The following is a 72089-nucleotide window of genomic DNA, read 5'->3' as shown; positions in this document are numbered from 1 at the left end:
AGTTCAGAAAATGTCACTTCTGGTCTTATATGACATTGTATTTTTTATGAATACATAAATATATTGTTTGTATATACTGTAGTCTGTACAAAGAGGATATTTTTCAATTCATTGAAAGTATCTTGCGCCCGCAAATGACATTTCATGAATGTCTATTAATTAAATACGAGATTTCTAGGTATTTAGTCATGAAAAAAAGTGCAAAAACGTACTACCTGGTTTAGTCGAAGTTACTTGCAGAAGACCTTTTCCAGATGTATATGTATCCTTACATTTTACAAAGACTGGCTTTATAATGAACCACATTGAAGTAATAATCTTAAAGCAAGCAGAAGTAAGATAAAATGCCGAAATAAATAGCGTCAACCAAACTTTGACATTGACCATAAGTTTAAGATCATTAAACAAAGACATGTAATCAACCTCTTCTACATATGGTTAGTGAGTTATATCACCTTAAAGCTAAGATAAAATGTCATAGAGAAGAGAAGAGAAAAGTGGAAATAGCTATCATTCTTTTATACTGTTGGAAAGTGTTAGACATAACAAGAAAACATTTTTCGGGAGGTAACTATTTCACAGAAGAGTATTCGGTTAAGCAGTTTCAGTTTCGAAAGCGTATAAATAGTTCAATGACATCAGCAAACGACATCCTGCAAAACAACAAAACAGCGAAGGAAAAAAAGATAACCGGTAAATAGTAGATATCAGAACAAAAGCAATACATTTTTTTCACGGAAAAGTGGAAAGATCTAATACCCAGAACAACATTAAAAGTTTTTTTATTCACGGAAAATTGTAAATGGGAAAAAACCTGTTAATTGTAAATGTGATAACGCGTTTTATTTCCATATTTCAATATAGTTAAATATTAGTAAATATCATGATAAGAAGGAAAACTAAACCGTGTGATAATCCTGTTCCAGATATCAAGTTTTATAAATTAAACACCATGACAAAAGCGGAAAAGGAAAGCATTTTTGATTGTCCTGAACTAAAAACAATAATACAATATAATATACCCGACCAACATGAACAACACATAAAACGTTAATGATGATGATGATGATAGGCATTGAGGTCACAGCATTTGCAACGAGTTATATTAGTGATAGAAAACGGTAATTTGTCTGTTTTGTTCACGCATCATTGTAGATATTACGGAATTTGATTAGACAGTCGTACACAGTGAGAGTTTTAGCTCTTTAAAACCAGGTTTAATCCACCATTTTCAACAATTTGAAAATGCCTGTACCAAGTCAGGAATATAACAGTTGGTGTCCATTCGTTTTTGATGTGCTTTGTCATTTAATTTTGCCATGTGTTTAGGGAGTTTCCGATTTCATTTTCCTCTGAGTTCAGTATTTTTGTGATTTCACTTTTTTATGTACTATGATATTCACCTTAAACATCAATTTATTAAGAATACATTATCATATGACAATATGGTAATACCATGAGGAGCATTACATTTTTTTGCAACTGATTATATAATATGATATAATATGATATAATAAGGAAACTCCGTAACATTATGAACAATAAATAAAATATTGATGATGATGGGCATTGGCAACACGTTGAACTAATGGTCCAGAACGTTAATTATATCTACAATTATAGCTCTTATAAGACAATTTATTACCTTCCAGATATCTTGGATAAACACGATCCTATGCTTCTCTGATGATTTTAGTCTTGGGTGAATTTTCTCTTTACACCTACTGCATAAGAAAATACCACACTCCTCGCATTTCCACTCAACTTTGTTATGGTCACATAATTGACATACGAAAGCAGATTGAGCTACATTCACACTAGATTGTGCTGCCATCTAGAGTCTAAAATAAGAAAACAAAAGAAAAATAAATTGAATATATTCAGTTTAAATTTGAAATGTCTGTGGCAGAGAAAGATAAAATCGAAAATAAATGATATTGCAAGTATTTCCCTTGAGATGTGACCAGGTGTGTCGTCAATGTAAGTCTCTTTTTATATCCCTCCCTTTCACATACATGATTATAATCCCATTCATCAGAATTGGTAATGCTATAAAGACAATGCCGATAAAAGTATGAGATATACATTGCAGTTGTTTGAAATATATACCAGATAATTATATAGTATCACTTGTATGAAAAACTGGTACGGACATTTAACTTTTTCTAAATTTATTATTTCAGTTCCAACCTAATTTGTCGTAGTTTTCAGTTAAGAATTCGTAGTTCTAACGTGACATTTTACACTTCCAACTTGACCTTTTTCATGTCCAATGTTATATTTCTCAGTTTCTAGCTTACATTTCTCTGGTTGTAGTTGACAGATCTCAAGTCGTTCCTAGTTTTCAGTTCTCATTTTCAATTTAAAAAGAAAACAATACAGGTTTGACAAATATCAATTTAAAAATTAAAAAGAATGTCAAATCGGAACCGACACATGTTATTTTGGAACTGATACATGTCAAGTAAATACTACAAAGGTAAACTTGTAAGTTTTTAAACACAACATTGATAACAGAATTTTCAAACCGTTAAATCGAGCAAAAGTGGGTGACTAAATTTAGAAACTGTGTTTTTCAATCTATACATTGGTATAAGTTTAAAGCGACTCTATAAGTTGTATGCATTTCGTAAAATCGTTTCTTTCGCGGAAGGTCCTCTATTATCAACTTATCTTAGCAGTTCAATTGGCATTAAAAATGCAGAATTACAATGATATAATGAGTTCGAACCCAACTAATTGCAGGTGCGCTTGACTCCAATTATAATTGTAATTGAATATCACTTCCAGTTTTCCTGCCGCAATTGACTACTAAACAATAGCCAATAGTTCTAAAAGTATCGTTATACACCAACTTATCAATCTATAACTTCTAATGCAAAGATTGATTTTGAGATTTCAATTTCTCTGGTAAGTAGTTGGTTTCCCTGAAATCGGATATTACTACTTATTTCAAAATTAGATTTTGACATCTAAAACATTTCTGCTGCGTCAACTTTTTTTTCTATTTGACACTGTTATGAATATATACTTAGCCAAAAAAGTTTAACAACACTTTTTTTTCCATTTTGTTTTTGTTCTTTCTACAAAATAACATATCTAAACATCATTGATTTGGTCATAAGGTTTACCAGTAAAGTCTTACCTTTTCCGGGTGATTTATTTCGCGCAATTTCAACTTTGCACGTGAAATTGATGTTTAACCTTTTGTAGCTGTACTTTTAAACGAAATTTTAAATTCCTTTTTCACTATAAACGTTAAGAGACACACAATTGGTAAGAAAAACGCATAAACGTTTGATAAAATAATCGTCAGAAAGCTCTTGGAAAGGTTGATGCCGGAATGAGTGTTGCTGACGTCGTGGCTCGATTTAAGGTGCATAAGTCATCAGTCTAGAGACTAACAAACATATATCGACAAATTGCAACTGCACATGATCTTGTAGACCGAAACAAACTAACGTCAAGGAGGAGCGCTATCTTCACCTTATTTCAACATATGACAAGTTTATTCCGGCCATGAGAGTAGTGCATTGACGAAGGGTAGGTGCTGGGGTGCTTGTCAATTCTTCATTGAATCACTTAGGGCATGGAGGAGAAATTGATTTTGAAAAAAACTATACTCATTTCCGCATTTTGACATTACTGCGCTCCATACAAAGAAATTCCTAGTGAATGTGAGTGATAAACATTCATGTTGCTTCTGAAAGTCATAATTCCGTTATTTTGTAATTACTAAAAGTATATGTTGTTATGATTTTGTTATAAAATATAATTTTATATTTGTGTTGCAAAACGTTTTTGGCTCAGTATATAAGACAATACTTGCATTTAACAACTTACTTTTCAAGCAATTTTTGTAATTGTTGGAAATCAGCGGGTTCATCCTACTCATTTTTTTTATAAACTATTGACTCTAAATATGAATTTGGTGAAGATTGGTTGCGAGTGGATATGCACCATATATATAAATGATCTTTTTTTCTTTTAACTGACGATAATGGAAGATAGATGTCAAGCGAAAAGAAAGAGATAAACGTGGGCATCCATGTATTATATCTGTGCACCTGCCCAAATTCAGTTGCTTTCTTATGTGCCAATGTTGTCTCCGGTATACAAACTGATATTAATTACAGATCTCAGATTATTTCTCTACATCCGTTTTTATTTAAAAATTATTTCCTTAGATATAAATTTCTTAAGCACAGTACGCCTGTTGATCACACATATGCTACTTCTACAGATTCGACCCAATAAAAAACAACGGTCAGTTAATTGGTAAATTAAACGTTTGTTGAAACCTATGTTGAAAAGACTAATCTAAAAAAATACGGTAACCAACAAATAATGTTAGAAATAAAATATTACTTACTACATTTACGACGTACTTCTCTCCTATATATAGATGTATATATATCTTTTAATATTTACGAATGAGGAAGTACCTACTTGTTCCTTGTTTCCTTCCTGCTTCATATTTTTTAATGTCATAACTATTCAAGTTATTTTATAAGTAGGAGTGTTCACGAGATTTTCTTCAATTCGTTTTACGTTTTGAAGTATAAAACTAAAAAAGAAAATTGTGCTTTGTTTTCATTTTTTTTTTTGTATTACAATGTAGGCTATGGTGAAATCTATGTCGTTTATAACGTAAACGACGTATATGTCCTGCAGGGGTCACTACTGGACGAAAAAACGTCTGTCCATACCAGTAACAGTCGTTCTAAGACTGATAATGTTTGTTAAAGTTGTAACAGTTGTTAAATTTCACTGCTGCAGTTTTTTTGTAACTGTCCCAACTTTAAAAGTGTTTGTCTACAACATAAATCGACTGTAACAACGCAAGAAATAACTGTCACCGTTATTAAAGGACTGATACAACTATTTCAAAGTTGTAACAGTTGATTTACAACTGTCCCAACTCGAAAAACATTGCAACAGTCATAAATAAACTGATTAAACGCCTAAAGGGTTGTCACAGTCGTAATAAAACTGATGCAACCATTTGAAAGTTGTAACAGTCATTTAATTACTGTACCAACACGGAAAACGTTGAAACAGTCATAAATAAACTGTTTAAACGCAGAAAAAGTTGTAACAGTTAAAATATGATAGCTACAACCATTGTATAGGCATAGCTAATTTATAAGCGTAGCAACTTCCAAACATTGATCTTCATGTACACTTAAAAGTCACGGATACAAAATGTCTAACAGTCAGGGATATAGGTTCAATTATTTGTAAAAAAAAAATTACTGTGTGAAATATAAGGTTGTGACAAAGAGAAACAACTATCACTCCAATGTAATACATTAATTTTAGATAGATATTGATTTAAAAAAAAAAGCATTTTGAAATATTTGCCGCTGAACGCATTTTTGTATTCCTCGGTTATTTAGTGAATGTGCTGAATTTATAAATTTTTTTAACACTTCCTCGCCCTTATCTCTTCGAACCAATAAAATCGGAACCAGCACTAGATACCTGCAATTTCACTAGATAAAAGATATATCTACTAACAGAAAAATCGAAAAACGTTACCCAATATATTTGTTACCAAATGTATCTTTATAACTGAATTAAAAGTTGACAATTTTTATATCATCTAAATAACAATTTAATTATTTTTCTATTAAATTAGTTAGGTGTAAAATCATTTATGCATACACGGTTGTTTTCAATACCCGTAGTTTTACGAATCACATCACTTCATAATAACGCTGAATATACAAGATATACTCTAAACCTAGCGGGGAACTCCTAATACACGCACTTGTCAAACTTATCCCCACATAAAACTGCTTTATATTTTCTTGAGGGCTTATTTCACACACTAATTTTTGCGGGGCTACATTTCTTGTAAAATTATAAATATTGCCGTATAATCATTTTGATTTCTATACATGTAAAAAAAAAATCAGACATTTAACACATCTTTTGCAGCTATGGAAAACAAATCTTAAATCTATCTGAATTTTGAATAGGTCAATATTAACTCGACTTTGTATTGTACATTGTACGGAATGGTCTATTTGAAGTTCAATTGTAATTGATACACATGATACAGGTAAATAGCACGTCAGCATTCATGATTGAGGTAAAAAAATATTATCACTCGCGAGAAAAATTCATATTTTCACCGGATTTTTCGCAAAGAATTTACCATACATAATTTATGTAAATACTAGTAGATGGACGTACTGTTCAAGACCGGACAAAATAACTAGCGCAAGTGAAAGTTCAAAACATGAAAACTCGCATTGTTTAAGACAGGGAAATCAAATCTTAATTCTTTTATTTTTTTCACATCACTTTTTAGAACTTGATGTATTCTTTAGACTCCGGTCTTATTAAATTCTAAAGACTGACATCGGATTCTCTTGTGTGGTTTCAGTTGATCAGATGTACTAACGTTTATCCAAAATATTTTCCCATTTCAATTGTTCAAATTCAAATTATTTAATCCCATAAATGCTTGTACAATAATGACATATTATTCAATCAGTAAAGAAAACTAACAATGTTACTAGATAGATAGAAAGATAATTATGTGCAGACAATATTTTGGGTCCCTTTATATTTTTTTGTTCGGTGTGAGCCGAGGCTCCATGTTGAAGGCCAAGGAGCGGATCCAGCCATTTTAAAAAGGAGTTGTTACTAACCCAGGACAAAGGGGGGTTCCAATTACATGTACCCATTCAAATGCCTTGATCGTCCAAAATAGGGGGGTTCAAACCCCCGGAACCCCCCCCCTGGATCCGCGCCTGAGGCTATACATTGACCTATAATGGTTTAGTGCGTTATACATGTATGACTTTGTAATGCTTATTGTGTTTATGGAAAACAATGGGAAAATGTTGCTTAACATCTTGGGATATATATTAAGAAGGCATTTATTCAAAAGCAGATAGAATTGATTTGTAGAAAAACATGAATATTAAAGGGCAGATGATCAACTATTATAGTACAAGTCTTTGATTAACCACAATATTATATTTGTCATCACTGACGTATCAATGTTGCTTTTGTATACATGGTATAAAAATCCAACTTGGGTTTCTCATCTGAACTTGTTTACACGGTGTTACATTATCTAATATAGCTAGGCCTGTTATAGGTTTTTCATTATCACACTTATGGGGAACTGATTTTGCTCATTGTTGAAGGATGTACAGTTACTAACAATTACTTGAAGTTCCTCCATCGTTCAATTTTCATCCATGGAGAACCCCGTCTTGGTTTACGGTTGATGGTTGTCTTATTGAAATTCATACCACATCTCCTTATTCTGGTTATCATACAGTATACATGTTATACCAATGTCCCAGGTTAGTGGGAGGGTTGGGAACTCGCTAACATGTTTAACCCGCCACATTATTTATGTATGTGCCTGTCCCAAGTCAGTAGCCTGTAATTCAGTGGTTGTCGTTTGTTTATGTGTTACATATTTGTTTTTCGTTCATTTTTTAAAATAAATAAGGCCGTTAGTTTTCTCGTTTGAATTGTTTTACATTGTCTTATCAGGGCCTTTTATAGCTGACTATGTGGTATGGGCTTTCCTCATTGTTGAAGGCCGTACGGTTACCTTAAATTGTTAATGTTTGTGTCATTTTGGTCTTTTGTGGATAGTTGTCTCATTGGCAATCATACCACATCTTCTTTTTTATATGTTATACAAGACTAAAATACCTAGTATTATCAAATGAATTATAACAATTGTTAATAGTTGTCAGACTTTTGTTATCAAAAAGCAGCTACTGTACATGTGTATAATCAAGATGTAGACATGATCACTGGTGTCAGATGTAAACAAGAGTGACTGTGCAAATGCTGAAATGTCATCTCTGCTTTGCCTACATGTATGAAGGTTTTACTACATGTACAAGTATCACACAAACTTTCAATTTTCATTAACCTTTGAAAATGAAGTTGCAGTCAAATTAACCATGCCAGACAGATAATGTACATCCTACAAACTGACTTATAAACCCATGATACCCAAAATTTAGTGATTTATACTGTGAAATAGATTTAACATTCTTAACATCCAAACCATGAAAACTAACTTATGAATATCCAATAATATGCCAAAAATAGTGATCCTATACATGTCTTGCATGTACATGTAGTTTATACTGAGGCATCTGAGAAACATTTGGAAATAGATCAAACCACAAAAACTAAGCATTGTTCAATGAACCATGACATTTTCATTGGGGTCAAAGTCTGATACATGTAAGTCTTGCAATTAGACATATTCACCTTACACTCATTTCATAAACCAAATATAGTTGACCTACTTTTCCTACTGCTTGTAGTATTTTTAAACATGTGTGAGAAACAAACTTGACAAATTACATGTAACTAAAGTACATGTAACCTTAATGATCCTTAATCACTGATCCATGAAATGAAGTCAGGATCAGGCCAACCCTGCCTGACAGGCACTGAGACATGTACACCTTTCAAAATACCATAATAATTAATCCAGTAACTCAATTAATATACATACGTTATACATTTAAGACTTCAAGTGTATTTCACTGTGACTGTTCAAACAGTAATATTTTTTTGTAAATAGTTACATGTACATGTAGTGTACCATGAAAACTAGGTGAAGTGCAATGAACAAATCAATAACAGAAACTTCATAACATTTTAAAGGAAGTATCCAGGCATTTCAGCTTCAAAAATGTATCTGGTGAAGCTTAAATACAAAACCGTACGCTGTAGCCACTGCCAGATTGTAATACATATTTCTTGGCTTGCATGCATGTACTTCAACTTTTGTTGCAGGAGGGATAATAAAATTATACTTTAATGTACGTGCATGTTTTATTTGTTTCAAAAACCATGAACACTTGGCCACTAACATGACTAATCATGCTAATTAAGATTTTTATTTAATTCTAATTCAGACTTTAATAATTTAAGTACAGCAAGCAGTCATTTGACTCTAAACAATTGACACGGACTGCACGAGACCCTCATAGTTGGTTAAGATCTTTTTACACACCCTGGACATGCTGGCGGTAGTTAACAATTGCAATGCCAACATAAACTTCAGATGTGATATACATGTACTGTTTTGTTAATTTCACTGAAACTAGAAATTGACATTATCCATATTGTTATTATATTAAAATGACTGATTATCCACTAATTAAAAGTATTCATGAATTCAGATATGATGCACTATTATTAGTAGTATTCACTGAAACTATGCATTTTCATTATTCCAAATTGCTATTTCAAATGAATAGTTATCCTGGGTATTCATGGAATTCAGAAATAATGTACATGTATGATTGCACTATTAATATTCACTGCAACTACGAAATTTTGTTATTCCAAATTCACAATTGATCATGATAATCCAAGGTAATCATGGTAATTAGTCCTCCAGTAATGTGGTCCTTCTTTAATACAATTTGTAATTTTCCTATTTGTACAAGGCACAATTTTCTTCTTGTCCAATTTAATCAGAACATCACATTATCATCATGGAATAATACTGCACGCCATATTCATAATTTCCAAAAACAATAGATAACTAGCATTAAATAATGAATTAATCCATTGTTTCACAATTTGCAGCTATACAGCGACTCAGTGACATCTATATTTTCTATGCATCAAAGTGCACATGTACTAGCAGGTGTCATATTCTATTAAAGTGGGAATCATGGTCAAACCAATACATATTCAGTATGATTCTACAAAATAAAATATACATTTAGACTCAAGTGCAGTAAATGTTTAACTAATAATAAATATATAATACTACATGTATATACATTGTGCAATAATAAGAAAGTTAATTACAATAACTGTATTTACCTAGATAAAACTAGCACTTCTCATTTGATTGACCAAAAAATTCTAGCACTAATACAATTCTATTTTCAAGTCCCTATTAACAAGAAAAATAAATCTTTTAAGGGGGTCTAAATTCTATTTAGTGTTGTCTTTTTTCCTGCATTAATGATTTGTTAAGTGTGATTGTGTACTTTCATTGAAGGGTTACTGTCTCATTGAGGCTCACACCATACTTTTTTTCATCAATTCTTTAAAGTCAGACATCATGGACATAGTTATTCCTCTCTAAAACACAACAGCTAGTTATTTCTTTTGTTTATTTTAATTATCCTTGTTTTCAAAATTCCAATAGGGAACATACCTTTTATAATTGTATATTTTAATTATGTTTATGATTTAATATGAAATATATTGATACTACAAACATGACAAAGAAAAGTTTAAGGAACGAAAAAATAAAATAAATAAATGTCCTGTTACTATATACATGTAGATGATATCAGAGCTCCAGATAAGAATTCACAAATTGCGTTTTTTACCCACCATTTTCTTATATAATTGGGTGATAAAGTTTTTTGATTGCATTATCAATTCCAATTCACCCCTCATGTTAATATCAAATTGGGTTTTTCACCACCAAGCTCCTTAGTGTATTGGGTTTTTTCATCAACACAATATTGAATATTTAGGCAATATCAACCCCAGATTTTTTTTCCATCTTAAATATGTTTCTTTCTTTGTTTAGCTGTTTTATTTGGTTTAGGGTTAGGGTTATTTGCTAGCTGTTTTATTTGGTTTATTGACTGAGAAGCAATTGTAGGTTTAATTTGTGTTCCATTTCAAACCTTCTGCCAGTTTTGTATTTTCTCATATAAACTGTAAAAAACCGGATATATATGTGTATTCACAGGCACTCGTCTGATATTCCTTTATATAATAAATTCTGAGACCAGTGCCTGTGTGTGTATTCATTAATTAACCGTAAAATGAAAAAAATAGTATATAAACTCTAATTATACTTGATCTGTCATAACCTTGCTGGGGAGCTACCATTTGATTTGTAGGGGGGGGGGGGGGGGCGGGCTAGGATGAAAATTAAAAAAAAATAGTTTTTTTAGTTTTGAGTAAAAAAAAAAGGCAGGATGAGACACTTTGCAAAAAAAAAAAGGCAGGATGACAATTTAGGTAAAAAAAAGTCAGGATAACCCCCCCCCCCCCCCCCCATAAAAATCAAATGGTAGCTCCCTAATTGATTTGGCCATTCACTTTTTTCAACTGATTTCGTTTTTGAGGAAACCCTGCTTTTATTAGCAATGTTCTCGTTAAGGTACGCACACACGCCTGTTTGTTCGATGGACGCTTCCTAAAAACACTGGCTGAGTCTTGTTATCATCATAACTTTCCCTAAGCTTTTCAAAAGAAGCAGAAAGCATGCTTCTATTCAATATTTTTACCGGACGTTCACTTTTGTTTTAATTCAATGTATGTTATGATAAATCCCTAGCAATGCGAAAAAAATATGACTTCATGACACATGCTATTTGGATAAACGCCGAGAAGATCGAAATGTTTTCAAAAACACGTGTACCTATTAAGCAACAGGGACCCATTTCAGCTACTTGATGCAGGGATCTATTTTTAGAACGAAAGGAAATTTCCAATTATAAATATTATAAAAATAGTTTACGCGACGACTGTAAACAGATAAGGGTAAATAACGCAAATGGTAGTCAATAAAAGGGTTGAGGACTCATGGTTTTGGAATATAATTGGGTTTTCCTTTGAATTAATTGGGTTATTGAACTCTGCCATGGGCAATTGCATTGGGTTTTTTATTATTTGTATTGCGTGATCACGCAAATACGCAGCTTATCTGGAGCTCTGTGATATTGACTTTACCTTTGTCCAGTGCATATAATGAATAAACCTTTGTGATGTAAAAATATTGTTCCAAGACTTAACCATCCCAGTTAATGTTTTAAATCCTCGAGTTTAATAATTTTTACATCTTTTGTGTTACCCTGAATACTTTTTACTTATTCATTTGTTATAACAGCTTGCATTAAATAATGCTTTGCAGCTCACTTTTTTATTTAATTTAGTTATTTACCCAATTTTATTTTAATAAATCAATATTCAGATTACTTTTAAAATTTGCATTTTAATATCCAAAATAATATATATCCTGCTGTTTCATATTTTTCTTAAATTATAATTTGTTTTGAAAAAGTTATCAAAATTTTGAAGAGGACAATTTTAATCATGATAATTTGTGAACATTATTATAAAATTGTATCATTATACCAATGACAGATTAAATATCATCCCCCAGGGCAATAAACTATTGTGTCTTAATTTGTATATTAGCTAGATCATGTATATAAGAATTTCTGATTATTACCTATCACATATCCAGTGTTAACATCCTGATTATTACCTATTTTAATGTCACATTTGCATGGTCATATTAATACAAATATTTTAATTGTTAATTTTGAATTTGAATAAAAAACAAATTGTTTTAGACTAAATTAGTAGATACAACACATACAATGCAGTTAACACAGTAAATTTTATGAGAACTTACTGGATAATACTATATCTATAAAAAAATATTTTGAGCTTCATAAACAATGATAAAATACTTTAAAAAAGTTTATACCATGTTAACATAAAAAAATATACATACAGATAGATTTTTTTGTTATGTTTTCCTGACATATTGAATGTTTACATAAAATAATTATCATGATTATGTAAAAAATGCAAAAAATCTGCAGTCGTATGTGAATGCACTTGATCAAAGGAGATGTGGGATATATCAATGATGCATCAACCCAACAGTTTAATAGGCAACAATAAAGTAACCAAAACACAATTGAATGCGTGTCGAAAAATATATATGAATTATGATTAGAAGGTCCTTAATCATTGCGGAATAAATATAATGACCATTGAATGTTACTACTTGTTAGATAACATGTATGGCACAAATGAATTTTGAAAAACAATGCTAACAGGGCACAATTTATATAAAAATTTCACATGAAAATATATAGTTTGGGTTCAAAGTATTAACAAATTATAGTGATTTAATATAAATTCTATGTTAAATCTAAAAAGAATAAAATTATGATGCTAGCTTTGCTCTTTTAATATGTGTTTTTTAAACAATATAGTACATGATAAAACAATTACTAATTGAATTAGCACAATTTGTTTAATCAACTGTGTTTAAATGGCAACTGTTTATGACTCTGTGCCTTGTTTCAGGAACATTAATTTAATAATATTGTTTTATTTTGATGATTAATGCTATTGTAAACCATTTTTAAAATATTTATTCACTTTCAATGCCTGGCATATGCATGCTATTATCAAATATATTAATGTTTTGTTGTCCATAATTTTAGAATTATTTAAAATCTAAATGAAAATGGACACTTGCTAAATAAGTCACTATTTAATCTTAAAGTTAATAATTTTCTTAACATTTTATGATCAAATCATGTGTTTGTACTATGCATGTTTTTTTTTATCGAAATCGTTACGTCACAATGCATTCTAAATAGAACAAAAACTATCAGCTGATAAAGCAAAACTAAGGAAATACTAGTAATCCAGCATAAGCATGATAAGAAACACATTTATATGGATACGTACATGTAAAGGTCGGTTGGTTGTTGGTTATAAATTGTCCAGTGACAAGTATTTCATGCAAATTTATGACCCGAGTTAGCAATACATTAACATAGAATATGTACACTACATGATGTATACATGGTATAGGTCAGCATGGTCAGTGGCAGATCCAGAACTTTTCATAAGGGACAGGGCCCCTGACTGCCCTTAGGGGCACGGATCCAGTCATGCTTGAGTGATTCCCTATATAATCGACCAAATTATTCCCACAAAAAAGGGGAAGATATAGAGTAACCTTTTATGTATTCCACTCAGGGTGATGTATGCAAAATAATTAAGGGAATAAATGACATACACATGATAATAGGGGGGGGGGGTACGGTGTCCTTCATGACTTTCAATGATTTATTATGAAGCACAACTTTAACATTGAAGCTTAAAGGTGGCTCAAAGCTTATATTTTCCCTGGAACATGCAACTATGCACGAGTGTTGTAATATAGAACGTCGATTCATAGCTATATATAGCCTATCGGAGTATCTCAATAAAGATTCCGTAGGATCAGTGGCGGATCCAGCCATTCTAAAAAAAGGGGGGGGGGGTCCAACCCAGAACGAAACAGGGGGGGAAAGGGGGGGGTCCAACTATATGTCCCCATTTAAATGCATTGAGCGGCCAAAACAAAGGAGGTTCGAACCCTTGGAAACCCCCCCCCTTTTGGATCCGCCAATGAGAACACATTGTAAGGTCTGTAAGCCGACAAATGTGCACATTTTCCCTTCAAAATTATGAATCCATGATTATTCGATAGACATGCTTGAAAATATTGATAATTTCTACTCACCGATTGTATTTTCCAGCTCAGATTATTGAACATGTGGTCTAACATCTGTAGTTACCTGTGTAAAAATATAGTTTGCCGACCTGAGGTCCCGGTTTTTTTGTTTTTTTGCCGACAAGAAATTAAAGTGGATAAATCGTTTACGGTGAAGAATTGTTTTCCGTTTTTAATGAAACTTGACAGATTTTACTAATTATTTTTTTAATCATCGGAAATGTCCCTCTTGATGTAATTCGAATTAAAACGGGTTTATTATGCTGTACAATATTGGTAACTTAGTCATAATCTTTAAATTTATTTCAGGTGCACCCTTGTACATTTTTCTATTGCGCAGAATTTATCAAATATGAATTTGAATGAATCCATTATCATCTTCTCATTCTTCTGCAATAATATTAAAACTCTATTTTAAACGAAAGCTTCTGGTTTTTAAAACCAGTTATGAACGAAAATTTTATAAAACAGATATTATAAAATAAAAAGTAAGGATATCAAAAGGATTATTTAAAGTCAAACGCACATGACTGTCAAAAATGAACGGACAATGCTACGGCAATAAATGGAAAACGACAAAAGACAAACAACGATCGCAAAATAAGTGAATAAACAGCAAAACAAGTTTACAATCGCACGATAGACGATAATAGTATAAGTAATGGACTATTTCACAACAAAATCAAATCTTGAGAGCCGGGTGAGACGTGATTTTTTTTTTACACTGATGGACTACCGTTACGCTAAAATATTTGTATTAAAACATTTACCGACTGTATCAACCTATGAAGTGTTTGTTTTAAACATTTAACGACTGTGTCAACCTTTTATAAGTTGTTCTAAACATTTAATGACTGTGCCAACCTTTAGAAAGTTGTAACAAACATTTAACAACTGTCCCAACTCTAAAAACGTTGTGACAAACATTTTTTGGCTGCATCAACGTCTGAATAGTTGACACAAACAAATTTTAACTGTCCCAACTATTAAAAGGTTGGGACGGACATTATGCAACTGCCACAACTATTAGAAAGACTGTAATAAATATATTTTGACTGTGACAACACCGTAAACCACTGCAACAGTTCTGAAATGACTGATGGTAGCATTTTTTGACTTTCACAACCCGTAGAAAAGTTGGGACAGACATAAATGAACTGTTGCAACGAAATATGACAGATTTGACAGTCATTACTTGTCTTTTACAGACTAAGACAGTCGTACAACGACTGTTACTGGTATGGACAGTTGTTTTTTCGTCCAGTAGTGGGTTTAATCAAGACATTGCATTATTATACATCATATACCAAAACATGTATAACTTTAATACTGACCATGGTTCATTTAAATTTTCGTTGAGGTAATGACGTCATATTGACTTTTTAATCACGGCAAAAATTGGGTGTGTAGTCTATGAAAATGTTTTCAACAGAAGACGGGAAAATGATGCTGATAGTTATAGGAGTATCTTACCATAGCCGTATTTGGCACAACATTTTGGAATTTTGGGTCCTCAATGCTCGTGAACTTTGTGATTGTTATGCTTTATAACTTTTTTTATTCGACAAAAACGCGCGTCTTGCGTATTAGATTATAATCCTGGTACCTTTGATAACTATTGATTATCTGACTCATATGAAACGAATGTTGGAGATTTATACAATGAAATCAATAGACATGGTAACATCAGAAATGGATTGTAGTTTACTTTTATAGAGCCAAATTCAGACAGACAGCCGCCTTTCATTCCACATCATGGACCTTTTGATTTTTTTGATTTTTCGAAGTTCCTGCAGAGTATCTGTGTGATTTGTTCTTGAAATGTCTATTGTGTTGGCAAGAGTTGAAGTGACTTTGACTAAAGATTCTTCAAAAATGTCTAGCCTGTTGTTGATCATTAGAACTGCATTTGAATCAATCTGTTCTGGTAAATTTATATAATTTTCATCTTTATTTGTGATATTTGTAACCATACCATGTTTCTCACTTTTACTCATGGTTTTATCTTTATTTTCAGTCTTGTGATTTTCATCATCTTTCTCTGAATTTGTCATTGAACTGGTACATGTAAGAAGAATTTTTGGATTTGTTTCTTCAGTCATGTCAGTATTGGTGTCATTTTTAGTTACACTTACAAAGTTATCTCTTCCTTCTTTGTCTAGTTTACTCATTAAGTAATCTAGGAGTTGTTTACAGGTTTCAAATTTTGTATCGCAAAATGACTCCCAATCTTTACCTTGGATCAACATTATCCCAGTTGTAAGATATATAAAGACTTTGTAAAGAAAGTCATCAACAAACAATTTTCAGTTTGTATAATTTCCTCATTTTCAGATTTCTTATCAATCCATACCACATCAAAACCAGTGCCTTCCTTGTTATATATAAGATCTCCGAGAGCAGATATCCAAGCATGAATTCTCGTATTTGATGTTATAAAGCTGGCACAGTTTTCATTTTGGTTGTAGAACGACTTATCAATATATTCGAAGGGATTATCTTTCCGTTTGAAGATTTCTGAGTATTTTTATGTTTCTGTTACATTATGAAATTTAACAAGGCTTTCTACGTCTGTGTTTATTGTTGTTTTGTTTTGGTTATCGCAATATTGGTATTCAAATACGTGTACTTTTTAAACTCAAATATTAAGCTAATTTAGGTAAATTATTTATCCCTCCTTGGACATGATGTTTAACTACTCAAGCTTTCATTGATTGACAAGTTTGTGTCACTTTAGTTGATATTTCAGTTAGTTAAGAGAAAACATTTGCGTACTCAAATACAAATGTACAGTGGCTGCTATCGAGGTGCGTTTTTTCCTCAATATGATGTGTTGTATACTGGATAATTGCCTTTATATTTGACCTTGATGATATTTACCTTTAAGGTCAAATAAAAAGTCAAGGTCCAATATTCATAATTCTATATGTCAGCCTAAAATCAAAACATTTTCTTTTTTGCCGTGTTGAAAATGAAGAGAGGTGCACGTGCACTGATTGCTAATTTGACAACTATCCGTTTCGGCTAATATGCAGCGGTAGTAAGCAATGTATAGGCCACAGAACAGGCAAGACATTTGCAGTGCAGCTTAAGGGGTTTTCCCTGGGTGTCATTTCCCACCCCCTTATAAAAAGATGTTGCTATTTAGATGTATCTAGAATAAAAAAGGTTCAGAACCATATCCCTTGCCCATATTTAATCTTAATTGCCTTTCTAGTTCATCTTGGGGGACATGCTCTGTAACTACATACAATTAATGGTAAATTGCTTCAAAGAGTTTACTATTTCTACCTGTAAATCATATATATATATATTCTCAATCAGCCTGATAACACCTTTGAGTATACCATATATGTTTTTGCAGGGTTTTGTGACCCTTATATACACTGTTCATATTCCTACCCATAAACCATATACAATAAATATATCACAACAAGACTAAGTGTACCATATATTTGTTCCTCATGTCCTAACCCCTTGTTTCATCAATTGTTAAATTTATTGAATAGAACGCAAATTTCCAAACATAAACCATATATTGTGACCGGCAATGACATTTTTTTAACAAGAGTGAATTATAAAAGGAAGACATTATAGTTTTAATTCATTATAACAGTTCTACAGAGGTGTAGTTAAATTTAACAAAAACTTCGTAAAATTTTGACTTTATGCAGAAATTTTTGAAATCTGCAAATTCAGAACTTAATGTGTGTACCAATATTATTGCACATTCATTGTGACCGTCAACACTGTGGACATTTATCAAAGAAAATCCATATTGATAACTGTAATTGAATATTGTTCAAAAATGAAAATGCAACTAAGGTTATGCCACAGTTTGGGTCAGATAGAGCTAACTACAAAGTGTAGGGTTTCCAAGTTTGATGCAGATCATATGGTGACCTATTGGTGTATATTTTTGGTTGGTTAACTTCTGAGATGAAATGTTTTATATTGAAATGATTTAACCCTCAACATCACATTGCGACAGATGATAAATAATACTTTGCATGCGTCTGTCCGTCCTAGGATCGGATTGCATTGTAAACTTTCTAGCATAGTTATCTAATTTCTATAAAATTTGTGCAGTTACTTTCTATAGATAACTCATCAAGGCTGAAAATAAGGCCTGTTCAAACATTTTGAAGGTGGGGTAAACAAATTGTACCAAAAGCATATCAGAGGCTTATTCGAAACTTTACCTTAAAAAAAATACATAAAATATGACCGGGTCAAGAATTTTCTAAATGTTTTTTTAAGATCTCCCTACCGTCTTTTACGTCACTACTGTCAGAAGAGCTCGTGTTGGAGTTTTTGTCCATGAATAATACATTTTTTGCCTATAACATAAATTTTAAACTCTCCAATAGATATAAACTTTACATGGTAAGGGTTTCCTAGGAACCATGTATCTAGCCTGTGATTTTTGCTGTCAGTGTCAAAGTATGATATTGACATAACCAGATGCTCCAAAGGGCGCAGCTTTATACGACCGTAGAGGTCGAACCCTAAACAGTTGGGGAAAGTATGGACACAACATTCAAGCTTGAAACAGCTCTGAATTTGGATTGGGATTAAATAGTTGACAGAGCATAGGTTTCTGATACAGAATAAATGTGGTCTTATGAACTTAAATATTCAAATGTACCAAATATGGTCCAATATCCAAAATCTAAATACATGGCTATGGATTGATCCAGCATATCAAAGAATCCAAAGACTTCAATGTTTGTTGAAATCAAACAAAGTTTAATTTTTGACCCTTTTGATCTCAATGTGATCCAATTTGATAACATCTAAAAAACATCTTGAAAAATCTAAAATCTTAATAAATAGTTAGATTTAGCATACCAAAAAAACCCATACATTCAATTTTTGTTGAAACAACGTAAATTTTGGACCCCAATTTGGACTAACTTGAAAACTTGTTCAATTTTTGATGAAAATTAATCAAATAATCTTTACCATTTGGACCTCATGTGGACCAATTTAAAAACTGGGACCAAATTCCAAAACCTAATACACGGATAGATTCAGCATATTCAAAAATAAAACCCCATTGAAATTGGTCAAGAAAAAAAGCAATTTATATGATATTTGTAAACTATTTTTTGGCCCCTAATTCCCAAAAAGTTTGGGCCATAACCCCCAAAATCTATCCCAACCTTCTTTTTTTGGAGGGGAATCTTGTGGTTTAATTTTAGAAAGATCCATACACTTACACACAAGTTATTGTCTCGAAACTAGACAAATACTTATTTTGACCCCTTTTAGGCCCTTGTTCCTAAACTACTTGGACCAAAACCCCAAAAAGCCATCCCAACCTTCCTCTGGTTATTAACCTTGTTTTAAAATTTTATTGATTTCTATTTACTTATAATAAAGTTATTATCCGGAAACCATTCGTCTTCGGACGACGATGCCGACGCTGACGCAGACGTGTTACCATTGTTTTTCATTTTTTCCGACGTGTAAAAAACGAGTTCATATATCAGTAAAAAACAGAATTTCAAAAGGATCAATTTGTTACGTTTGAGATGCTATTTCTTGGATTTGAAGATTAGCGTCTGTCCAAAGTTAATAAATGTTTAAATACACTTTACAACTACATTGATATACAAATTGATATTTTAATTGTTTTTTGTTAAACATTAAAAATCTTTACATTTTTCAACTGAATTGTGAAAAAAATACCCATAGTTTTGGTCTAAATATTCTCTTATTACACCTTTGTATGCTTTGCTTTATTCTAGTTAATTACGAAAAAAGAAACACTTATGATGTATTAACAGCAGAACAGTTAATTTGAAGATTTTTTTTTTGATTTTTGAAACAGGATTTTTCACTGAATTATCTCCCTTTTATACGATAGAAAATCTTTATTTATGGCATTATTTATTGTAATTGTATTTTCTTCATTGTTAGTTTATTATAAACTTACATTGTTAAATATAAAAATGCTTTAAGAAAAGAAAAAAAAAAAGAAAACAATATCTACAGATTGATATATAATTACATTAGATGTATGATTACTCAAGGTCACACAAAAAAAAGTGCATAGGTAGAATTGAATAAAAATTTGATAAATATTATGTTTTTATAATACTAGCTAAAAAATGTTATTATAAGTATTGCATGCTTCTTTTTGTAACTTCATAGGGTTGTATTAAGACAAAGCGTCAATCGTGCGCTTATTTTCAGAATGAAGCTCCCGCGCTACATACAAAATGTAATACAGTCAACGCTTTTACACCCCAAGTTACAAAAAAGCAAACAATTCTCAAATAAAATTCATTGATTTCTTTAAGAGAAATGTACATTTGGATATTGTTCAAGGAGAATTCTAGAAAGTACTAAGACAAGAGCCCACCAATCGTATATGCTAAAATGGGTTATTAGTCTGTCTCTTAAAATAACCAAATAGATATATAATTATATATTTAACATGTTTAATGGACCAAGAGCTGGTAAGTTTAAAAACAAGTAATTCTAAAGTTTATTAAAATGCATTTTACTGGACTATCTCCCTTAGTACCATATAAATTCAAAATTCATGGCAACATAAATTGTAATTAAACTATGTCATTGTTACTTTGAATTAATTAGTTAAATATTATAGTGTTTTTGAAAAAGACACACTTACATTTTCAAAATTATCCACAAAATACTATTTTAAATGCATTGATTCATAGATAGAAAATGCAAATTTAGACATTTTTCTATAAGAATTTTGGAATGTACTACAATGAGGAAGTTTATTAGCTAAAATGCATAATGAAGTATTCCAATTTATAAAACAAAGTGAATTATCTTTATATTTGTAATGGACCAAAGGCTGGGGAGTTTTATAAAATATGTCCTTTTTTTAATTGTCTAAAAATATTTTTTACTGGATTATCTTCCTTGGAATAATCAACAAACAGTTTCTCTTGAAAAATGTATGTACTTGATTATTCAATAAATCATAATTCTTGATCTCGTTGTTCTCCGCATTAATAAGTTTCAGGGTGTTGAAATTGGTCAATTTCATAGAAAATACTGCTTTAAACATTTGGAAACTGGTCCCCGGTACATTACAGCATCTCCAAGCTGAACGACATTGGAACCAGATGAAATACTTTTTTTACTTCTTTCATTGTGTTCTTTTTTTGAACAAATGTGCCCTTCTGTCAAAATTTCATATACTTCTTTTTATTTCAAATAAATATTTCAAAAAGTGATCCCAAGTCCCAAAGCTTTCATTTGATTCTACAACTAACCAAATATACCCGCAATTGACAAAGATACAGCTATGCGTAGGAACTATTTTGTTTAAAATATATACTACTTTATTGTATGTTCTTACCGACCAGGCCTAAACTAGTGGTTCTATACCATAAGACATGGACGAAACGAGCTTCTGTAAGACTAAAATTGAAAGTATTTCAACCTATGTCTTTAAATTTTTGTTTACAATTACCTTTTTATGACTTCTGCGTCTTAATTATGATTCAATATACATATTTTGAATTTTATTGATTTGGAACGTCTTTTTTCATGTTTTTGGCTGCTTGATTTTTACCCTAAAAACGTTACATTGATTTTGGTGCCTCACTATTAGTAATACAAACAACATATATCTGTTTTACATGTATCTCATGGAAAGAGACATTTTGAAATGTATAACGATAAAGTTGTCTGTTACTGAATATTTACCAAAAATATAGTTCACTTATCTCCTACCCAGAAATGTTTGCTTTTCATTCATCAAGGAATCACGGATTTGACTTATCACTGGATTTTTTGACAGAACCGAGTCGACACCACTGCTAGAAGACTATCTGTCCCTGGCGGTATCATCGGCTTGGTAGTCAGTATATATATAGAATAAAGGACTTTTTGTTTTTGATACTGACTTTATCACAGTAAAATATCAGGTGAGCCCGAAGGGCGAGCCCGATATTTTCTGTGATAAAGTCAGTATCAAAAACAAAGTCCTTTATTATGTTTATCGGTAATTTAAAAATAAAATAAAAATCACTACAACAATGGAGAAAATACCAAACGAACGAATCACGGCGAATAACACTTGACGTCACAGGCTGCATTACGTATTTTCAAATTTTGTCACAGTGCAGTAAACATGGCGTTCTCTTCCAAAAAATTTTGAAAAGGAATTATTGCATGCGTTTCGATAATATTCTGCTTTAGACATAACACTAACAATGGCAAATATAATGTTAGCATACCGGTAAGTAAAATTTCTTTATTTTTCACAAAGCATCAGCATAGTGATAATCAGAAATAAGAATGATACGTATGAATCAGCAGATTTTTTTCATCGATCATCATTTTGAGTTCAACGACAAGTAATAATTATATTTTACTTAGTTTAGTGGATAGAATTACATTTATTTTTTCATTATTCGCTTAGTATTCATCATGAAAACGATCACATTGATTTCAAATATTTTTAAGAAAGAACTGTGAGGAGGTAATGTATAAAGCTGACTGTTAATTATCTGAACAAGCTCATTTACTGTCGACTTAATAATTCATTTTAATAGACGTCACTAAACTTTGAGCTTATAATTCTTGCTTTTTCAAAGTCATGTTCAAACCCCCGTTTTAAAATTTATCCTAGATCCGCATATGAATATCACGGTTCACTTTTTTGTTCTTTGTTCTATAAATATCTGTCATATTGACAATACACCTTATCGCTAGTCCCGGCTGACCCGGCCGCTTGAACTTTTGACGCATACAACAATCACTTTCCCATTGTGGCGTCAGATATTTTGTTTTATGACGTCAAAATATTATGGGAACCTGTGTGATATCAAGTAATGGCGGACAAATAGCAATAAGGTGTATGAAACCACATCTTTTAAAATTGTATATGATGGTCCCACAAAAATGTCGAAAATGCGTAAATTTCATTTTTTTTTCTAGCTTCTCTCAAGCGATAGCGGTACCTTTTTGGTAACTATTTATGTGTTGCGTTTAAATATAAATTGTAACACTTTATAGTGACTGAACAGGTAAAACAAATACTTCTCGAGAAACAGAAAAAGAAAACTACTTTGAACAGCACCAGGTATCGTATGAATAAAAACTCAACATGTTAGTTTTACTTCATATAATGCATTTTTTTTCAGTAAAGTCTATCGGGTTTTTCATGCATTTTCTGTTCACATTTTCACAACAATCGTTCAATAAGGCTAAACTGCCTGTAAAATGTTCAAACAATGTCAAGTGTTTTATTCGCCAAAAATCTCCTGCGTTTCTGCGAAAAAAAAATCACGCGCAATTTTGTGAATTATAGGGGAAAGTAGATCCTTACGCGTTGCATTCGTGCATGTCATTTCCGTACTAACCCAATAATTGTTATGTCACGGCCAGTCCAATGATACAGACATTATCAGCGAGTACACATCAAAGGAAAAATGTACAAATTACCGATAAATGGCAGTACTGACATGAGTTACAACAACTGTTTCATTGAAAGAATATCATGAAGTGTTTTGTTTTCAAATATAGATATTTAGTTATTATCTCTTAAAAACAGAAACAAAACGAAGTTCTCTGTAAGAAATAAAACTTTTCAAAAGTCGATTACATCTCATTGTAATCAAAAGATTTGTTTAATCAGTGTGTCGTGGATTCCTTTAAAACTTTTTATTACATATTTTATTCTTTGGGAATAGGTTCCGTTAGTGTAAATTTTTTAGTTGAAACACCTTTGTGACAAGTATGCGAACTATGCTTCAGAGATTCGATTAGGTCGTTCAAAAAATCAAACCATAAAGTTTGTCCATCAAAATACTTCATCCATCCGAACTCCTGTTTTGTGCGTATTCTTGTATGAACTGGTTCACCATTTACCCTGAAATGTATGTTTAAGAATATGATTACTATATAAAACTGAAATAAGTTATATATTATCAAACAATAGCCATTTTTGTATAAGGTGTTACCATTATTTGTTTCATTTTCATGTTTTGTTGTCCTGTAAATGTTCAGTAACAACCATTTCAAGTACAAATACAAGTTTTTATTGTATTGTGATTAGATTAACGTGACGCTTTGTAATAATGATCTTTTCTCTATTCTAAATGTTATTATGAGAGCATCAGCTTATTAGCATATGTAAAGTACACTTAAGTGTTATATAATATAAAACGCTGACCGAAGCCACTAAAATTGCAACTGGTCCGTGAAAAAAATAAGTTTAGTTTCTGCTCACAGATGTTTATTTTTAATATGAGCTCTAAATATTTCATAATTTTGCATCATACAGATAATTTTGTAAATCTAAATTTTTCGAAAATTTATGACACTCTTTATCGCAAAATAAAAACAGGAACATGTGGGTCGATGCCACCGCTGGTGGACGTTTCGTTCCCGAGGGTATCACTAAAATAGACTGAAATTGTACCAAAAACAAAAAGCAATTGTTGAATGTAAAAGAACAATCGGTACCAAAATCATCCATGATTGTTTTCCTCCTAATAACATGATCTTTGAAAGTTTTGTAAAGTTGTTAGATGATCCTTAAGTATCTATAAATAAAAGTGCATCCGAAAAAAGATTGCCCGATTATTGCAGTATTACTACATTTCGTTTCGTAATTTTATTGCATATATTTTTAAACATAAAAAGAAAATGTGGTATGATTGCCAATGAGACAACTATCCACAAGAGACCAAAATGAGACAGACATTAACAACTATAGGTCACCGTACGGTAAATGATATATTATTTCTCAAATACAAGAACATGGACCCATGCTTTTTTCTGTTTTTTTTTTTTAAATTCTGATATATATGTATACTATCAATTTCAAAGATTAACAATGCAATCTTCAAAGAATACATAAACATACCTATATTTTACTAGTATGACAAACTGTATCTACCAAATTTGTTTTTCATTTATTGTTTATCAATACGGATATTGTGTTGATGAAACTCTATGTACCCCGGAACTGTCTTATAGTGTTAATATTTAATGTGTGTTGTAGCTTGACCTTTACATCCTGTCCTTTCTTCTTTATGGTATGTACAGCAGCTTTTATTTCCTGACACTGCAGGTCTTTGTTATGTCAAAAAATAATTATTTGGACCCAAAAATGTATGATATGTCATTCCTAAACTTGTTTTGTGCAATAGGCATTATATTTTGCTGTAACTACTAGATGTTCTGTGAATACCTCCAACCTTTATGATCAACCACCTTTACAATCGCAGCATATTTTCTCTATGCTGTGTCTATTCTTTCTAGTAAGTCAGGTAATAATTGAGTCCTGTCACAAATGTAATTGCTATTCGGAATGTTTTAAACGTTTTAAAACATCTTTGTTCTATGCAAACCTTATGATGTTAAAGTCTAAAAGCTGTATGTTGTGTTTATACATATAAATCTCCAGTGAAAAACATACTACATCATGTTATAGTTTATAAGTGTTTTGCCGAACAATTGATACTCTCTGTTAGCATTCATTACGCCAACCATGTGCAAATGCCTTTTACATGATGTTCAAGCACCTAATACATTATGTACAAACACTTATAATGTTATTTTGAAACAAATATACGTTTGGGGCAAACATCGTTAACGTTATGTATAACATATCATATAGTAGTTACAGCATAATGTAATGACTATTGACACAATGAAGTGAAGCAATGACATATCATACATGTGTTTGACCAAACAATAATTCCTTTGACATAACACTGAGATGCAGTGTCAGGAAATAAAGGTATCTGCACATAACATAACGAAAAAATGACAGGACGTAAAGGTAAAGCGACAAAACACATTATATTTACACTATGAGACAGTTACACTATAAAATTCGGTGTTTACCATCTATACATAATTTCAATAAAGAACTACATCTCGTTCATGCTAAACTTTTCATCTTTGCACAACTTTGGCTATATTTATGTGTTCATTTTGGATTTATCAGTTTTTATATTATATTATAAGTTATATGGTTCGCTACTGATCCCCTACATATCCACAAAGGGCTAGTAAAATCCATAGGGGGTCAGTAGTTAACCGCATAACGAATATATCGCACGCTCGACATTTTTGCTGCGTTTTGTGGAAAAATAAACAATGAACACAACTAAATTAATAGATGACGTCACCATTAACGCGTCATGAACCCTCTATGAAATTTACCAATCCCCTACGGTTTCATAGGGGGTCACCACGTGACAGCATTAAACCAATCACAACTTGGTAATTTACCCGCGGTGCGATAAGTTCCTATATTAGCCTTATGCATCACTGAAGAGACATTTATTGTCGAAAGTCGCATCTGGTTTAGTACAATTAGTATCGTTAATATTTAAAAATGCAATCATAACATAATTGTATACTGTAAACCAACTTATTTTCACGGATACTTTATTTCGTATTTAGCCCTTACTAGTCTAACATCATTCAATGATGGGCCGTTTAAAGCTTCATTTATGGATTTTGTCGTTGTTTACATTATCTGCATTTGATTTCCTGTGGATAATTGTGTAATTGGAAATTATACAACATAACTCATTTTCATCGTAAAAAGAAAAACATTTAGATTTAGAACAACGCTGAAACAGATTAATAGCCACACAACAATTATACAATTAATCATGAAAGAAAGCTATACGTTTGTAAAAACAAGCCCAAAGCAAACTATTCGATATCTACTATAAGTTGCAGTATTTCATGAAAAAAAATTCAGACGACATTATTTATCATTAAAATAACAGTGTTTGATTAACAACAGTATATCAAAGATTTATAAGATAAGTCATCAACTTATATAGGTTAATAAAGGTACTTGAATATATTGTTAATACATAGAAAAGGGTTTAACAAATGATAAAGAATTTTCTCTCGCGTATCCTTCATTGATTGCACTCTTAAGGAAATGGATTTGTCTGTCCTTTTTGAAAACGGCCCTTTAGGGGCTTGTCGTAAATGTTGCATATACTTTCAGTAGTTCTTTCTTTTTAAAATGTACAAACAAAAATTGCACAATCTATTTATAGATGCTTTGAACAATAAATCACACAAACAAAGAATCAATGCGAGTACCAATGTCAAACACTAATGCAGATCGTGTTCGTATCTTATATTTCAGGAACTTATATAAATGAGAACTTATCAAAATCTTTTTACCTGTTTGTTGAAAAAAAAACTAAGAGAGCTCCTAATTAATTTTATTATTCGTTTTTGAGTGTTTTATAAAAAAATACACCTACCTGTATTATCAAAACACAATAAAACATAAATCTTTTAGTTTTCCTAGTCGTTCCCCGTGTTGTTGCTTTTATTGACCTAATTGTTTTAAATAATCAAAACAGAATAATTTTGATACTTACAAGAAATCTACAGAATATTTTCCCCTACATCTTTTACTTTCTCTTACGAGAAAAGCACCATCCCCCAAATATTTGTATTTTTGTAGTAACGTCTCTGCTTCTGTGCACGTCATTTGTCCATGATACATGTACCATGGCTCATTGTCGTAACATTGGATCTGTAATGATATGAAATGGACTCAATATATGGTATTGATTGACCTGTCATTTCTGAACACAAAGTACACGTGTATTAGGATTATTAATTCCCTGACTGATAGCTTGATGTATAACTGCTGATTTATGATACACACATTTACGACAGATTTGTGTATACTTTATATGCAAATTCAATATATACTGTAGGCCAGAGACTGGTAGCAAGTCACACAGTCTATGACAAAACGCTCGCAACATTGAGCGATCACTTTGTTTTATTCCAGTTTCTCTTTCTCTTGGTCAAAAAAGTCTTATATTTGATTACATGTAGAGTTCTTAATGTCAAATTGCCAAATTTCATTTTTAAAAAATATTAAATGAAAAAAAAAATGTCATTCATCTTATACTTCCTGCTGCAATGTCCATAGAAATCACCAAATTCGGGCTAAAACCGGGTTAAACGTTATCTTCTTTCATATCCGTTAATACACACTTCGGCTTCGCCTCAGGATGTACTGGGACATTTCAGGGTATCATATGTAAGAAAATGAATGTATATAACTTATATTATCCCAAGTTTAGTATATGACTCGGATTTGATTAGCTAACGCACGTCGTTAAAAACCTTATAGCCCGATGTGTTGCTAATCCATATATTCGGACGTTGCTATTTATTACCCCGGCGTCCTATGTCAAGTTAAAACTATGACATTTGCTTTTAATTAGATTGTTTTTTTTTTAGCTTTTGATTTTGCCATTTGAAGGGACTTACGATTTCACTTTTCCTGCTAGTTCGATAGTTTTGTTATTTAATTTTATATCTATGAATATGATCAAAAACGTTTTTTTATTTAAGTACAGCTCTTTATAAGAACCAGGCAGAGTGCCATATACATGTGATACATGGGGGGTTCCAGATTTTATCTATAATTGGACTAATAGAAGCAATAAATGAATAAAGCTCAAAAAATTATTTTGAGTGTGAAAATATGAGTGGTTGCCAAGGTAACGGACACACTATTTTTGGGTTGTTAAGCATTGTAAAATCATTAAAAAATCAGCTAAATCACCATATTTTAGAGCCTGATTATGAATAGAATCATGCATTTTTCATTAATGTACATGTAACATTTATACAACTTGGTTTAAGCTTCATTTTAGTGAAGATTGCATGTCAACCAAGTTTGTATATTTTTTGAAAAATTTTGCGAAAAAAATGCATATTTTCAACATTTCTGAAATTGGGATTTTTTCGAAATTATCAAATTTTCTCAGGTGTTTTTGAAAAAAGTGCAAATGTGTACAGAATAGTTAGCACTGTAGTAATGGAGTTTGGATACTACTTTACCAAATTAAATAGAAAAATGCGTGGGATTTTTTTTAGTTTTATCACCATAGCAACCGAGTCTTTCCTTGGAAACAGAGTTTTTATTTGCAGAATATTGCAGCTTTAGAGCTTAAATGTCCTGAATTGTTTTATAACCAATAAGAAAATACATAAAAGCCAACTCAAACTTTAAATTACTATCGTCAAGTGTTGTTGACTTCAATTGTTACCACGGAAACACATATTATCCATAGCAACATCCACTTAAAAACTGCAAAAATAGAAATTTATGTAAAAAAATACATAAATAGAGGGTGTTTATTTTCAAATTGGAATATGGCTTCATTCTTTGCTTCACTCACAGTCTTGTCTGTTTTTTTTTCCCCTTCAGATTGTTCAATAAATGTAATTTATAATGTAACATTGGGGTTAAAGGGGGGGGGTAGGGGGTAGGGGGGTATGTTGATTTTTTAAAATGTTGCATACAAGTAGATACTTAAAAAGATAATTGCATTTGGTCGGACTTTATTCCGAGTTCATCATCTGATTATCAATTTTTGGAAGTTAGCAGATGATGAACTTCATGGTTTACAATAACTGGGCCAACCTGGCTTATGGCAAGGCAAGATAGATATGGCCCTAACAATTGTAAAAAAATTATTAATTTCTTATGGCACACACCCGTCTAAGATGTTATTCCAGCATAAATCACAAAATTGACCTGTAACATATTATTAACAAACCAATAATAGAATCATTTGGTCAAAGCATTTCTAAACTGAAACTTAATAGTGATGGACGGACGGATAGACGGACAGGCAAATTAAACACATTTTAAGTTGGTGGTGACTTAAAAAAAATAATAATAGTCAATTGTTGATCGCTAATATCAAAAGTCCACTGAAGTATAATGGAATCCTCTTTAAATATACATGTAGCTATTAACATATCATTAATAACTCCTTTGTTGTACTACTATCCCGCAATTAAAATTCAGGATCTCCGAGATAGACAAATAGAATACATCTGCTAAGTTGGAATTGTGCTAATCCCGGTAAAATAATTATGCTATTACCGGCAAGATTATCATATCAAAATTATCAAGCAAAATAATTGTATCAATTATGAATTATTCCTTACTATGCGACGTTCTACATACATCTCATAAGTTCAAGATTCCGATAACATTATATCTTGCTTTGTGTGTGTGTGTGTGTGTGTGTGTGTGTGTCAAAAAGAAGGTTGGGATTGATTTTTGGAGTGTTGGTCACAACAGTTTAGGAATTAGGGGCCAAAAAGGGCCCAAATAAGCATTTTCTTGGTTTTCGCACTATAACTTTAGTTTAAGTAAATAGAAATCTATAAAATTTTTACACAAGGTTTGTGACCACAAAAGGAAGGTTGGGATTGATTTAGGGAGGTTTGGTTCCAACAGTTTAGGAATTAGGGGCAAAAAAAGGGCCCAAATAAGCATTATTCTTGGTTTTCGCATAATAATATTAGTATAAGTGAATAGAAATCAATAAAACTTAAACACAAGGTTTATGACCACAAAAGGAAAGTTGGGATTGATTTTGGGAGTTGAGGTCCCAACAGTTTAGGAATAAGGGGCGAAAGAGGGGCCCAAATAAGCATTTTTCTTGGTTTTCGCACCCTAACTTCAGTATAAGTAAATAGAAATCTATGAAATTTAAACACAAGGCTTATGACCATACAACGAAGGTTGGGATTGATTTTGAGAGTTTTGGTCTAAACGGTTTAGGAATAAGGGGCCCAAAGGGTCCAAAATTAAACTTTGTTTGATTTCATCAAAAATTAAATAATTGGGGTTCTTTGATATGCTGAATCTAATTATGTATGTAGATTCCTAATTTTTGGTCCCGTTTTCAAATTGATCTACATTAAGGTCCAAAGGGTCCAAAATTAAACTAAGTTTGATTTTAACAAAAATTGAATCCTTGGGGTTCTTTGATAATTATGCTGAATCTAAACATGTACTTAGATTTTTCATTATGGGCCCAGTTTTCAAGTTTGTCCAAATTGTGGTCCAAAATTTAACTTTGTTTGATATCAACAAAAATTGAATCCTTGTGGTTCTTTGATATGCTGAATCTAAACATGTACTTAGATTTTTGATTATAGGCCCAGTTTTCAAGTTGGTCCAAATTGGGGTTCAAAATTAAACTTTGTTTGATTTCAACAAAATTGTATATTTGGGGTTCTTTGATATAAGCTTAATCTAATCATGTATTTAGATTTTTGATGTTTGGGACCGGTTATCAAATTGGTCCACATTGAGGTCTAAAGGTTCCAAAATTGAACTTTATTTGATTTCATAAAAAATTGAATTCTTGGAGTTCTTTGATATGCTGAATCTAACCATGTATTTTGATTTTGGATATTGGACCATAATAGGTAATGTCCAATTTAAAATTTAAAGCTTTTAAGTTTAAGTTCTGAGACCACATTCATTATGTGTCAGAAACCTTTGTTGTGTCAACTATTTAATCACAATCCAAATTCAGAGCTGTATCAAGCTTGAAGGTTGTGTCCATACTTGCCACAATGTTTAGGGTTCGAACTCTGCGGTCGTATAAAGCTGCTCCCTGCGGAGCATCTTGTTTTAGGTTCAAATTTCAAAAAAAAATATTTTGCTATTCTCAACGTTTTTTTAACCTTTACATGAATTACGCCCCTATTTTCTGTATCTGTCTCTGTAACCTTTATAAAAGACTGCATTAATCCCGAGATTTGGAATGAAACCACTAAGCTGAGAATATTTGCATAAATACAAGATTAATAACAGTAACAATTTGAAGACAAATTCCACACATGGTCTTATTTAATTAAATGCAACACTAGAAACAGCGCAGTACATACCAATGTTATTTTTCTTTGTAATTATCAATGTTTTCTAGTCCCAACAAGTTGTAATCATTCATTAATACAAGACTTTAGTGTCCCATGTGTAAAAAAAAGAATAAATTTCCGATGTCCCACGCGTTGTCAGCTGAGCACACATTTGATCGATTCAAGGTACAATGGCAAAAACTAAAATAAACACTTTAATGGCCGCGCCGCAATTTGGGAGGGGGGGGGGCGTTGTAGTATGTTTAATCCATGTCCGTCAGTACATTAGTCGTCACAAAGTTGGTTTCTATTTTGCAATTATAGTTTGCCTCAATCAAATCTTATGAAACATGTATACACAATGCTTATTACCACAAAACAGAGATCAAGTTTGAATGGTGTTGGTTAACTATAAAGAAATTTCTAAAAGTGACCATTTGATCTTAAGATGTGGTATAAGTGTTAATAAGACAACTCTCTACAATATACTAATGATCATAAGATAGTATCCAGAAGTAAATTTTGTAAAAATAAAATTCAATTGTTTTCCGTATTTTACTTATAAATGATCTTATTTTTTTCTGCGGGGAAACATTACATTTACTCTGTGGTTAAAGTTTTTAGAATTTTAATAACTTTCTCAAACTATCCTGGGCATGCTGGGTTTGTACCAAACTTGGACAGAAGCTTATTTATGATCATAAGATAGTATCAAGAAGTAAATTTTGTAAAAAGATAAATCCATTTTTTCCGTATTTTACTTTTAAATGGACTTAGATTTTCTTCCAGTTAACATGACATACAGTCTGCAGTAAAAGTGTTTAAAACATTTATTAGATTCATAAACTATCCTGGATTTTTACCAAACTTCTTACAATCAAAAGATAGTATCAAGAGATATATTTTTACCGATTTTTTTCCTCATTTTTGTTGAGCCTGCGATTTACAGCAAAAGTAGGCAAGACACTGGGTTCCGCAGAACCCTTAAAAATTTATTCTTAAGGCATTCAAATGAATAAAACTTGAGGTTTCCCAAAATCTGACAAAAATCCCAAAACATGACAACTACAATGTACCTTAACTTAGCTCTGAAGCTAAAACCAAGTTATATCGATGTTATATAAGAAATTTCTGAGAGAAAAAAAATGATTCTAATTATAATCAGGCTCGCCGACCAAACGTTATTTTTTCAAAAATCTTCATGTATGATATCTTTAAAAAAATGAACCTACCCCCCTTTTTTTACCTTCTAACCCCAATATTACATTATATATTACATTTATTGAAAAATCTGAAGGAAAAAAACCAGACAAGACTGTGAGTAAAGCAAAGCATGCAGTCATGTTCCAATTTGAAAATAAACACCCTCTATTTATGTATTTTTTACATACATTTCTATTTATGCAGTTTCAGAGTGGATGTTGCTATGGTTAATATGTGTTTCTGTGGTAACAATTGAAGTCAACAACACTTGATGATAGTAATTTAAGTTTCTTATGTATTTCCTTATCGGTTATGAAAAAATCCAAGACATTTAAGCTCTTAAACTGCAATATTCTGCAAATAAAACTCTGTTTCCAAGGAAAAAATCGGTTGCTATGGTGATAAAACTGAAGAAAATCCCACGCATTTTTCTATTCAATTTGGTAAAGTAGTATCAAAACTTCATAACTACAGTGCTAACTATTCTGTACACATTTGCACTTTTTTGAAAAACACCAGAGAAAATTTGTTAATTTCGAAAAAGCCCAATTTCAAAAATGTTGAAAATATGCATTTTTTCGCAAAATTTTTCAAAAAAACTACAAATTTGGTTGACATGCAATCTTCACTAAAATGAAGCTTAAACCAAGTTCTATCATGTTAGATTTGAACATTAATGAAAAATGCATGATTCTATTCATAAGCAGGCTCTAAATTGTGGTGATTTAGCTGTTTTTTGAAAGATTTTACCAAGCTTAACGACCAAAAAATAGAGTGTCTGTTATCATGACAACCACTCATATTTTCCCACTTAAATTTTTTTTTTGAGCAATATTCATTTACTGCTTCTACTAGGCCAATTATAGATAAAATCTGAAACCATCATGTATCGCACTCTGCCTGGTTCTTACAAAGAGCTGTACTTAACATGTCTACCCAAGGTCATTGGTTCAAATGCAAACAGATTTTATTCGGGTACAAACATTTATATATGAACTGCGAGTACTCGCAAATATGTACTTTTTGTTGTTTGGATGTACAAGTACTCTGCTACGTCCACTCTGTGTTTTTGATAGATGTATTTCTATTTGTATTTATCTGGTAAGTTAAGCCTTTTTCAACTGATTTTGATAGTTCGTTCTTATGTTGTACCGTTTCACCACTATCCCAGGTTTGAGGAGGTTTGGCGTCTACAAACTAGTTTAACTCAGTCATATTCGGAATGTATGTTCCTGTCCTATGTCAGGAGCCAGCATATCAGTGGTTGTCGTTTATGTGTTACATATTTGTGTTTCGTTCATTTTTAAAATGTAAGAAACCGTGATAATAAGAAAAACGAATTAGCTGGAGAATTTGGTGGGTACACGTTAGTAGTTTTGGGAAATGAGCCATTCTTAGAATAAAGACGTACACTTAGAAATTGTTACATTAAGTATATGATAAGAGGTGTGTATATGAACATACAAGGTTTATTTTAATATGTAGTTATCATTTCTAAAATATCTTTATAGTTAATGTTCGCAACATATAGTTGAATTAACCGAAACAGCAGTTAAATGTACAAGGTAAATGATATATTAAATATATATCAATATCAAGCCAACTATTAATGTTTATTAATGTCACTGGTAAGTCTTGTGTGGATGAAACGCACTTCTGGCGTATTAAATTGTAAACGTGGTGCCTTTTTTTAGCTAAAATTTGTGTGTTTCTTTGTCAAACATGTTCTATTTATTTGTATTGTAGTCCTGCAATGTTGTGTTGTCATTTTAATGTTATATTAAACATGGCCATTAAAGCAGGAGGTTTGGCATGCCTCAAAACCAGGTTCAACCCACCATGATTTTCTTTAAAAAATGCCCTGTTTCAAGTCAGGAATGTGGTCATTGTTATATTATAGTTCGTTTCTGTGTGTGTTACATTTTAACGTTGTGTTTTCTTTTGTGTCGTTTGTTTCATCGTATATTTGAGTGTGAATTCACATTATTATAAGACGTGTCACGGTACTTTTCTATCCCAAATTCATATATTTAGTTTTGATGTTACATTTGTCATTCTCAATGGCTTTTTTGTAATGCTTAGTCCGTTTCTGTGAGTGTTACATTTTAATGTTGTGTCGTCACTGCCATTAAAATTGACTGACCAGTCGCCAAACGGCTCCATAAAAATGTTACTTTTAATAAAGAATTATTTCGAATAAAACAGACAAAAAAGGTTGTTATGTAGCTAAGATATACACATGCATATTAATAACTGAAATATTATAAATTGATATTAACCAAACTTATAAAACTGTATGGACATCTTCGTAATATTTAGAGCACAAAAGCAAAAATTTCTTCGAAATACTACATAAATGTCGCAGAACAGTAAATTAACAAGCGTAGCTCAAAACAGTAATGTGCAGTGAGTCATATTTACAGATTCAAAAAAATCATGCAGACTGTTCTTTCATTCTTTTGTATTTTGTTCTCAATATTATTAAGAAACATTTGTATGATTGTCAATTAGACAATTTTTCTACCAATTGAGTAGTTACATGAAGCAACTGTACGTTATCGCAAAACCTTCAACAATGGGCATATCCCATACCTCATAGTACGCCCTACAAGCACTCGGTATCACAATGCTAAAGACTTCAAACTAGGAAACTAACAACCTGATTTATGTAAAAAGACAATAAACGGAATTTACATATGATACAAATCAATAAACAATGACCACTTGTTGAACTAGTGTGTTTTTTTAGGAGTGATTGAGATAAGTTGACTGCTGTGTCCCAATTTTGATATGTTTACCTATAATGTTTGTTTGTTTTCCTCACACAGTGTTCTTAGTATAATGGAACTATATGTGACAGTCGTGTAAGTTAGAGGTTTAACAAGCTTTAAAACCAAGCTTACTCTTCTACGTTAGGAAATGCACATACAATGTACCAATCAGGAATATGCCATTTTTTCCCATCCGTTTGATGTTTTTGAGCATTTGATTTTGTCATTTTATAAGGGATTTACGTTTTGAATTTTCCTTTAAATTTCTTTTTATTTTGTTATTTATAATCTACAGCCTTTTAACTTTTCACATGCAAGTAAATAATTTCGCAAGGTAAATAATGTTTACGATTGCACAAACTCTCCTAACCTGCAAAAGTTGTGTAACAGCAAAACATGCGAGCAAACTATAAAAAGCATTTAAAAAGCTCGACTCTTCAGAGTAACACAAAGCAAACTAAAAGACAAATGGAAAGAGTTGGTATAGCTTTGTTTCATAAAAAGAATGACCAACAAAGATACAAGGATCTTGTCTTAGGGAGGGATAAATAATACTTTGCAAGTAAATAATTCAAACCCGTTTTCGAAATTCAAGATATGAAACTTCTATGATTATTTATTTATACATTTAATATAGAATTAAATACTCTTTAACAATTATGCAATTGCATGTAGCTATAAAAATTGCTCTTCCTCTTTTCGAAAATAAACGTAGTTAAATAGATTAAATAAAACTATCCGTCACAATGATATATATTACGGTATGTATTAGGTGATCGACATTTCTTTTAGTAATGTTTCTCTATTCAGTAAGAAATATATGCCCTTTTCTGTAAAATAATTGAGTTCAGTTTCTGCATTTGGAAACTTCCGTTTATCAATTTTTGACAAGATATATTGTCTTGCCTGTATAAATAATATACGTATGACGACACTACACCGTATAACCCCCTCATTTTTATTCTGTCACTGTACTTCATAAATGATACCATGTATCATTAAAACTTAAATCAAACTTTGAGAAAAAAATAAGTATTTCAATTTCTTCGAAATAAGTTTGATAGGTTGGATAATAAATAAAAGTAAAGACGACATGAAGCATATTTGATCATATTGTCCTTGTGATCTGCGATACAAGTAACGAGGAGCAGAAACAGATAGTTAACCGACATTAAGAGAAATCTAAAATCGGATAGAATAAAAACTTGGTAACCAAAAAAAGATGTTAACCTTGATTACTTATCTGTCCAACAAAATATAGAAAGAAACATTGATGAAAAATCAATGGTTTTAGAGAATATTAAAATATATTAATATTTATTGGTGCTAACAAAAAACCGCTATACCCCCAAAAAATCTAAGACAATGTCATCCGTCCTAGAGCATCAGTTCGAAACTGAAGACGAAAGTATTATGACAATGTTTTGATTCTGCAAATCCCTAAAATTCCAATTACTTGTTCATTAATATATTTCAGAATTATAAAGATACCTTAAGTTTCACCTCCATCAATCAATGTTACATTCAACTGATTTGACTATTTTAAGTTGTGTCCTTTTCGTCATATAGTTCATCAACTCTTTCTATTCTTTGCAATCCTTGTATATCAAATACTTGTCGCTGGGCGTAAATGATGAAGATAAATCAAAGATAGCGCTACGGACGCATGTTATTTATAACTTGTTTTTTTTTGCACTCACTATTGCAGATCTTTTTGTTGTTTATGGTTATCGTGATCTGTCACGAACTATTCTTTCATGGTGTGTAACATTAACTAATTTCTGACACAATGAAGGAAGAGGATGTAAGGTTAAATTTGCCTTCAATAGGAGATGGAATGATACGTTAACTCGTACATGAAAAACACCGATGATTATGAATAATGTATAAAATTTGCATCGCAAATTGCATTTGACCAGTTGCGTTTAAAACCAATTTGAAAGTTCAACATTTCATCTGGGAAAAAAAAATATTGTCGTTAATATTTATAAGCAGAAAACGGCAAAGTTTCATTATTCTTTAAATCATTAAGGTCTTTCCTTCCTTAAATGGAAAGACCTTACTGTATTTCGTTTGTTTATTATTATTAGGTCTTTCCACTTTTCTGTGGAAAGACCTATTGTTTTTCTTCTGATTATTTTTTTTTTCTTCCGCCTAATTTTGTTCTTGCGATAAACATTTGTTTCCCAATATGTCGCTTAGATATTTGGTATATGATATGGAACAGTTTATGCGATTTTGAAATTTACCCTGCGTAAACGAATACTTTTCTTTGTAGGAGTTATCTCCCCAAACACTGTTTTCCTTGTTAGCGCATCTCCTTCGCAACCGTAAAATATTATGACAAATTTATTTTACAAAATTGCTCGTTATATCCTTCGCATGATTTGTCCTATTTTGACTGAAGTGATATGAACGCTCCATGTGAGAGTTATTTCCCCTTATGCATTTGATATAAGTGATATGCATTTCTATCTTGTAAACCATAAGTGCTAAAGACCAAGGATCTTTTGATTTGAGGTCCTCGGTCCAAAAAAATAAAAATTAGGTCAAGGTCAAAGGTCAAGGTCATATTCCAATTTTTGAATTTGGCTTATTTCCACTAATTTCCAGAAACTGTATAAGATATCGACAAATTATTTTTTCTAAATTGTTAGTTGCAACATGTCGTAACACGTAAATTTTGATTGCAAGGGTACGTTGAACGTAAAAGTGAGTTTTCTCCCCTCTTGTATTTAAAAATACGTGTATGGTGATATAACTGATTAACCAAATATAATTAAGTCCTATGGTCTTTTGATTTGAGGTCCTTGGTTTATGACCTTGAAATTGATCTCAAGGTCATAGATTAATTTGACGTTCTAGTTTTTGACCTTTGCTTTCAGCTCATATTTATACATGATATATACATGAGACTTTTGGCGAAAGGTATCAAACCATTTAACCTTGAAAAAAACAACCGGAAGTGACCTTGTGTAAACCGGAAGTAGCTATTTTTGTACTTTATTAATAAAAAAGTATATAGAACCAGATCTTTTTGGAATCAGTGTCAATTAAATATTCAAATATTATCGGAAGTAACATTTTTCAAACCGAAAGTAACAAATTATCTCCCTTATTTAAAAAATATTGTATAGAAACCATATATTTCTGGAATCAGCGTACAATAACCTATCAGTTGACGATTGAAATGACATTTTAAACTTAATTTTACAACTTTCATATTAAAATACATTGTTTTCAGTGGAAAGACCTTCAATTGTTCTCTGAACAATTGGTTTTTAATTATTATTCTTTTTCTTCTGCCGTTTTTCAAAGTTAATCGTCGAGAAAAGTACGCAAGATATCAAAATGATCTTTGGTATCAAGTATCGGGTTACTAAAAGCTATCTTGTATTAGGGGCACCGAAGTGTACTATTTACTTTATAGGAGTTATCTCCCCAATTACAAAAAACATTGTGATCGCTATACCTCATAAACTATAAGACTTAGCGGCAAATGGTTTTTTTTAAATATTTCTTGCCAAATGATACAAGTTCAAATAATTTTAACCGAAGCGATCCGGTGACTTATTATAGGAGTTATTTCCCCTTGAATATTTTAATTTTCGATATGCATATAAATCTCATGAACCGTAAGTCGTAAAGACTGCGGGTCTTCAGATTTGAGTTCATTGGACCAAAACTTGAAAATATAGGTCAAGGTCAAAGGCCAAGGTCATATTTTCGATTTTCAAAAGTTTTTCATTTCCCTATAACTATTGAACGGTTATAGATACAAAAAAAACCAGTTAAAAATGATTGTTACTTCAACGGGCAACTTTTTTACATTATGACTATATTGATTTTACCATCATGTAAGGGACATAACTCCCACTGATGGTTTTTAAAAAACCATTTTTAGGCAAAACTCTTAAACAAAAGGTCCTTGATCTATAGGGTCTTTTGCAATGACCTTGTGGAGCAATGACCTTGACGAAGGTCACAAGGTCAAATGTCAAGGTCATCAAATTATGTGGTTTTGGCACTATTTAAACAGTTTTATGTGTGTTTGAATTCCAACCAACCAACCAATCAATCAATCAATCAATCAATCAATCAATCAATCAATCAATCAATCAATCAATGTTTCCGTTTCATGTGTTTAATACGGGATCCAAGGTCTCTTTTTTTTCGCTTGTTTAAACTGAGCCTATCCAACGTGTTTAACAAACCAACGTGTTTAACCAACATGTTTAACCAACATGTTTAACCAACCTACCAACCAACCAACCAATCAACCAACCAACCAATCAATGCAAATTTCCGTTTCATGTGTTTCATACGGGATCCAAGGTGTTTTTTTTTCGCTTGTTTTAATTGAGCCTATCCAACGTGTTTAACCAACCAACGTGTTTAACCAACATGTTTCACCAACGTGTTTAACAAACCAACCAACCAACCAACCAACCAACCAACCAACCAATCAATCAATCAATTAATCAATCAATCAATCAATCAATCAATGTTTCCTTTTCATGTGTTTAATACGGGATCCAAGGTCTCTTTTTTTTTGCTTGTTTAAATTGAGCCTATCCAACGTGTTTAACAAACCAACGTGTTTAACCAACATGTTTAACCAACGTGTTTAACCAACCTACCATCCAACCAACCAATCAACCAACCAACCAATCAATGCAAATTTCCGTTTCATGTGTTTCATACGGGATCCAAGGTGTTTTTTTCGCTTGTTTTAATTGAGCCTATCCAACGTGTTTAACCAACCAACGTGTTTAACCAACATGTTTAACCAACGTGTTTAACAAACCAACCAACCAACTAATCAATCAATCAATCAAACAATCAATGTTTCCGTTTCATGTGTTTAATACGGGATCCAAGGTCTCTTTTTTTTCGCTTGTTTAAATTGAGCTTATCCAACGTGTTTAACAAACCAACGTGTTTAACCAACATGTTTAACCAACGTGTTTAACTTACCAACCAACCAATCAACCAACCAACCAATCAATGCAAATTTCCGTTTCATGTGTTTCATACTACGGGATCCAAGGTGTTTTTTTCGCTTGTTTTAATTGAGCCTATCCAACGTGTTTAACCAACCAACGTGTTTAACCAACATGTTAAACAAACCAACCAACCAACCAACCAACCAACTAACCAATCAATCAATCAATCAGTGCATGTTTCCGTTTCGTGTGTTTCATACGGGATCCAAGGATTTTGTTTCGCTTGTTTTAATTGAGCCTATTAAACGTGTTTAACCAACCAACGTGTTTAACCAACATGTTTAACTAACGTGTTTAACCAACCAACCAACCAACCAACAAACCAATCAATCAATCAATCAATCAATCAATGCATGTGTCCGTTTCATGTGTTTCATACGGGATCCAAGTTTTTTTCTCGCTTGTTTTAATTGAGCCTGTCCAACGTGTTTTACCAACCAACGTGTTTAATACCAACATGTTTAAGCAAAGTGTTTAACCAACCAACGTGTTTAACTAACCAACCAATCAATCAATCAATCAATGCATGTTTCCGTTTCATGTGTTTCATGCGGGATCCAAGGATTTTTTTTTGCTTGTTTTAATTGAGCTTATCCAACGTGTTTTACCAACCAACGTTTTTAACCAACCAACATGTTTAGTCAATGTGTTTAACCAACCAACAAACCAATCAATTAATCAATCAATATATTCCATTAATTAATGCATGTTTCCGTTTCATGTGTTTAATACGGAATCCAAGGTCTCTTTTTTTCGCCTGTTTCAAGAGACCCAATATCAAGTGTTTAACTAATAAACCAATCAACCAACCAACCAACTAATCAATAAATTAATCAATCAATATATATGATATGTTTATTAATGACAGTATAATTAAAACAAAATGGAAGGAAAGACCTATCAATTATTCAAGAAGAATTGAACTTTAATTTATTTCTGTTATTTTTATTTTACCTTTTCCTAATTTTAATTTTTTTTTTTACATTTCATCACCCAATTCTTTTCTATTCCAAATTGATTGCCTTTTTTCTTTTTTTTTTTTTGGAGGGGGGGTTGTTGTCTTTATTGTTTAATCTGTAAACCACCTCATATATCTTAAATTATTTCAAATAACTCTCTGGTATTCAAGCGGAATACGATGCTCAATAATAGTAGTATAAGAGGATTTACAAGAAGAAGCTGTTCAACTGGTCGTTTATGTTTGTCTTAAAATTAAAGTCAGCGAGATTAATAGGCTACAGCAAACAAACAAAGGGGATAAAAAAAAATCTATGAACATGATTTTATATTTTGCTGGATTATTTTTGTCGTGTCTCTCTCATCATTGTATTTTTTAATATATTTATATTGAACCTTTTTAAATTCTTTATCAACGACAACGCATGCAACATCTTATTCATTTTTTAATATTCTTCTCCCGGTCATAAATATGCATGAACTATTTGCCACTGTACATTCAGAAAATATCATTTAACAGAGAACCAGTGACATACGTCTTCTATATATCAATACCCTGACACAAAATTTAAGACATTTGGTATGCATACATTCACTGTTTTACATTTGTTTTTCACAAACATATCCTAATTGATAGTTGCATGGCAGATCATTCCATCCGTAAATGTTATGTCCACATAACGCCTTGCAAATATTTACGCAGTTTTCTCTGTGTCCACCATTTGGCTCATGAGACAGCCAGTAACTAAAGGATGTATCAGCATTATCAGACGTCCACCTCCACTGTCCTTCCGTCCTGATATCGCTCAGGCCTATCCATACTTCAGCTACGAAAGAAACAAAAGTACATATAAATACAGGTCAAATTTTAACAAAATATGTGATAAAACATTTTATAATATTTTAACAAAAACCACCGAAGATAAAAACTAGGCGATAAAAAAGGAAAACTCGATTTTTATAATAATGAGAACAGACTACCGTTTGGCACCTTTATGCAATAGGTAAAGTATTTTTTACAAACACAAAACACAAACGAAAAACCTATTTCAAACCATACATTATAAGTTATATGGTTCGCTACTAAACCTCTAAAGATCAATATATGGTTAGTAAATTCCTCAGGAACGATGCATAAGGCCGAATATGGTATGGATTTTGATCACCCTCTATGGTCCGTAGGGGGTCAGTGGTGAACCGTTAACGATTTTATTGCGCGCGTGACTTTTCCTGCTGAGATCTGTAGAAAAATAAACAATGAACTACAATAACAACAATAGATGACGTCACAATTACCAGTAGACGTGACGACATGTCCTCCCTATGAAATTAGATTGCCCCCTACGGATCCATATGTGGTCAACACGTGATGATGTCCAACCAATGACAACGTTAGAGTATACCCGTGGTGCGTTAAAAGGTTAAAACATTTAACTAAAACAATGAACTTCATGTGTACTATGTTTGAAAGGGAAAACTACATGTGTACTGTGTTTTGAATAAAAATTACCATTCAATGCTAAAATCAACCATGAATTCTCTGCTGCACTTTCAACCTTCACTAAGTAACCACCTTTGTGTTGGCACTCATTCTACAAGAAAGCATGACATGGTTAGTTGCTATTAAAAAGTAAAATCACAAACATACTGAACAAAGAGGAAAATCAAATCGGAAAGTTCATAATGACATGGCAAAATCAAATGACAAAACACATCAAAAGCGAATGGACAACAACTGTCATATTCCTGACTTGGTACAGGCATTTTCAAATATAAAAAATGGTGGATTAAACCTGCTTTTATAGCACTAAATCTCTCACTTGGTACGACAGTCTCATCAAATTTCGTTATATTTCCACTGATGAGTGAACTAAATAGACATAATAAATCAAATAGTCAAAATATGGGTACTGCAGTCATCATCGTGTTACAATTTTAAAAGAAACAATTTCCCGTGTCTGACGTCAGAAAATGTATACGTTACATATTTTTTATACAAACAATTTCAAAATTTCATGGGCAATGTTAGCATACACGGTTGAAAAATCAAAAGTTTGTAAGAATTAATTCCAAAAGTTCTATAAAATTGAGAAAGGAAATGGGGAATGTGTCAAAGCGACAACAACCCCACCATAGATTGAACAACAGCCGAAGGCCACCAATGGGTCTTCAATGAAGCGAGAAACTCTCGCACCCGGAGACGTCCTTCAGCTGGCCCCTTAAAAATGAATTCTAGTACAGTGATAATGGACGCCATACTAAACTTCGAATTTTACACAAGAAACTAAAATTATAAATCATACAAGACTAACAAAGGCCAGAGGCTCCTGACTTGAGACAGGCGCAAATTGCGGCGGGGTTAAACATATTTATGAGATTTCAACCCTCCCCTTATACAGTGGAGATCACTTCTAACCTCTCATTAGAACTGTCAGAATATCTGTCATAGAACTGTTCTAACCTGTCCTAGAACAGTTCTACCTAGAACAGTTCTACCTAGAACAGTTCTACCCTAGAACTGTTCTAAGTAGAACTGTCAGAATCAGTTCTAGGTAGAACTTACTAAATCAGTTCTAGGTAGAACTGTCAGGATCAGTTCTAGGGTAGAACTGTCTAAAATCAGTTCTAGGTAGAACTGTCCAAATCAGTTCTAACCGTAGAACTGTCAGCAGAACTGACTAAATCAGTCAGGACTGTAGAACAGTTCTAAATGACGTCACTGCAGTAAGGGCACTTTAGAATTGAGAAGAAATAAATCACTTCCAATTACTTTGCTATAGCAGATTTTCTATATTTTTTACTGATCAAACGTTACATGTACCAATATCGAAGTGAATAGAAGGTTATCCAACTCATCGGAGAAATATTTTTATAAGATTGCATAGGAAACATCATTGTTTACGTTTCTTCGTTCCCCGTATTTCACAGTCTCTTCATAAATATAACTCTGCATTTCATGGAATTTTAATCGTAATTTACCTTGTTTGCTTTGGATTTACATTCATTTAAGATTCTGTTTTGACAAATGTTCAAACGAAAATTGTACAGTGGATGATTTATGGGATATTAATGAAAAAAGTGTTGTATTATAATGTAAAAAAACTATATACATTTGCACCATCTCGTCAATTTAGCCAGACTTATCCATAACGATTATAAATGATATCAGGGAGTCTGGAACTCAGAAAAATATACTCATCTGACCATGAATGAAACATTTGCCCCTGGACGTTCTGCTACAAACAAAATCATGCATTTTTCCTTGCCTTCTTCAAATTATATTAACAGTATACTATTCCAAGAAGAGAACTTCCCATACATGTACTTTTTATTTTAAAATAAAGTATATGAATCAGTCATGTGAGTGTTGGATGATGCTGTAAAATAGTTTTGTTTAAAAAAAAACAACATTACAAACCTGAGACTGATACGTATACTACTATACAGTAGTCTCAGCACAAACTAACGGACTTAAAAAGTCACTTTAGTGACGGTTCATTATCATGGATACAGAGAGGAAATAACGGCGTGCTAAATTTTTTGATATGGTATAAATACACCTTATCGCTATTTGTCTGCCATTACTGGATATCACACAGGTTCCCGTAAAAAATTGACGTCATAAAACAAAATATCTGACGCCACAATGGAAAAGTGATTGTTGTATGATTCAAAAGTTCAAGAGGCCGGGTCAGCCAGGATTAGCAATAAGGTGTAGTGTGTTCCAAAGTTGGTGTCATTTTTATCATACGATCCGTCCTGACATAGACATATTATTGGTTTACAATGACTGAGGCCATATATATTTACATGATCAGTGTAAATAAGTTCAGTTTTCGTTGATGTGGTCAAATAATTTTGTTAAAACGTCTCGGTCTGATACATGTATATCGAAACTACTGAAATTTGTTTACAATTCAATATTTTGAATAAAAAGAGGACTGCCAGAAAATTGCTGGAACTCTAAATTGATGTGGACATTTTTTTGTTGCCTGAATGTGTTACAATATTGCTGTCATTTGAATTATACAGTCCATCGTGATATGTAACTATAAGTGATTTACTATGCGGGTATATATATATATATATATATATATTAAGATTTACATTATAAAGTGTAAATATGGTCAGTTTTGGTTGATGCTGACACATAAGGTCAGTTTTGGTTGATGCTGTCAAATATAAAAAAGAAGATGTGGTATGATTGCCAATGAGACAACTATCCACAAAAGACCAAAATGACACAGACATTAACAACTATAGGTCACCGTACGGCCTTCAACAATGAGCAAAGCCCAAACCGCATAGTAAGCTATAAATATGGTCAGTTTTCATGGTTTTGGGTGATGCGGACAAATAATTTTGTTATATCCATGAGTCAGTCTGAGATATCAAAACTACTGAAATTAGTTTACGATTCAAAATTTTGATTTAAAAAGAGGACATGCTGGCACTATAAACTGATGCGAGCATAATTTTGTTTTCCAATATTGCTTTCATCTATATTAAACAATCCATCCTGCTATAAAAATATAAGCTCGTGCAATATAAAATTCTGCTCGGAACAATATTTCCCAATATTCATGCAATAACCCTATAATATAGACCATTTGTATTATCATGATTATACACTCCATCCTTACATAAAAATATTACAGATTTACTATGCGACTATAAGAGTTACATAAAAAAAGAGCAAATATGGTCAGTTTCGGTTGATGTGGTCAAATATGGTCAGTTTTGGTTGATGCTGTCAAATATGGTTCGTTTTGACTGATGCAGACAAATAATTTTGTTACATGAGTCAGTCTGAGGTATGAAAACTACTGATATTTGTTTCTGATGCGATATTTTGAATAAAAATAGGAAATGCTGGAACCCTCAATTAATGCAAAAAAAAATTGTGGTCATTGATTTCCAATATTGCAGTTATTTATATACTACAGTCTTTCTCGACCTAAAATTATAACTGAATTGCTGTGCAGCTATATAGATTTACATAATAAAAAGCAAATAAGGTAAGTTTTGGTTGATGCAGTCAAAAGATTTTATTACACGACTCAGTCTGAAGTATAAAAACTACTGATATTTGTTTATGATTCAATATTTAGGATCAAGGGGAGGGGGTCCAGGGGTTGGAACCCCACTTTTTCTTAGCATCAATGCATTTGAATGGGAGCATATAGTTGGACCCCCCCCCTCCCCAGCCTTTTAAAAATGGCTGGATCTGCCACTGCATGCTGGCACTATAAATTAATGCGAACAAAATTGTTTTCCAAAATTGCTGTAACTTGTATATTACAGTCCCTCTAGACCTAATAAAAGTACTGTGCAGTTATATAGATTTGCAGAAAAAAAAGCAAATAATGGCAGTTTAGATTGATGCGGTCAAAAGATTTTTGTTAAACAGGTCGTCCGAGGTATGAAAACTACTCGTAAACTGATATTATATTGGTTAATGAGGTCCGATAATTTTGTTATGTGATAACGAGCCATCCTGACTCCCGGAATAACAAATGTAAAACAATTCAAATAATAACGCCCCCCCCTAAAACTAACTGCCTAATTGATGTACAAAAAAATGAAAGAAAAACAAAAAAATTATGTGACACATCAACAAAAGAAAATCACTGAATTACATGCTCCTGACTTGGAACAGGCACATACATGCAGAATATGGCGTGGTTAACAGGTTAACATGTTCTCTTGCCGATTATAAATCTGAAATAAAACCGGCAAAATAGCAAAACTCTATATAATTTAAATCACTTTTTTACCCAAGCCTTTATATTACGGCAAAGAGTTCTTAAAACTTATATATCGATTTTAGCCGTAGAATTTATAAATCAATTTTTATTAGCCGTAGAACTTATAAATCAAATCTGGTCGTATAGTTTATAAATTAAAGTAAATTCTAGCCGTAGAATTAGAAATCAATTCTAACCGTAGAACTGTTCTAGAAGTAGAACTGACCAAATATTTGGTCAGTTATAGCTAGAACTGTCTAAAACTGTTCTAGGGTAGAACTGTCAGGATCAGTTCTAGGTAGAACTGTCCAAATCAGTTCTAGGTAGAACTGACCAAATCAGTTCTAGCTAGAACAGTTCTAACCTAGAACTGACTAAAAGGTGTCAGGCTGACAGTTCTACTGTACCTCTAGTCAATGTAGAAAAGTAAACGCATAACAATACGCACATCAAAATTCAGTTCAAGAGAAGTCCGAGTCTAATGTCGGAATGTAACAAAAGAAAATAAATAAAATGAAAATAATACATAAATAACAACAGACTACTAGCAGTTAACTGACATGCCAGCTCCAGACCTCAATTAAACTGATTGAAAGATTATGACTTCATCATATGAATATCAGGCACAATCCCTCCCGTTAGGGGTTTAGTATCATACTATCATAAAATATATGAGAAGAACATAACCCATGTCATGCCAACAACTGTTTTTTCTTTAAATAAATGTGTTTAGTTCCGATGCAAAGACACTATAAGTGAATCAATATTAAAGCCAAAATATGCAATCTTTAATGACCTGACAACAGTAACGTAACTATATCTCTTCCTAATAAGTCTGTTTAAAGGTTTTGTAAGCTAATGAAGTGAATACTGACATTTTTGTGCTTTGTAAACAATATTACCATAAAAGATTGGATTTATAAAAATCCACAAATGGTTCATTCCACCACGTGATTAAATAATTTTGACGTTTGTAGTTCCACGTATTTTCTAATTTATAATAGAAATATGAAATAATGACATATTTTAGAACAAACACATACTGACAGGATATTTTATAATACAGAGTCCCATTATAAGAACCAACGAAACACAAACAGTCGCATACATAAAACACACCAGCAAAAATGAAAGATAATACATACACCTTGACGGGATGTATAAGTACCGAGCCACGATAAATGGATATCACAGAAAACAATCCAAAAGTAAAAGTAATATTAATAATAGAACAAAGAAAAACGAAAAAAACAATATAACACGTTGTTAAGATGATAAACAACGTCAGTACGCAGAATCTATACATCAAAACCATTATGTATTATTTGTGAAGTTGATACGGAATATTTTTCAACATGGTCTTGGTACCTTCCAATGAATATTTTTAGAAAAATTACGAGACGTTCTTTGACATACCCCTTGTTCACCAGCTTTCTGATCAGACAGTAATTTTACAAAGTCTGAGTAGGAGCTGCAAGCTCTTGAATATCGAATAAATTGGGAAATGTATATACCACATGCAGGTCCAGTTGGTATATTGTTACTTAGGTGGGTATAATTTTTATTTTTCAAAATTCAAATCGTCTCGTTTGTCATAGATTCTGGTACTGAGATGACTGTGTAAGTCAAATTCGAGATATAAATCTAAAATGATTCGGAGGAAGCCGTGTCTGTTGTTTCTTTAATTTATAGTTCTGGGGAATATATTAATGGAACCCACTCAGAAAAATGTTCGGATTGTTTATGGAAAGAAACCAACAAATATATTTTCGATAAGAAACTCCAGCATATTGATCACTTGTTCTTCTGTGTAGCATGTTTTACCTTTTTGTTTTTCACTATTAACAAAATATGCCTTATTATATCCCAAATTATTAAACGCTCTATAACTAAGTCAGAGAAATGGTTCTCTGAAAGGATTTTCTTCTTCCATGTAACGTTTTGTTTTGATAATGAATCATTCAGATCAATAAGTTGATAAAAGGGAAAAAACCAGTTTGGAACAGCATCTCACACCATGAGTTGACCGAAACAGACATATAAACAATGCACACGTGTACTGCTTTCGACGTAAAGCTGTATGTATCATATGCTGGTTTTTATTTAAAGGATAGAACAAAGAATTACATTAATAGTATACTTAACCTCAAAGTTCTTATTAGTTTATCTTCTATCCTTAAAAATGTATGTACTAAGAAAATAAACTGCGCTCTAAATTACTATAAAAAAGCTAATCCTTTTAATTTCAAACTCAAAACATTTCCAGTATAACTGAGTTTTTTACTGACTATATTTCATTTTATATGATTCACTGGAAAAGGTAATTTTGACTCTATAGAGAAATTAAATCAAAACATAACAGATTTCTGTTATAACATCAAATTTACCTTAGCAGTATTCCATGTCACCTTCTTATACACGAACAAATAGCAATGACCCATATAACGTATCCAGTCCTTTTGACATGTTCCTGTAAAACAAAAACAAATATAAGATTCAAAGAGGGGTCTTGAAATAGTGATATATTCCTGTAATCTATATAAAATACTTAAAAGGTTATTGCAAAACTTCTTTTGATTTCAACTATAAAAAAAATAATACCACCTTACATTAGCAAATAAAAAATAACATGAATATTTGTTTCACACGTTATATGTATTAATAGATTTATTTTGGTAACGTTTTAAAAAAGATTGTGATTAGTTTTTGTGGTATACACGTACATGTAGTCTACGTTTGTTTTTATTTTTCAAATATATTTTCCGTAGGGTAAAGATCTGGGTAAGCAGCAGGTCATTCCATTATTGTGATGTTTGTCCCTCTCACCAAGTTGTTCACAATTTTCCACGATTAGTTTTAGTCTGGTCATTCTGGCTTTGTACTTATATGAGTACACGACAATTACAACATGTTGAGCAGGATCTTCTGGAGTACCTAATATCAACGCCGGCTTTTAGTGCGGTTTGTGTTGCTCAGTCTGTTTTTTTATTTTATGTTGTTTGTTGTTTGTCTTTAGGTCTTAACTTCTTTTGTCATGGTGTTTTCAGTTTATTTTCGACTTGTGAGTTTGAATAACCATTTGGTATATGTTGTGTCTCATTCAAAACTTGTATACTGGGTATCTGTTCGCAAGTTTAGCTAAACTGGTGTATAGAAGGCGGGATTTGATTCAATTTACAATATGCAATTTTAATATTAATGAGATGTGTATGGTAGATATCACATGTATTTGTTCTTAGTTCTCTGGCATCTCAATCATCACAATTCATTAACAAAAAATCTCGTCTTTTATCGTAGATGTAAAAAAAAATGAAGGTTATTGATTGTTTTGATAATCTGTTTCAAATGTAACTTTTTGTCATGAGCAAACTAGACCATTGCAATTATACAGTTTTTACAATTTACCTGAGATTTTCATCAATCCAGAGTCTGTTTTAATGACTTTGAAATTTTTCTGCATTTGTAAAAAAATATTCTTTTTCATATGATTCCTTATTTTGTCAGATAAAATCTTGATAGACAATATGATTGCATTTTTTTTTATTTGCGTCATACGTGCGTTTCGTTTATAAAAGACTCGTCAGTGAGGCAGTGAGGCCAAAATTATTGAGGAAAAACAATTCTTAAATGTTTCGCCCAAAACAGCTAAGGTAATCTATTCGAGCGGTAGAATAGCCTTAGTATTTCAAAAATCTAAAGTTCTGTAAACAGATTATTTAAACATGTTACAATTATGATAATATTCATGATAATGCATATTTTCACAGAAGTGTTGACTACCTTTGTAGATGATAGTTGTACTTACTTTTCCTCAAGTCATCTATTTCCGACTTCATGTTCCTCATTTTCTTCCGCATTTCCCTCATAAAAGATTTTAACTGTGTTATTTCATCTTTCTCTAGTAATCCTTTAATATTGTTTATTGCTATATGATTCTGATTACTAAGGGTGTGCACTTTGTTTACTCTCGTTACTGTGCGATCTAGTTGTTTTATCATCATCCACATAAAAGGATTATTAGACGATTTATCCGATGAATCTCCAGAAAATCTTTTCTCCGTGGCTAATGAAGAGGTTATGGACAAAACCAATAAAAGATAGGTGCACAATTGCATTTTGTCAAGAAAGCAAATAGGTAAAACTAGATTAAAACGCACTATTTTGTCTATAATTTCTTGGAACTGACAGACAAGTTGGAAAAAATCAAAACACAGAGTAATTACATGTTTTCGTGACAATTGTTGAAATTTGATATTCTACATGTTGTATAGACTTATCTACCTTTTATTGTTTTAGTGGGAAAAGATCATGTTTCGTCAGTTGTTATTGAAAATCTTTTTTTTAATTGATTTGACTTTTCTTTTAATTAATATGTATGTATTTAATTTTATTTCATGATTACTAGTTTTCTATGTTAAAAAATTTTGTGTATTCTTTTATGTACACGTATTTGTTTATTTTATATATTTTTTTGTATAAAACTTGTCGTTCGCATTTAAATCAATAATTTAGTATTGGACAATAGTATTGAGTCTGTTTCGCTATAAATGCACTAATATGCTCCGCCCGACAGCTGTTTCCTATCTAAAAAGGCAATATTTGTTCTTTGTAAGAAGTTGATATTCCAGTCTCAAATAAAGACGGAAAACAATAGTTTGGGACGGTTATAATTTTATGACAATTGTTATGCCATTTTTCTCTTTTCTCTTTTCCATTTTTTCTGCAAGTTTTTTTTTATGTTCCTTATCTTTAGCACCATATTTTACTCCATGTAATTTTGTTACTCGTTTTTGCAATTCAATTATTTCTGGGTTTATCGCAAGGTGTCGCTTATATGTTTTGTATTTGATATCGAACACTAAATACACTTTAAAAACTGACACTGCTTATCCGAATACTTTTCCATGTAAGAGTTATCTCCCTGAACACCGTTTTTAAAAACAAAAATCTTGTACTTCATAACCAAAGGATAAACCATCATTTGAGTTTTTTTTCAAATTTCTTCTTCAAATATCATCAGAATGTAACGTTTGATTTTGTCTGAACCGTGACTACGGCTCCATGTGATAGTTATTCCCCTTATGCATGTTATGAGTTTATACCTGTATGAGAGTCCATTCTCTTGGTGAATGTATTTTTGGAGGTTAATTTCTATCAAAGCAACACCAGATTAACATTGTTTCAGTTGTATTATACTGAAACATTAATATATATATAAAAATATATATAATGATAAGCTCAAATTAGATTTTAATTTCTTTTTTAGAATTTCTTAGAACTTGAAAGTACTCTTAGTGAATCTATTTAACATACTTATAAATTATTAACATCTATTTTGTCAGCAATCAAAGACGGGTTTCAAAGTTATTGTGAAACTGCCTACTCTAGAGGTGGCGTGAATCAGATGTAGATACTTAAAAATTCCAAAGATCTTTTAGAGTACATACAATCTAACTCTCTTTCATCTTGTAACAGTATTAAAACATTTGACTGTTCTACTCTTTAAACAAGTATTCCACATTCATAACTAAAAGACAAATTAAAAGAGTTGGTATTGCTTTGCTTCATAAAAAAGAATGTCCAACGTAGATACAGGTATTTTGTCTTAGAGAGGGATAAATCCTACTTTGAAAAGGATCACTCTGATTCAAACAAAAAATTCTCTGAAACTGGTATTATCAAGACGCTTGATTTCTTGATTGACAACATATTTGTAACGTTCGGAGGACGTGTTTTTCAACAGACCGTCGGCATTCCAATGAGAACTAAATGTGCCCCTCTACTTGCCGACTTGTTTCTTTATTATTATGAGACTGACTTCATGCAGGAACTTCTTAGGAAGAAAGACAAGAAGTTAGCAATATCCTTTAACTCTTCTTTCCGCTACAGAGATGATTTTCTTTCACTAAATAATTCAACATTTGGTGACTATGTGGAACGCATCTATCCCATCGAACTAGAGATACAGGATACTACATATACAGTTAAGTCGGCCTCATATCTTGACTTACATCTAGAAATTGACAATGAGAGTCGATTGAAAACAAAATTTTATGACAAAAAAGATGATTTCAGCTTTCCAACTGTGAACCTTCCATTTCTAAGTAGCAACATTCCAGCAGCACCTGCATACGGGGTATATATCTCCAAATTGATACGATATTCCGGTGCTTGCATTTCCTATCATGATTTTCTTGATAGAGTATTGCTGATCACAAGGAATCTATTAAACCAAGAGTTCCAAATGTTGAAGTTGAAATCCTCCCTTCGTAAATTTTACAGACACCATCACGAGTTGGTTGACCGTTATGGAATAACCGTTTCACAAATGATATCGGATATGTTCCATACGTCGTAACTACAATCCCCTTCCCTTTGATGAATGTGATCTACCAAATAAGACTATTTACCGGATTTATTTTCACATAAGCAACACGACGGGTACCACATGTGGATCAGGATCTGCTTACCTTCCGGAGCACCTGAGATCACCCCTAGTTTTTGGTGGGGTTCGTGTTGTTTATTCTATAGTTTTCTATGTTGTGTCATGTGTACTATTGTTTGTCTGTCTTTTTCATTTTTAGCCATGGCGTTGTCAGTTTATTTTAGATGTATGTGTTTGACTCTCCCTTTGATATCTTTTGTCCCTCTTTTACTATAATTGATCAAATGCTTCAATGATATCTGTATTTAACAAATACAATTAGCTTTCAAGAAAAATAGAAATAACAAATAAATAACAAAATAACAAAATGTAACACATTTGGCACCATTTCATATTTTTAAAATAACAACAAATACCTTTTTTATTACAACATGTAAAAACATAATTATTTGAAACGATTGTTTTCTTTTTTTAATCAATACAAACACTATTATGAAAGGTAATTATATGCAGCCAAAACAAAAATAACGTAACAACATAAAAAAGAAATACATGTATGAAGCATGTATTTTAATCAGTATAAACATGATAAACCATTCATAATAAGATAAGATATTGTAATACATCAGATTATTTAACTAAAACATCTAGTAGTGGGAGCAATACTTTCCCGTATATAAAGGCCATGAGAAAAAGCATAATTTCAAAACAAACATTCTCTTCTCCTGTTTGTAATTACAGATTTTCAAGTAAAATTGTTTTGTAACAATTAATATTTAAAAGTAGAATCACAAAAATTTCTGAACTCACAGAAAAATTCAAAACAGATAGTCTCTAATAAAATACAAAATCACCTCAAATGAACAACAACTGTCATTTTATTGTTGTGTTTTTGTTGTGTCGTAGTTCTCTTATATTTGATGCGTTTCCCTCGATTTTTGTTTGTAACCCGAATTTGTTTTTTTTTCTCTATCGATTAATGAATTTCGAACAACGGTATACTACTGTTGCCTTTATTTATATATTACTGTCTTGGTACAGGAATTTTCAAATGTAGAAAAAGGTGGATTAAACCTGGTTTGAGAGCGCTAAACCTCTTACTTGTATGACAGTCTCATCAAATTCCATTATATTTACAACAATGCCAGAACAAAATAGACAACATAGGTAAAATTGTCAATATAGGGATACAGCAGTCATCACTGTATCACAATCTCAAAGCGGGATTTTTCACAATATGCTCTCAAACTGACTTGAAAAAGATTTATTTAACCTACTCCAATCCGATTTTTATGTTACCTTTAATTTATCATATGCTAGAAAAAAATCCACTGTTTTTATTCATGTATTGCCCGGCAAAACTTACTTTTTTCTTTTGAGAACAAAACAATTTTAAAGTCATTTATGAAAACGCTACAAAACTGTTGTTTTTTTGTTATTGAATGAAAAAAGGTGAAAATGTACGAAAGTTAAGAAAAAACAAAACATTTCCCGCTAAAAGTTTTTTATACATGTATTTTAAACTCCAAGGAACAAATGAACTTAAGGTTTGTCTGCTTTCTGACTTTTGTTATTTTGGTACTACCGGTTATAACAAAAATTGAAAACAACACGTTTAATAATATAACAGTCATTATTAAAAAGCTTGTTGCTTTGAAACAGAGCATAAATTGTTAATTCAATTTAAAATACATGTTGATTAGACTGCAGATTGCCTTGTACATGTTGTACGCCGTTGTAATATACCTGGTTACACAACTCTATGCGATACGATTTATTCATTTCGGAATAGGGTTAGTTAGTGAAATTGCTTTATCTGAAACACCAAAGACAAATATATGCGTACCATGCTTTAGTAATTCGACATAGCTATCAAGACTATCAAACAAGTTTCCATTAAAGTCATACTTCAATTTTCCGGACTCGTCTTTTGTATGTATCCTCAAATGTACTGTTTCATCTTTTATCCTAAAATATATCATGTATATCAATTAGCCAAAAAATAAATTGTGTTCTCCATGTTTCATTCCATATTATTTAGTATTTATCTGTTGTACTGAAAATGTTCATTGATATCCATTGTAAATAAGTAAATGCATGATGATCAACTGAAATATGACGATTTGTATTTTTTCTCTTCATTATATTGTTATCGATCTGATGCATATTTTGATAGCATTAGCGAAATGCATACTGTGGATTCAAGTATTTTCTTGGGTTCCAATTTTCGTGCATAGAGGAAAACTTACATGATTGGGGATATATAATTTCGTGTGTTTGCCAATAGTTATCAAAGGTACTAGGATTATAATTAATAACACCAGACGCGCGAAGCGTCTACACAAGACTCATCAGTGACGCTCACGTCAAAATAATTATAAAGCCAAACAAGTACAAAGTTGACGAGCATTGAGGACCAAAGTCTGCATACAATTCTAAAAGGAAATTGTTAAACATCGAATATTTAATTTTGTGATCACATGTACCAGCGGAAACCCGACGAAAGTTAGTATCCAACGAATAATAATCATACACAGTATCCGTGTTTATCATAATTAGTAAATATTTGATTTTTATCCTGCAATTGGGTGTTCTACTATAAATATACAGCCCTACAGATATCTCTATGCTGTATCTGTATACTATACAGATATCGCTTTTAAAGCTCCGCCCACTGCCAGATTGAGTATTGCAGTCGTATTCCAATGACGTATTAAGTGCGAATTAACGATTACTTTTATACGTTCTCTTTGTTTTTAAACATTTCTTTACAGCAACAAGAATCACACCAATTTTCTGATAACATACAAACATGAAAAGCAATCTTTTTTACGATGACAACTATCGATTTCAAAACTTGAATGTGTATGATTGTGTTATAAAAACAACCTTGTCAATTTTAGCATGCATGTTTAATGAATGTCGTGTTTGAAGCGAAGGACAAGTCATACACTCCTGTTTCAAATTGGACAATGTTTTGTTATTTCTTTTTACTGTTGAAATTAGTTGTAACGTTAAAATAAATATTTATTCACCTTGAGCGATGTATCATTGTTGACCCTTCGAGATTTTTTTTTTTTTTTTGCGAACACGTCTTCAGCTGAACGTGTGATTACTGTATGGTATTACTACACGGGCCTCAAGGAATTTCAAATCGAAAATGAAGGCAAAACATTTCAAAACACATATAAAATACTGAATTAATTGCAGGATAACGACAATATCTGTGTAATTGTGAAATTTTCATTAATGTGCAGCAACGTCCATTCGTTTCAATTGATTGGACAGCATATATCAACGGATATGTTTAAATAGTAAGATTTTTTCTTTTCTCGTGTGTGACCTAAGCGAATACGATTTATCACCCACTTTATACTTGCTATGAGCATTAAGGCGAGTATCACTCGTGGAGCAGTAACTAACATTAGCAACACGACAAGTACAACTCATGCAGCAGGAATTGCTTCACTTTTCGGATTACCTTATATCACCCGATTTTATATCAATTTATGCTGCTCTGTATTCAGATCTATGCGTAGTGTTTTGTCTTCTCGTTGTTGTTTTTATGGCCATAGTTTTGCCTGCTATTTCACAAATTTTGATTCTTGATTGTTCCTTTGGTATTTTGGTTTCTTTTATAACGTTCCTTATGAAAGTTAAGCCGAATATGGGCAACAGTAGTATATCGCTGTTCGAAATGTGATGTTCGTAACATTTGACATACATAAATCAGGCCGTTAGTTTTCTCGTTTGAATTGTTTTACATTGTCTTATCGGGGCCTTTTATAGCTGACTATGCGGTATGGGCTTTGCTCATTGTTGAAGGCCGTACGATGACCTATAGTTGTTAATTTCAGTGTCATTTTGGTCTTTTGTGGATAGTTGTCTCATTGGTAATCATACCACATCTTCTTTTTTTATGTGGACATACTATGTACAATCAACACATTTTAATACAACCAAGTTAAGTTTTTTAAAAGCAAATTTTAATTTTAGATGTCTTTCTCCAATAACTAATATCTGGAAAGTTAGTAATATGTTTTAGATTTCTGTTCTATGGTCAGAGTGTTGTACATTTCCTCATTTCTATTCTCAATTATATTCATATTCCTTCCCCGTGTTTGATTCACCTTTTATCTTGAAATGACATAACACAATACTGTTGATACTTACAAGATACTTAAGATATAGTTGCCTGTTAATGTTCTACTTTCTCTTACAAGAAAAGCACCATCCCCCATATGTTTGTATTTCTTTAGTAAAGTGTCTGCTTCCACACTCTTTCCATAGTTCCATGGCTCGTTATTCTGCAAGGATATTTTTAATATTCAAAAATGTAGATTAGGGGAATTTTAGATTCTTACATGTTTAGATGACCATTAAAGGCAATTTGCTTCATATTTTTTGTACAATATAGTTGCATGGATACTATGAAACAGTTTTAAATAAAAATCATTTACCATACATTGGTACTAATTATTTTCGTTATTCTGTTAATTAACAATAGATAAAATCAAAAGGAATATTGCCTATTTTAAGTTTGTTAGAACTCAGGGTTTAAACTCTCAGTTTATATTCTAACCTTTTAAGGACAGCACAAAAGTGCCTGGAAACAAGGAACACCACCACAAACAGATAATCACTTGAATTAACAATGATATAATTATAATAGTTCAGAGATCAATTGAATATCTTTTCATATCTATTTTCTCAATACAGTCAGACCTGTTTTTAAAATGTTAAAGAGACCAGGTAATTGATAAGACGATGTTTGATTATTTCTTCCTATCATCATGGCTATAGGTTTATATAATTATGCTGATTAAAAATTGTATGGTTTATTTATAAATTCTGCCTGAAATGAGGAAAATAATTGTCTTCTTCTAGTTCAGAAAATGTCACTTCTGGTTTCATATGACAACTGTATTATTATATGTTTGATGAATACAGAAATCTATTGTTTATATATACTGTAGTCTGTACAAAGGGGATATTTTGTAATTTATTGAAAGTATCTTCCACTCGCAAATGATAGTTCATGAATGCCAATTAATTAAATATGAGATTTCTAGGTATTTTGCCATGAAAAAAAGTGCACACAAGTACGGGTTTACTCGACGTCACTTGCAGTAGACCTTTTCCAAATGTATATGTATCCTTACATTTTACAAAGACTGGCTATATAATGAACCACATTGATGGTAATCTTGAACTAAGCAGAAGTAAGATAAGATGTGGAAATTTATAACGTCAACGAAACTTTGACATTGACTAAAATTTTATGAATATTTTAAGCAAGGACCTTTAAACCACCTCTTCTACATATGGTTAGTGAGTTACATTAGCTTAAAAATCTAAGATAAAATAGCACAGAGCAGAACATAAGGTGAGAATGCTATCATTCTCTTATATTGTTGAAAAGTGTTGGCCATAACAAGAAAAACAGTGTTCAGGAGGTCACTCTTTCATAGACAAATATTCCGTTAAGCAGTGTCAGTTTCGAAAGCAGTTCAATATCATATACCAAATCAGCAAACGACATCATGCAAAACAACAAAACAGAAAAAGAAAAAAAAGATAATCGGCTATTAGTAAATATCAGAACAAAAGCAATACATTTATTTTCACAGAAAAGAGGAAAAACCTAATACCCAAAACAACATTAAAAGTTGTTTTTTTTTTTCACAGAAAATTGTTAATGGGAAAAAAACCTGTTAATAGTAAATGTGATAACGTGATTTTTTTTCCATGTTCTAATGAAGTTAAGTATCAGTAAATCTCATACTAGGAATGAAAACAAAATCGTGTGTTAATCCCGTTCCAGATGTCAAGTTTTATAATTGTAACAGATACGACGATTATGGAACACCAAAACTGTCTTGTTATGACCATTTTTCATTATATGATGTGCATAAATCTTTATATGATGTGCACTTGTCTTTATATGATGTACATTTACTTTTATATGATGTGCACTTGTCATTGTATGATGTGCAAACACCTTTATATGACGTGCAAATATGCTTATATTATGTGCAAGTATCTTTATATGATGTCCAATCATCTTAATAAGATGTGCAACTACACTTATATGATGTGCATACATACTTATATGATGTGCATACATACTTATATGATGTGCAAATGTACTTATATGATACGCAAACAAACTTATATGATGTGCAAATATCCTTATATGATGTGCAAAGGTTCTTATATGGTGTGCAAACAAACTTATATGATGTGCAAATATACTTATATGATGTACAAATATCCTTATATGATGTGCATTTTCCCTTATATATTATGTGCAAACATCTTTATATGATGTGGTTGTGTCATTATATTATATGCTTGTAATCTTATATCATGTGGTTACGTTAACTTCATTATATGATGTGCTTTCGTCGTCGTTATGGTCAATGAACATGATTACGATTAAAATGATTACTGTCTACGTCATAACTGATTCCGTTCTGTTTCTGCAGAATCAATATAAACCCGGATCAAATCTTTAGCTATTTAAAAAGAGAAAAAACCTTGACATGTTTATTCCTCGATTTAAGATGAAAACAATCACATCAGATATTGATGGAGAATTGTCAAATAATGAATTTTAATCTATGGGTCTACAATAATGAATATACGGGATCTACAATAATGAGCATATAGTTAAATTATTAAATTATTATGTTTTAGAAATAGATCTATCATCTTTTAAGCGAAAGTGCATTTTTAAGATAAAGTGAGACAGTGCCTTTTAACAAAAAATAACGTTTCAAACATTTCGGTGGAAGATTAAGATCAATTAATACAGGAACTTGTTAAAGAATTTCCCGGCAGCGGCGAAAATATAATAAAACACATTTTTGTGGCTCTTATTTATAGCTTGCTGTTCGATTTGAGTAAAAGCTCCGTGTTGAAGGCCGTAATTTCTACACTATCATGCTAATTCGTGGCAGTTAGTTTATATTGATGGAGGAAGCCGAAGTCCCCGGAAAAAACTTTCGGTAGGAAAAACTAATAATTCTATTCAATTGAGATTTGAGTCGAGCTTACCTGCCATGATTGCCAATGACACAACTCTCCACAAGACACCAAATGACACATACATTAACAACTATAGGTTACCGTACGGCCTTCAACAATAAGCAAAGCCCATACCGCATAATCAGCTATAAAAAGCCCCGAAATGACAAATGTAAAACAATTCAAACGAGAAAACTAACGGCATAATTTATGTACAAAAAATGAACGAAAAACAAATACCGGTATGTAACACATCAACAGACGACAAGCACTGAATTACAGGCTCCTGACTTGGGACAGGTGCATATTCGTACGGGAACATATTAATGTGAAATGAATATTAACCCTGTTTTGTAATAGACCGACACCCTGAGTCGGATTTTTAACATGCTCCTTCACAAAAATTCATTTTTCTTTACTCGGACAGATTATTCTGATTCTGAGCAGAACAAGTCTTTGATTTTACTCCTTAATTTAGCAGGGAAGCAGCAAATACCAATTTTAAATTCTTTGGTTTTGAACCGGCCGGAATTCGAACCTACGATCAGCAACACTTGAGGCTAACATGCTACCATGAAAGCACCGCCACTAGATAGTTACCCGTAATATAAAAGGAAAGCTGTTCAGATATACAACTCCGTAAACAGGGTTAACATACTGACCATTGATTTTTTTTTTTGGTGATTGTGGGGGGAAGGGGGGCATGTTTTTTTGTAAATGTTTGATTACAAGTTTCTTGAAAGATATTTTATCTTTTTCAGAAGGGAATCAAAATAATAGTTTCTATTGAAAATTAGAGAAACAATAAAACAATAATGAAATTAAAAAAAAAATAACCATATTATTTTTAAAAAAGAGTTTTTCATTAAAGTCGAAAAATATGTTTGTCCTGGAACAAGAAAGTACACGTCCTCCTGAATTTGTAAAGTAATATATATGTGGTTTTTATCTTATTTTAATGCACAGGAAAACTTGAACCAGATGATTATCATTCGAGAACCATATTATTCTTATTTGAGAACCATATAATTTTCCTATGAACACTTACATATGATTCTCACGTTGCCCTTTTTATATGATTCTTATATGCTCGCTTTTATATGATAATCAGATGTGACAACTTTCTTTTAGGAAAATAATATTTCTGTGCAGAATAAGTGCAAATGATTGTGATGCACATAAAAATCATCTAAAAATACTATTTTTTTGTAAATGTATGTTTTATCAATCGACTGATTAATGTTATGACATACACGTCAAAAAAGACAACAATCCATTCCCCAAAACAAATAAATATTGCAAATTCAAGAGATACATGTCTATAATATACAATTATGGCCCGTTGAAGAGGTGAATATCCAAAATTGTCAACACGAGAAGGTTATTTCATTGAGGGCGCAGCCCGAAGTGAAATAACTTTTGAGGGTTGACAATTTTGGATGTTCATCGATTCTAAGGGGCCACAATTGTTTTATTATACCGAACTTACAGTGGAAGGGCCTGATCGCTTACAGTAAATATTCATGATCTTAAACTCTTAATAATAAAATTGTATTCTTAATGATTTTACTTTTTTGATATTTAATTGATATGAATACCGGTAGATGTATATATATTTTTCTCACGTTTGTCGGGTTTGTTTAATATTGGGTTATTGAGCTTTAACATTCATTCAAATGAAATGGAAACTACATGAAGTACTATATTGCATATTGGCAGTATATTGAATATATATATGACGATTTTAGGTGAATGTGCAGGTATGCGTGTCGGCAGAATATACAGACCAAGGTTGTCATCACTGACAGGTGTGAAATATAATGGCTTCTGTTTCTTTGTTTATTCATTGCTTACTTTCAAGATGATGACATCAAGACCTCAGAGAAACAGCCCCGTTCTTCCAATACCCCATTAGTCCAACACACTATTGGTCCGACACCCCATTATTCTGACACGAATAATTGAACAACATTACACTATTATAATTTTGCCTAATGTCCAGTGGCACAAGCGACACGAGTAATTGAACAACATAACAATATTATAATTTTGCCTAATGTCCAGTGGCAAACATATCATGCATGCTCAGGACGAGGAAATGCAATAGGTAGGTCCTGTAATAGAACCCATATGGGATGTAAATAGGTCAAAGCAACTTGGACTGCCAGTGGACGTTGAAAGTAGATTGACCAAAGACAGTTACAGTATTTGCATTGCAACACGCCCAGACAAAAGGCAACTGTCAGCCCCTAAAAGATTTGTTGCAACGGCACTCTCTCTTTACGTGGCATCTGATGATATATCGTCGAAACTTTTGATTTTTTGGGAAAATTATACAACCCGCACATCAAACGGACGCCCAACTTTGGCAAGGGTTTACTGCTAGTCGTAAGGAACCCACTTTGACCTTGTCCATCGAATGACTAAGAAAAAGTAATGCAATTTATTACGGTTGTTTGGTAGATATATATAACTGAAAATAGATGAATACAATCATTAAAACAAAATATGTAATGATTGAGAAACAGAGTAGTTAACGTTTGGTCAAACTAGTATACTTTGTGAAGTTTTTTGTCGAACAACTAACATGAAGATACGAAGCTTTATATATTTCTTAAAGACAGCGGTAAACCAAATAAAAGTTTTAAAGTTTTGCGCGTTCTCCGTACGGATATAAAAAAAAATATGTGGAATGATTGCCAATGGGACAACTGTTCAAAAGAGACTTAATGACACAGGAACTATAGATCACCGTACGGCCCTCAACAATAAGCAAAGCCCATGCCGCATAGATTTAAAAGGCCCTGAAATGACAATGTAAAACAATTTAAACGAGAAAACTAACCGCATAATATATGTACAAAAAATGAACGAAAAACAAATGTGTAACACATCAACAAACGATAACAACCGAATTACAGGCTCCTGACTTGGGACAGGTACATACATACAGAATACGTGGTTAACTATGCTGGCGGGATCCCACCCACCCCACCCCCTAGCCTTGGACAGTGGTGTAACTTTACAACATATAAACGAACTATACAAATCAGATGAAAAAGGCTTAACTCATCAGATGGAGAGAAAAAATAAGAAATAATCTAACAAAAACAGAGTGGATGTGACCGGATACTGTGTATTTGAATTAATGAAAAAAGTAAAATCACAAAAATACTGAACTTGGAGGAAATCAATTGGGAAAGTCCATAATCACATGGCAAAATCAAATAACATAACGCATCAACAATGAATGGACAAGAACTGTCATATACCTGACTTGGTACAGGCATTTTCAAATGTAGAAAATGGTGGATTGAACCTGGTTCTATAGCGCTAACCCTCTTACTTTAATGACAGTCTCATCAAATTCCGTAATAATTACATTGATGCGTTAATTAAACAGACACAATAAATAAAATAGTAAAAATATGGGTACATCAGTCATCATCGTATTAAGGACATTATGCAAACAAACAAAAAACACATTCGGAAAACCCATTGACATTACCAAAAGGTTTGGTTGATCCATCAAAATATGGATTGCGCATGTAGTACGGTGAATGAGCATTAGCGAAATTGTATATAAGACACGGATCGATTATGATTTTTGTATTTGGATATATTCTCAAAAATTTGCTTTTCTAGGGGAAAAAGATTATTAAAGAGAACTTTAGGATGTTCTAGACATTACATTTATACGTTTTATCACAATATTTCCGACTTGGTACGATTTAAGAGAAGTTGCGGCTAAATGAAATTAGTCTCTTCCTCTAGTAGTATAGATCTTAACAGTACATGGAAACGTATATTTGTACATGCTGTGTAGCCATTTGTTTGTTTAATGTTTAGTTGCAAATGTTTAATGAATATATTCAGTTCATTCTGACAGCACATTTCATCCATTTTTACGATCCTTATAATGTCAGTTTTATTTTAAAAGAAAAATGTATCTACTAGCTAATGAGCATCAGTTAATTATCTTGTATGCATTGATTTAACTTAAAACTATTGTCTAATCGGTTGTCAGGTGGAATTTTGGAAAATTTATCAACATTTAAAAAAATTCTAATTAAATATTTCGTGGAAGGGCAGACTGGACTTTTTTAGTGGTTGAAGACTATAAACCTTCAGTTTTTTTGTTCGAAGATATGCATTTTCATCATCCAACTTGAAAGACTGTCGTCAAGTACTTTTAGTAAAATAAATATTCGAACAAACCTACTCTGTTTTTATGATTCATTAGATAGGTATTTCACTTGACCCATATATTCATCTTTTAGTACTGTGATTTTTTTTATGTTATAAAGTCAACCTGTAGGTTTGATATATAAAAATTATATAATCTGAAGCGAGATGATGTATCAAATATTCTTGCTTTGTACGTTTTCAAGACAAAATGTTCAACTCAAACACGCCCTAACATAAAAAAGGTGCACTTGAATTTTTCTTTTCGGTACAATTGTTACCCTTTTTTTAGAATGTTTTCTTGAGTCACATAATGGAAGGACAGACACACACATTTCTGAACTAATAGATTGATATGTTCTCCGTCTGTGGTAATTTAAAAAACAATCGTAAGTTAAGCATTGTCTACATCCAACTTGATAGATACCCATGTCGTCGACTTGATATCTAATTGTTCTGATTAACTTTGTAATAGATAAATTGAAACCTTATGCAAATGGTGTTTTTATAATAGAACACTTCGTAATTGAGAAGAACATTGTCATTTTATTTGTTTCTATTAACTTTTATTTTTTTTGTTTCTATAGTAAATATTACAGTAAGCATTCATCGCCTTCTCTAACAAAGAACTTCGATTCTTATGTTCTATTTCAACCGGGTGTCCGCCTGAGAAGAAGCGTAACATCCAAAGTTGAATTCTTTCCAATTGGAACATTTTACTATCGATGTTATAACTTAAATGCGCCAATTTTCGAGTGTATTATCAATCAGAAACAATACGATGTATATAGCTCGCAGATTTTTTTACGTTTTCGATCATTAAGTTCGTGTACAGTTTAATAGATGAACGACAATATTAATGTCCCTCTTTATAGTAAAATGACACGTTTTACATTTTTGACTGTATCAGAGACAAAATCACATTAAAATTATTCTTTATGATGAGGGATTGCACTGCTGATGACATTTCTTTTTAAGTAAAATGTGTTCCCATATAAAACACATATATTAATTAATATTTTCAAACTTGCAAAGTTCTCAATTTCTCATGTTACTACCAGATACATGTAGGTGGCATGGTCTTATCTGTTCAAGTATACTCATACAAAACAGTAGTTAACATACCACGTCTACAACGAATCTACGAAGGAGTTTTTGAATTTTGGGTGGATGGGCGTCGTTGATTTTCTTTTATACTTTTTACTCATTTTCTCTTCTTTTTTTTTTGGTCCATCTTTATTCTGTAGATTTTCTATTACGGCAGTTATTTACCATTGTCGGACTATTGGGGTGTCGGATCAGTAGGATGTCGGACTAATAGATTGTCGTATCAATGAGCTGTCGGATTAATGTAGTGTCGGACTAATAGGGTGTCGGAATATCGGACGACACCGTTTACTCTGCTTAACATCTGAACTATAACTTATGTAAGTATAAGTATTTCTTCTTATTGAAGTCCGTACAGTAAACTTCTAAATAATTTGGTCTCTGGTTGATAGTTGTCTTATTAACAATCATACCACATTTTTGGATTTATTATTTACGACTTCAGACTAATGACCGGCGGACTTGTTTATGCAATGCAACTTTCCTTTCACGAATGTAAACTGAAAGTATTGTAGGTTTTACAGTTCCAGGACATATATCCATTTTGTTCTTATATGCAATTATATTATTTTTCAATAAATTAATTAAAGAAATGTAACATCCTTAGGTGTAACTGCAATTGTCAATATGTCGATCGAAAATGGACATATGGCTACTTTGTAAGTTCAGTGTACCCAGGATGCGATGAAAATTTGCGTTAACGCGAGTTTACTACAAAAATAGAAGACCCGCCTTTTTCCATGTTAACGCGAAGTAAACGCGAAAGTAAACGCCCGTTTACTCTTAACAAAATTAGAAGACGCGCCATTTTCGCGTTCACGCGAAGGAAAACGCGAAAGTAAACGCCCGTTTACTTTTAATGTCTACTAAAATTTCGGAGTAAACGCGGAGTTAATGCGGCGTTAAGATGAAGTGCAGGCGAGTAAACGCGGCGTTAACTTTTAACAAGTTTACATGTAATGCTTGGTCTGCACCCTACTGTACTTACATAATAGTCACGAATTTGACTTTTTACTATTATCGTTACAGGTTGCTTATAGAAAGATGGATCTAGACTTATTTTCATCGATGATATTTAATTTGAAACGTCCCCATACTATTCACCTTCTGCATTCATCAGTTGAAATCTTATAAAACGCTTTAGATGAAATAACAAGAAAATTCCACCTGCTTCTACCATTCGGTCAGTAGCATGAAGGTTGAAAAAATAACGAAATCTGTTTCTCAATATTTTGTTGAGAATGGTGATTGTTCCCGAATTTCGGTGCAATATAAGTGCGTAATGTTCAATAATTAAAACTATAACCATGTGTTTGCATCTTTTCAGTGCATTGTGGGTGCGATCAATGCTGTTTTCTGTACATAAGTTCGTTTCAATCTCTATTTATCTTTTGTTAAATGGAATATTTGCTGGAAAACATTTTGTTCAGGAAAATTAATGGCGATGTTAGGATTCAAAGTTAAAACAGGAAAACGAAAACTTGTTTTATTATAATGCTACATGTCTACTATATGGTACATTCACATCAGATATGTTTTAAATCTATTTTTTTTATTCAAAATATCACACATAGTCCTGACATGCCTGATATCTAATATATCTAAATTCAAAGCATTAGCATTTTTATAATATTATAATTCTTTATTGTCGTATAAGTAAAATTATACTTGTGACATAAACAAAAGTAACAAAAACAAAAAATAACTGGGATAAAAACATAAACTTAAAGTGTGTTATTTATCACATGTTGGTTCTTAAGGTACATGTTCAGTAAGAATAATGTGTTTACCTAAACTTGTTGTCACCCTTTCTTGGTGTTGTTCAACATCATTGATTATGTCTTTTAAACTATCATACACACCATTATTGATGGAATAATACTCCAAATGTCCAGACTCCATTTTTGTTTGTATCCTCAAATGTCTCACTTGATCGTTTTCCCTAAAATAGTAAAGCTCAAGAGTGCAATCGATAAATTTCTTGTCTATTTTTGTTGAGATTCGTACAGAACAATGTGTAACTACAGGTATCAGTAAACATCACTTTACAATGAGTTATGTATTTTACAACGAAATCCAAGGTTAACCATTCAAATGTTTGGTTTGTACGGGTCGATATATTAAGATGTTTTCACCAAGTCATACACTTTCAAATACTTTAAATTTCAATTTCGTATTCCGATTAAATTTAAATTCAACCTTCCAACTTTTTTAACTAAAGCTACCCCCTTGTTTTAAACGAAGTGTGCATTCAGCATACCAAATTGTGAGCTTAACATTTTGGATAAGTATTTAATCTATTTGTCAGGAACTATAAAAAAGACAATAGTTTTACACTGCTGTTCGAAATTCATAAATTGATTGAGAGAAAAAAGCAAATCCGGGTTGCAAACTATAATTGAGGCACACACATAAAATATGATAGATGAACAACGACACAACAGAAACACAACACTAAAATGCAACCCACAGAAACAAACTATGATCTAAGTGTGAGTATTCTGAGATTCGTTTTTTTAAGAATAAAATAACAATGCTAAAAAAAAAACTCTTATATTTATAAATGTTCATATACGTGACATTCCTCGCAAACACGAGGTTGTAATCTGATATAACTTATAGTCAGCAGCACTCACGAAAATGTAGCAGTTCAGTAAACATTTTGAAAAAATCCTTATATTGGCAAACAGTGAGTATTGTCTGAGAATTTCAAAAATTGGCCACACCTTACCACTCATTGCTGTCACATTTGAAAAATATAAAGTTATTGTGTTCAACTGTACCGAAGAAAAGTGTTACATTTATACAAAAAGATATTATAAAAAAAGAGTATGGTATGATTGCTAGGAAGACATTTATTCAGAGTTCCAATGACGAGTATATATTAAGCAGCATACCGATCGGAAAAGCACACGTTTTTCCAGATGAAAAGGTACCAACTCTAAAAGTGAAATACTTAGGATATAATATTTAAAAGTTAATTCAACATATTGAACAAGCAAAAAGCTGGCATTGTCAACGTCTGCAACCCTAAAAGCACATTTACTGAGAGACATTATTTTTAAAATACACAAATGCATTGTCATCCGTATACATGTATTATTATTCAAAGTGATACACAATACCAACACAACTTCATATATTGCGTGTGACATCAACATGTACCGTACATATTTCGTTTGTATGAATCTCATTCCAAGAAAGCACAAGGAATACAATTAACAAATCGGAAAACAGGTTATCCTGTATTTTTCCTGAAAATACTTAATCATTAACATATCCCGTCTTTTAGCAGATACATTAACCAACAACAGAATGTGAGGTTTGGAAATATCAGATATGATAATTTCTGAGTTAGATATATATTAAGTCTCAAAGTTCACTTGAGACATAGAAAATTGTAACACAATGATGACTGATGCACTCCAATTTTTAACTATTTTGTCTGATAGTTTTTTCTTAAACATTGTTGTCTCTATTATTGACATCTATTCGAGTTTATAAAAGAGAGAGGTTAAGCTAGCTACATGTATAAAACCATGTTTAATCCACCTTTTGCAAAATAAGGAAATACATGTATTAAGTCAGGAGAATGAAAGTTGTGTTCCATTTGTTTGATTTGTTTCAGCTTTTGATTTTGCCGTTTTATTAAGGACTTTCCGTTCGAAATATTTCTAAGATTTCGGTATTTTGTAATTTAATTTTTGCTTAATGACACATTTCATCTTTGTTCATTTCGTAAAGGACTGTGTCAATACCAATAAACAGTACTCATTTTTTGTTAATAGTAAATAATGCATCAAATGAATTTCTTGTACACTGAATGTGAAATCAATTTTCTGGTATTTTTCTTTAAATAGTTCTTAAGTATTTTTTACATTGAATTGTGAAACATACCTAGTATATTAAACAATAATAAGTCACGCTTTTTGGAGATTATGGTTTACTGTTTACAAAAGTATGAACTATTCGAAATACTAATGATTTTCTTATTCCATGCATATGATTTTTAATTTAAGTTTCTTGTTTATAATTCGGAGTTTAGTATGACGTCCATTATCACAGAACTAGTATACATATTTTTAAGGGGCCAGCTAAAGGACGCCTCCGGGTGCGGGAGTTTCTCACTACATTGAAGCCCCATTGGTGGCCTTCGGCTGTTGTTTGCTCTATGGTCGGGTTATTATCTCTTTGACTCATTCTACATTCCTTTCTCAATTTTATATATAATCTGAGCCTTATTTGGCACAATTTTTGAAATTTTGGGTCAGCAATGCTTGTTAAACTTTGTTCTTGAGCGTCACTGATGAGTCTTGTGTAGATGAAACGCGCGTCTGCCGTATTAAATAATCAGACTGGTATCTTTGATTACTATTTACACCACTGGGTCGATGCCACTGCTGGTGGACATTCCGTCCACGAGGGTATAACCAGCCTAGTAGTCAGAAGTTCGGTGTTGATATTAATATCAATAATATGTTTTTTTTTATAAATTTACTCTTTACAAAAGTATGAATTATTTCAAAAACTTCTAATCCCGAGCAAAGATAACTTAAGCCGTATTTGGCACAGCTTTTTTGGAATTTTGAGTCATCTATGCTCTTCAACTTTGTTTTTGTCTGGGTTTCTAACTATCTTTATTAGAGCGTCACTGATGAATTTCATGGAGACAAAACGCCCATCACCACTGGGTCGATGCCACTGCTTATGGACGTTTCATCGCCGATTGTATCATCAGCCTAGTAGTCAGCACTTCGGTGTTGACATAAATATCAATAATATGTTCTAATTAAATTAAGTTGTAAGTCTGGTACCTCACATGCCCTCTCAAGCTTTGCTATTTTAAAAGTTATAATAAAAATTTAAAACTCTAAAGAGATAAATGACATAATTTCTAAATTTGACCTCTGCGTGCTTGTTGCGGTTTTGTTTGAGTGTAATAAAATTCATATGACATGTATGAGGCAGACATGTATGAGGCAATCATCAGTTAAAAGTTTGCATGTTTCCAAGAAATAAGTGCTATATCTCTAGACAATGGTAGAAGGGTTAGTGAGTTACTGCCTTAATTCATACTCTATTTGAAAGTGATGGTTTTCAGCACTGTGTATGATGAGTACAAGTTAAATTAAGTTATAGTTCCGAATCGATCATGGAACAGACTGAAAGAAAGATAGACAGACAGCAAGACGAACAGCTGAAAACACAGACAGGAAGATATTCAAGGGTGACACTTAATGCTTCCATTGCTTTCTACGGGGGTATTAAAGGAAACGGAAAGCAAATGATGCTTACATAAAATCTACGGAATACATTCCAATATTATTTGCACTGTCTCTTACGAGAAATGATCCAGTGCCTCTCATTTAAACACCATCAATGCAATCTTTGTTTGGCGGGTTTGTTACAGCGTGTTATGTTCGCGGGTGTAAAATTGCGCAAATTAGGTGAAAAAAGGTATGGCCGTTTTTATTTTGTCAGATTCTTTAATCGCAATTTAAAAGTTTTGCGGACACTGAAATGATTTTAGTTAAAAAGTTGTAAAAATTGAGAAGTGTCTATTGTTTTTATTAATATGATTGTGTTACATGCATGACGTCGTACATGTAAAACAATCATATTAATAAATTATAATTTGATACAGTTAACAAATAGAATGCCAGTAACTAGATATTTATCACAAGTACACAAATATCTGGTAAATGTTACAGTTGATTATCTACG

General features: G+C 32.0%; 2 protein-coding genes and 2 long non-coding RNA genes across 4 annotated transcripts in view; all 4 read right to left on the bottom strand.

Moving 5' to 3' along the window:
• LOC139498402 (SH2/SH3 adapter protein dreadlocks-like) overlaps window positions 1–4443 on the bottom strand; it is a 9474-nt gene extending 5031 nt beyond the window's left edge. The window contains exons 1-2 of the mRNA XM_071286786.1: window positions 4373–4443; window positions 1646–1841 (exon numbers count right to left, since the gene is read on the bottom strand). Coding sequence (XP_071142887.1) covers window positions 1646–1834 — 189 coding nt within the window. The 5' untranslated portion in view covers window positions 1835–1841; window positions 4373–4443. The remainder of the gene's footprint in view (window positions 1–1645; window positions 1842–4372) is intronic.
• Window positions 4444–8886: 4443 nt separating this feature from the next.
• Window positions 8887–14617, bottom strand: LOC139498401 (uncharacterized). The gene is made up of 2 exons (XR_011657924.1): window positions 14306–14617; window positions 8887–9716 (listed from the first exon to the last, which is right to left on the bottom strand). It is a non-coding gene; the product is annotated as an uncharacterized lncRNA (long non-coding RNA).
• A 9259-nt stretch (window positions 14618–23876) lies between these two features.
• Window positions 23877–27820, bottom strand: LOC139499622 (uncharacterized). The gene is made up of 2 exons (XR_011658232.1): window positions 27661–27820; window positions 23877–24161 (listed from the first exon to the last, which is right to left on the bottom strand). It is a non-coding gene; the product is annotated as an uncharacterized lncRNA (long non-coding RNA).
• Window positions 27821–41796: 13976 nt separating this feature from the next.
• Window positions 41797–51866, bottom strand: LOC139499613 (perlucin-like protein). Its single transcript, XM_071288360.1, has 4 exons — window positions 51465–51866; window positions 50047–50129; window positions 43423–43504; window positions 41797–42739 (listed from the first exon to the last, which is right to left on the bottom strand). The coding sequence occupies exons 1-4, from the start codon at window positions 51772–51774 to the stop codon at window positions 42513–42515; spliced, it is 702 nt and encodes a 233-aa protein (XP_071144461.1). The 5' UTR covers window positions 51775–51866; the 3' UTR covers window positions 41797–42512.
• Between the last annotated feature and the right edge of the window lie 20223 nt (window positions 51867–72089).

This window comes from Mytilus edulis, chromosome 12, assembly GCF_963676685.1.
Source record: "Mytilus edulis chromosome 12, xbMytEdul2.2, whole genome shotgun sequence".
NCBI lineage: Eukaryota > Metazoa > Mollusca > Bivalvia > Mytilida > Mytilidae > Mytilus > Mytilus edulis.
The sequence above is the reverse complement of the archived record's forward strand: the minus strand, read 5'-3'. Positions and strand labels throughout refer to the sequence as shown.

Bases quoted from the DNA above. Each gene is read 5' to 3' on its own strand.
- LOC139499613 (XM_071288360.1), bottom strand. From the start codon at position 51,774: ATGCAATTGTGCACCTATCTTTTATTGGTTTTGTCCATAACCTCTTCA. The intron at 50,130-51,464 runs GTAAGTACAACT...TTTGTTTTACAG, and splicing joins AATAGATGACTTGAGGAAAA to GAACATGTCAAAAGGACTGG. The intron at 42,740-43,422 runs GTAATTTTTATT...TTTCTTTCGTAG, and splicing joins GTTGATTTTAGCATTGAATG to CTGAAGTATGGATAGGCCTG.